Below are 72,089 nucleotides of genomic sequence, written 5' to 3'. Positions count from 1 at the left end.
ATCCCATCCATCTCCCCCTCATCCATCTCCCCCTCATCCTCACCATCTCCATCCATCTCCCCCTCATCCTCACCATCTCAACCATCTCCATCCATCTCCCCCTCATCCTCTCAATCTCATCCATCTCCCCCTCATCCTCACCATCTCATCCATCTCCCCCTCATCCTCACCATCTCAACCATCTCCATCCATCTCCCCCTCATCCTCTCAATCTCATCCATCTCCCCCTCATCCTCACCATCTCATCCACCTCCCCCTCATCCTCACCATCCCATCCATCTCCCCCTCATCCATCTCCCCTCATCCTCACCATCCCATCCATCTCCCCCTCATCCACCTCCCCCTCATCCTCACCATCACCATCCCATCCATCTCCCCCTCATCCATCTCCCCCTCATCCCATATCCATCCTCATCCTCACCACCATCTCCCTCGCCATCTCCCCCTCATCCTCACATCCTCACCATCTCATCCACCTCCCCTCATCACCATCCCATCCATCTCCCCCTCATCCATCTCCCCCTCATCCTCACCATCTCCATCCATCTCCCCCTCATCCTCACCAACTCAACCATCTCCATCCATCTCATCCTCTCCTCTCATCCATCTCATCCTCACCATCTCATCCACCTCCCCCTCATCCTCACCATCCCATCCCATCTCCCCCTCATCCCATCTCCCCTCATCCTCACCCATCTCCATCCATTCTCCCCATCATCCACCTCCCTCTCATCCTCACCATCCCATCCATCTCCCCCTCATCCATCTCCCCTCATCCTCACCATCCCATCCATCTCCCCCTCATCCATCTCCCCCTCATCCTCACCATCCCATCCATCTCCCCCTCATCCATCTCCCCTCATCCTCACCATCCCATCCATCTCCCCCTCATCCATCTCCCCTCATCCTCACCATCTCATCCACCTCTCCCTCATCCTCACCATCCCATCCATCTCCCCCTCATCCATCTCCCCCTCATCCTCGCCATCTAAACCATCTCCATTCATCTCCCCCTCATCCTCACCATCTCCATCCATCTCCCCCGCATCCTCACCATCTCAACCATCTCCCCCTCATCCTCTCAATCTCATCCATCTCCCCCTCATCCTCACCATCTCATCTATCTCCCCCTCATCCTCACCATCTCATCCATCTCCCCCTCATCCTCACCATCTCATCTATCTCCCCCTCATCGTCACCATCTCATTTATCTCCCCCTCATCCTCACCACCTCATCCATCTCCCCCTCATCCTCACCATCTCATGCATCTCCCCCTCATCCTCACCATCTCATGCATCTCCCCCTCATCCTCATCAACCCATCCATCTCCCCCTCATCCTCACCATCTCATCCATCTCCCCCTCATTCTCACTATCCCATCCATCTCCCCCTCATCCTCACCATCTCATCCATCTCATCCTCACCATCCCATCCATCTCCCCCTCATCCTCACCATCTCATCCATCTCCATTCTCATCCTCAACATCTCATCTATCTCCCCCTCATCCTCACCATCCCATCCATCTCCCCCTCATCCTCACCATCCCATACATCTCCCCCTCATCCATCTCCCCCTCATCCATCTCCACCTCATCCATCTCCCCCTCATCCTCACCATTCCATCCTTCTCCTCCTCATCCTCACCATCCCATCCATCTCCCCCTCATCCTCACCATGCCATCCCTCTCCCCCTCATCCCATCCATCTCCCCCTCATCCTCACCATCCCATACATCTCCCCCTCATCCATCTCCCCCTCATCCTCACCATTCCATCCATCTACTCCTCATCCTCACCATCCCATCCACCTCCCCCTCATCCTCACCATCTCATCCATCTCCCCCCCATACTCACCATCTCATCCATCTCCCCCTCATCCTCGCCATCTCATCCATCTCCCCCTCATCCTCACCATCCCATTCATCTCCCCCTCATCCTTACGATGTCATCCATCTCCCCCTCATCCTCACCATCCCATCCATCTCCCCTTATCCTCACCATCTCATCCATCTCCCCCTCATCCTCACCATCCCATCCATCGCCCCCTCATACTCACCATCTCATCCATCTCCCCTTCATCCTCACCATCTCATCCATCTCAATCCATCTCCCCCTCATCCTCACCATCCCATCCATCACCCCCTCATCCAAACCATCTCATCCATCTCCCCCTCATCCTCACCATCTCAGCTATCTCCATCCATCTCCCCCTCATCCAAACCATCTCATCCATCTCCCCCTCATCCTCACCATCCCATCCATCTCCCCCTCATCCTCACCATCTCCATCCATCTCCATCCATCTCCCCCTCATCCTCACCATCTCATCCATCTCCCCCTCATCCTCACCATCTCATCCATCTCCCCCTCATCCTCACCATTTCATGCATCTACCCGTCATCCTCACCATCTCATCCATCTCCCCCTCATCCTCACCATCTCATCCATATCCATCCATCTCCCCCTCATCCTCACCATCTCATCTATCTTCCCCTCATCCTTACCATCCCATCCATCTCCCCCTCATCCTCATCAACCCATCCATCTCCCCCTCATCCTCACCATCCCATCCATCTCCCCCTCATCCTCACCATCTCATCCATGTCCCCCTCATTCTCACCATCTCATCCATCTCCCCCTCATCCTCAACATCCCATCCATCTCCTCCCCCTCATCCTCACCATCCCATCCATCTCCCCCTCATCCTCACCATCCCATCCATCTCCCCCTCATCCTCAGCATCTCATCCATCTCCCCCTCATCCTCACAATCTCATCCATATCCATCCTCATCCTCACCATCCCATCCATCTCCTCCTCATCCTCACCATTCCATCCATCTCCTCCTCATCCTCACCATCCCATCCATCTCCCCCTCATCCTTCCATCTCATCCATCTACCCCTCATCCTCACCATCTCATCCATCTCCCCCTCATCCTCACCATCCCATCCATCTCCCTCTTATCCTCGCCATCCAATCCATCTCCCCCTTATCCTAACCATCTCATCCATCTCCACTTCATCCTCACCATCCCATCCATCTCCCCCTCATCCTTACCATCTCATCCATCCTCATGTTTCACCTTCATCCTCACCATCCCATCCATCTCCCCCTCATCCTCACCATTCCATCCATCTCCTCCTCATCCTCACCATCCCATCCATCTCCCCTTAATCCATCTCCCCCTCATTCTCACCATCTCATCCATCTCCCCCTCATCCTCAACATCCCATCCATCTCCTCCCCCTCATCCTCACCATCCCATCCATCTCCCCCTCATCCTCACCATCCCATCCATCTACCCCTCATCCTCACCATCTCATCCATCTACCCCCTCATCCTCACCATCTCATCCATCTCCCCCTCATCCTCACCATCCCATCCATCTCCCCCTTATCCTCGCCATCCAATCCATCTCCCCCTTATCCTCACCATCTCATCCATCTCCACTTCATCATCACCATCCCATCCATCTCCCCCTCATCCTCACCATTCCATCCATCTCCTCTTCATCCTCACCATCCCATCCATCTACCCCTCATCCTCACCATCTCATCCATATACCCCCTCATCCTCACCATCTCCCCCTCATCCTCACCATCCCATCCATCTACCCCTCATCCTCACCATCTCATCCATCTACCCCCTCATCCTCACCATCTCATCCATCTCCCCCTCATCCTCACCATCCCATCCATCTCCCCCTTATCCTCGCCATCCAATCCATCTCCCCCTTATCCTCACAATCTCATCCATCTCCACTTCATCCTCACCATCCCATCCATCTCCTCCTCATCCTCACTATTCCATCCATCTCCTCCTCATCCTCACCATCCCATCCATCTCCCCCTCATCTTCACCATCTCATCCATCTCCCCTCATCCTCACCATCCCATCCATCTCCCCCTTATCCTCACCATCCAATCCATCTCCCCCTTATCCTCACCATCTCATCCATCTCCACTTCATCCTCACCATTCCATCCATCTCCTCCTCATCCTCACCATCTCATCCATCTCCCCCTCATCCTCACCATCCCATCCATCTCCCCCTCATCCTCACCATCTCAACCATCTCCATCCATCTCCCCCGCATCCTCACCATCTCATACACATCCCCCTTATCCTCTCCATCTCATCCATCTCCCCCTCATCCTCACCATCCCATCCATCTCCCCCTCATCCTCGCCATCCAATCCATCTCCCCCTCATCCTCATCAACCCATACATCTCCCCCTCATTCTCACCATCCCATCCATCTCCTCCTCATCCTCACCATCTCATCCATCTCATCCTCACCATCCCATCCATCTCCCCCTCATCCTCACCATCTCATCCATCTCCATTCTCATCCTCACCTTCTCATCTATCTCCCCCTCATCCTCACCATCCCATCCATCTCCCCCTCATCCTCACCATCCCATCAATCTTTCCCTCATCCTCACCATCCCATACATCTCCCCTTCATCCATCTCCCCCTCATCCATCTCCCCCCCATCCTCACCATTCCATCCATTTCCTCCTCATCCTCACCATCCCATCCATCTCCCCCTCATCCTCACCATGCCATCCCTCTCCCCTCATCCTCACCATCCCATCCATCTCCCCCTCATCCTCACCATCCCATACATCTCCCCCTCGTCCTCACCATCCCATACATCTCCCCCTCGTCCATCTCCCCCTCATCTTCACCATTCCATCCATCTACTCCTCATCCTCACCATCCCATCCATCTCCCCCTCATCCTCACCATCTCATCCATCTCCCCCTCATACTCACCATCTCATCCATCTCCCCCTCATCCTCACCATCTCATCCATCTCCCCCTCATCCTCACCCTCCCATTTATCTCCCCCTCATCCTCACGATGTCATCCATCTCCCCCTCATCCTCACCATCCCATCCATCTCCCCTTATCCTCACCATCTCATCCATCTCCCCCTCATCCTCACCATCCCATCCATCGCCCCTTCTTACTCACCATCTCATCCATCTCCCCTTCATCCTCACCATCTCATCCATCTCAATCCATCTCCCCCTCATCCTCACCATCCCATCCATCACCCCCTCATCCAAACCATCTCATCCATCTCCCCCTCATCCTCACCATCTCATCCATCTCCATCCAACTCTCCCTCATCTAAACCATTTCATCCATCTCCCCCTCATCCTCACCATCCCATCCAGCTCCCCCTCATCCTCACCATCTCAACCATCTCCATCCATCTCCCCCTCATCCTCACCATCTCATCCATCTCCCCCTCATCCTCACCATCTCATCCATCTCCCCCTCATCCTCACCATCTCATGCATCTACCCGTCATCCTCACCATCTCATCCATCTCCCCCTTATCCTCACCATCTCATCCATCTCCACTTCATCCTCACCATCCCATCCATCTCCCCCTCATCCTCACCATTCCATCCATCTCCTCCTCATCCTCACCATCCCATCCATCTCCCCCTCATCCTCATCAACCCATCCATCTCCCCCTCATCCTCACCATCCCATCCATCTCCCCCTCATCCTCACCATCTCATCCATGTCCCCCTCATTCTCACCATCTCATCCATCTCCCCCCCATCCTCAACATCCCATCCATCTCCTCCCCCTCATCCTCACCATCCCATCCATCTCCCCCTCATCCTCACCATCCCATCCATCTCCCCCTCATCCTCACCATCTCATCCATCTCCGCCTCATCCTCACAATCTCATCCATATCCATCCTCATCCTCACCATCCCATCCATCTCCTCCTCATCCTCACCATTCCATCCATCTCCTCCTCAACCTCACCATCCCATCCATCTCCCCCTCATCCTCACCATCTCATCCATCTACCCCTCATCCTCACCATCTCATCCATCTCCCCCTCATCCTCACCATCCCATCCATCTCCATCTTATCCTCGCCATCCAATCCATCTCCCCCTTATCCTAACCATCTCATCCATCTCCACTTCATCCTCACCATCCCATCCATCTCCCCCTCATCCTCACCATCTCATCCATCCTCATGTTTCACCTTCATCCTCACCATCCCATCCATCTCCCCCTCATCCTCACCATTCCATCCATCTCCCCCTCATCCTCACCATCCCATCCATCTCCCCTTAATCCATCTCCCCCTCATTCTCACCATCTCATCCATCTCCCCCTCATCCTCAACATCCCATCCATCTCCTCCCCCTCATCCTCACCATCCTATCCATCTCCCCCTCATCCTCACCATCCCATCCATCTACCCCTCATCCTCACCATTCCATCCATCTACTCCTAATCCTCACCATCCAATCCATCTCCCCCTCATCCTCTCCATCTCATCCATCTCCCCCTCATACTCACCATCTCATCCATCTCCCCCTCATCCTCACCATCTCATCCATCTCTCCCTCATCCTCACTATCCCATTCATCTCCCCCTCATCCTCACGATGTCATCCATCTCCCCCTCATCCTCACCATCCCATCCATCTCCCTTTATCCTCACCATCTCATCCATCTCCCCCTCATCCTCACCATCCCATCCATCACCCCCTCATCCTCACCATCTCATCCATCTCCATCCAACTCTCCCTTATCCAAACCATCTCATCCATCTCTCCCTCATCCTCACCATCCCATCCATCTCCCCCTCATCCTCACCATCTCAACCATCTCCATCCATCTCCCCCTCATCCTCACCATCTCATCCATCTCCCCCTCATCCTCACCATCTCATCCATCTCCCCCTCATCCTCACCATCTCATGCATCTACCCGTCATCCTCACCATCTCATCCATCTCCCCCTCATCCTCACCATCTCATCCATATCCATCCATCTCCCCCTCATCCTCACCATCTCATCCATCTACCCCTCATCCTCACCATCCCATCCATCTCCCCTCATCCTCATCAACCCATCCATCTCCCCCTCATCCTCACCATCCCATCCATCTCCCCCTCATCCTCACCATCTCATCCATGTCCCCCTCATTCTCACCATCTCATCCATCTCCCCCTCATCCTCAACATCCCATCCATCTCCTCCCCCTCATCCTCACCATCCCATCCATCTCCCCCTCATCCTCACCATCCCATCCATCTCCCCCTCATCCTCACCATCTCATCCATTTTCCCCTCATCCTCACAATCTCATCCATATCCATCCTCATCCTCACCATCCCATCCATCTCCTCCTCATCCTCACCATTCCATCCATCTCCTCCTCATCCTCACCATCCCATCCATCTCCCCCTCATCCTCACCATCTCATCCATCTACCCCTCATCCTCACCATCTCATCCATCTCCCCCTCATCCTCACCATCCCATCCATCTCCCTCTTATCCTCGCCATCCAATCCATCTCCCCTTATCCTAACCATCTCATCCATCTCCACTTCATCCTCACCATCCCATCCATCTCCCCCTCATCCTCACCATCTCATCCATCCTCATGTTTCACCTTCATCCTCACCATCCCATCCATCTCCCCCTCATCCTCACCATTCCATCCATCTCCTCCTCATCCTCACCATCCCATCCATCTCCCCTTAATCCATCTCCCCCTCATTCTCACCATCTCATCCATCTCCCCCTCATCCTCAACATCCCATCCATCTCCTCCCCCTCATCCTCACCATCCCATCCATCTCCCCATCATCCTCACCATCCCATCCATCTACCCCTCATCCTCACCATCTCATCCATCTACCCCCTCATCCTCACCATCTCATCCATCTCCCCCTCATCCTCACCATCCCATCCATCTCCCCCTTATCCTCGCCATCCAATCCATCTCCCCCTTATCCTCACCATCTCATCCATCTCCACTTCATCCTCACTATCCCATCCATCTCCCCCTCATCCTCACCATTCCATCCATCTCCTCCTCATCCTCAACATCCCATCCATCTACCCCTCATCCTCACCATCTCATCCATCTACCCCCTCATCCTCACCATCTCATCCATCTCCCCCTCATCCTCACCATCCCATCCATCTCCCCCTTATTCTCACCATCCAATCCATCTCCCCCTTATCCTCACCATCCCATCCATCTCCTCCTCATCCTCACTATTCCATCCATCTCCTCCTCATCCTCACCATCCCATCCATCTCCCACTCATCTTCACCATCTCATCCATCTCCCCCTCATCCTCACCATCCCATCCATCTCCCCCTTATCCTCACCATCCAAACCATCTCCCCCTTATCCTCACCATCTCATCCATCTCCACTTCATCCTCACCATTCCATCCATCTCCTCCTCATCCTCACCATCTCATCCATCTCCCCCTCATCCTCACCATCCCATCCATCTCCCCCTCATCCTCACCATCCCATCCATCTCCCCCTCATCCTCGCCATCTCAACCATCTCCATCCATCTCCCCCTCATCCTCACCATCTCATCCATCTCCCCCTCATCCTCACCATCTCATCCATCTCCCCCTCATCCTCACCATCTCATGCATCTACCCCTCACCCTTACCAACTCATCCATCTCCCCCTCATCCTCCCATCTCATCCATCTCCCCCTCATCCTCACCATCCCATCCATCTCCCCCTCATCCTCACCATCCAATCCATCTCCCCCTCATCCTCATCAACCCATCCATCTCCCCCTCATCCTCACCATCCCATCCATCTCCCCCTCATCCTCACCATCTCATCCATGTCCCCCTCATTCTCACCATCTCATCCATCTCCCCCTCATCCTCAACTTTCCATTCATCTCCTCCCCCTCATCCTCACCATCCCATCCATCTCCCCCTCATCCTCACCATCCAATCTATCTCCCCCTCATCCTCACCATCTCATCCATCTCCCCCTCATCCTCACAATCTCATCCATATCCATCCTCATCCTCACCATCTCATCCATCTCCCCCTCATCCTCACCATCCCATCCATCCCCCCCTTATCCTCACCATCCCATCCTTCTCCCCCTCATCCTCACCATCCCATCCATCTCCCCCTCATTCTCACCATCCCATCCATCTCCCCCTCATCCTCACCATCTCATCCATCTACCCCTCATCCTCACCATCTCATCCATCTCATCCTCACCATCCCATTCATCTCCCCCTTATCCTCACCATCCAATCCATCTCCCCCTTATCCTCACCATCTCATCCATCTCCCCTTCATCCTCACCATCCCATCCATCTCCCCCTCATCCTCACCATCTCATCCATCCTCATGTTTCACCTTCATCCTCACCATCCCTTCCATCTTTATGTCTCCCCTCAATCCTCTACGCCATTTATCTTCAGACATCTCCACTCGCTCCTGTCTCCTTGATCCTCACCAACGCATCCATCTGATCAATTTTCAGACATCTTCACTTAATCTTTTCCATCCATCTCCAGCTATCTCTTCCCAATCCCCACCATCCTGTTCATCGTTAGCCATTTTCAATCGATCCTCAACATCCCACCCATCTTCAGACATCTACCCTCAGTCCTCACCATCCTGTTGTCTTCAGATGTCTCCTTTTGATCCTCTCCATCTTCAAATGTCTCCATTGATCCTGACCTCTCCATCCATCTTCAGACATCTCCCCTTGCTCTTTACCATCCCACTTATCTTTAGGGTCTGCCCTTGATCTTTACCATCACAGCCATCTTTAGACATTTCCTCTTCATCCTCACATCTGTCTTCAGCCATACCTACTTGATCCTCAGGACCTGATCCATCTTCTGACTATTACTCTTGATCCTCACCATTCATCTGTCTTTGGCCATGTGCCCTCGAACTTCACCCTCCATCTTCAGACATAATTTCCTGATCCCCACCATCCATCTACAGACATCACCTCCTGATCCTCACCATCCACCTTCAGACATCACCTCCTGATCCTCACCATCCACCTCCAGACATCACATCCTGATCCTCACCATCCACCTTCAGACATCACCTCCTGATCCTCACCACCCACCTTCAGACATCACCTCCTGATCCTCACCATCCATCTTCAGCCATCACCTCCTGATCCTCACCATCCATCTTCAGCCATCACCTCCTGATCCTCACCATCCACCTTCAGACATCACCTCCTGATCCTCACGATCCATCTTCAGCCTTCACCTCCTGATCCTCACCATCCATCTTCAGCCATCACCTCCTGATCCTCACCATCCACCTTCAGACATCACATCCTGATCCTCACCAACCACCTTCAGACATCACCTCCTGATCCTCACCATCCACCTTCAGACATCACCTCCTGATCCTCACCATCCATCTTCAGCCATCACCTCCTGATCCTCACCACCCACCTTCAGACATCACCTCCTGATCCTCACCATCCATCTTCAGCCTTCACCTCCTGATCCTCACCATCCACCTTCAGACATCACATCCTGATCCTCACCATCCACCTTCAGACATCACATCCTGATCCTCACCATCCACCTTCAGACATCACCTCCTGATCCTCACCATTCATCTGTCTTTGGCCATGTGCCCTCAACTTCACCATCCACCTTCAGACATCCCCTCCTGATCCTCACCATCCATCTTCAGACATCACCTCCTGATCCCCACCATCCAACTACAGACATCACCTCCTGATCCTCACCATCCACCTTCAGACATCACCTCCTGATCCTCACCATCCACCTTCAGACATCACCTCCTGATCCTCACCATCCATCTTCAGCCTTCACCTCCTGATCCTCACCACCCACCTTCAGACATCACCTCCTGATCCTCACCACCCATCTTCAGCCATCACCTCCTGATCCTCACCATCCACCTTCAGACATCACCTCCTGATCCTCACCACCCATCTTCAGCCATCACCTCCTGATCCTCACCATCCACCTTCAGCCATTGCCTCCTGATCCTCACCACCCATCTTCAGCCATCACCTCCTGATCCTCACCATCCTATTTGTCTCAAGCCATTTCCCTTTATTTCCTCTTAATCCTCACCATCCCATTTTCTTTTAGGCACCTTCCCCTCGATCCTCATGTCCCTTTCATCTTCAGATATCTCCTTCTAAGCCTCACCATCCCATCCATCTTAAAATGGCTTCCCTTGATCCTTACTATCCCATTCATCTTCAACCATGTCTCCTTAACATCACATCTGTCCTTAGTCATCTTCCCGAGATCCCCACAATTTGTCCATCTGCAGATGAAGCCCCTTGATCCTCACTATCCTGTCCATCATAAGCCAAATCTCCTTGATCCTCACCATCATCAGCCATATCTCATTGATCCTCACCATCATCAGCCAAATCTCCTTGATCCTCACCATTTGTCCATCATCAGCCACATCTCCTTGATCCTCATCATCATTAGCCATATCTCCTTGACCCTCACCATCCTGTCCATCATCAGCCATATCTCCTTGACCTTCACCCTCCTGTCCATCATCAGCCATATCTCCTTGATCCTCACCATGCCATCCATTAGCTGTCATCTCCCCTGGATCCTTATCAGCCCATCCGGCTTCAGCCTATAAGAAGAACTCAGCCGTCAACAAAGAGAGGAAGAAGAACTCAGCAGTCACCAAAGAGCGGAAGAACTCAGCCGTCACTAAAAAGAGGAAGAAGAACTTAGCCGTCACTAAAGAGAGGAAGAAGAACTCAGCCGTCACTAAAGAGAGGAAGAAGAACTCAGCTGTCAACAAAGAGAGGAAGAAGAACTTAGCCGTCACTAAAGAGAGGAAGAAGAACTCAGCCGTCACTAAAGAGAGGAAGAAGAACTCAGCTGTCAACAAAGAGAGGAAGAAGAACTTAGCCGTCACTAAAGAGAGGAAGAAGAACTTAGCCGTCACTAAAGAGAGGAAGAAGAACTCAGCCGTCACCAAAAAGAGGAAGAAGGACTCAGCTTTCACCAAAAAGAGGAAGAAGGACCCAGCCATATCTCCTTGACCTTCACCATCCTGTCCATCATCAGCCATATCTCCTTGACCTTCACCCTCCTGTCCATCATCAGCCATATCTCCTTGATCCTCACCATGCCATCCATTAGCTGTCATCTCCCCTGGATCCTTATTAGCCCATCCGGCTTCAGCCTATAAGAAGAACTCAGCCGTCAACAAAGAGAGGAAGAAGAACTCAGCCGTCATCAAAGATAGGAAGAAGAACTCAGCCGTCACCAAAAGAAAGGAAGAAGAACTCAGCCATCACTAAAGAGATGAAGAAGAACTCAGCCGTCACCAAAGAGAGGAAGAAGAACTCAGCCGTCACCAAAAGAAAGGAAGAAGAACTCAGCCATCACTAAAGAGATGAAGAAGAACTCAGCTGTCACCAAAGAGAGGAAGAAGAACTCAGCTGTCACCAAAGAGATGAAGAAGAACTCAGCCATCACCAAAGAGAGGAAGAAGAACTTAGCCGTCACTAAAGAGAGGAAGAAGAACTCAGCCGTCACTAAAGAGAGGAAGAAGAACTCAGCTGTCAACAAAGAGAGGAAGAAGAACTCAGCCGTCACTAAAGAGAGGAAGAAGAACTCAGCTGTCAACAAAGAGAGGAAGAAGAACTTAGCCGTCACTAAAGAGAGGAAGAAGAACTCAGCCGTCACTAAAGAGAGGAAGAAGAACTCGGCTGTCACTAAAGAGAGGAAGAAGAACTCAGCCATCACCAAAAAGAGGAAGAAGGACTCAGCTTTCACCAAAAAGAGGAAGAAGGACCCAGTCGTCACCAAAGAGGATTTACAGGACTTTTGGCTTGATGGCCAATTCAAAGGATAAAGCTCCAGTCCAGAGTGAGTGATGGGCCAGATAGAGCTCCTGTCCGGAGTGAGTGATGGGGCAGATAGAGCTCCTGTACAGAGTCATTGATGGGGCAGATAGAGCTCCTGTCCAGAGTAACTGATGGGACAGATAGAGCTCCTGTTCATAGTCAGTGCAGGGGCAGATAGAGCTCCTATCCAGAGTCATTGATGGTGCAGATAGAGCTCCTGTACAGAGTCATTGATGGTGCAGCTAGAGCTCCTGTCCAGAGTCATTGATGGTGCAGATAGAGCTCCTGTTCATAGTCAGTGCTGGGACAGATAGAGCTCCTGTCCAGAGTGAGTGATGGGGCAGATAGAGCTCCTGTACAGAGTCATTGATGGTGCAGATAGAGCTCCTGTACAGAGTCATTGATGGTGCAGATAGAGCTCCTGTTCATAGTCAGTGCAGGGGCAGATAGAGCTCCTATCCAGAGTCATTGATGGTGCAGATAGAGCTCCTGTACAGAGTCATTGATGGTGCAGATAGACCTCCTGTTCATAGTCAGTGCTGGGACAGATAGAGCTCCTGTCCAGAGTCATTGATGGGGCAGATAGAGCTCCTGTCCAGAGTAACTGATGGGACAGATAGAGCTCCTGTTCATAGTCAGTGCAGGGGCAGATAGAGCTCCTATCCAGAGTCATTGATGGTGCAGATAGAGCTCCTGTACAGAGTCATTGATGGTGCAGATAGAGCTCCTGTACAGAGTCATTGATGGTGCAGATAGAGCTCCTGTTCATAGTCAGTGCTGGGACAGATAGAGCTCCTGTCCAGAGTGAGTGATGTGGCAGATAGAGCTCCTGTACAGAGTAATTGATGGTGCAGATAGAGCTCCTGTACAGAGTCATTGATGGTGCAGATAGAGCTCCTGTTCATAGTCAGTGCAGGGGCAGATAGAGCTCCTATCCAGAGTCATTGATGGTGCAGATAGAGCTCCTGTACAGAGTCATTGATGGTGCAGATAGACCTCCTGTTCATAGTCAGTGCAGGGGCAGATAGAGCTCCTATCCAGAGTCATTGATGGTGCAGATAGAGCTCCTGTACAGAGTCATTGATGGTGCAGATAGACCTCCTGTTCATAGTCAGTGCTGGGACAGATAGAGCTCCTGTCCAGAGTCATTGATGGTGCAGATAGAGCTCCTATCCAGAGTCATTGATGGTGCAGATAGAGCTCCTGTACAGAGTCATTGATGGTGCAGATAGACCTCCTGTTCATAGTCAGTGCTGGGACAGATAGAGCTCCTGTCCAGAGTCATTGATGGGGCAGATAGAGCTCCTATACAGTCATTGATGGTGCAGGTTTAAAGCCTAATTGGCTGCATTTGTGGGAGCGGCGTGGGGTATAAAACCACCCCTCTCCCACAGCTAGGGGCGTATGATTCGTGGGCGGTATCTCTCTAGTAGAATACCATGTTAGGACATAAGTTCCCGGAGGAGTCAGTCGTGGTAGTCGGTTATTCCAATTGGGTTCTGCAGCCCAGGGTGGTAAGACTTAGCCGTCACTAAAGAGAGGAAGAAGAACTCAGCCGTCACTAAATAGAGGAAGAAGAACTTAGCCGTCACTAAAGAGAGGAAGAAGAACTCAGCCGTCACTAAAGAGAGGAAGAAGAGAGGAAGAAGAACTCAGCCGTCACCTACCCGGAGGAGTCAGTTGTGGTAGTCGGTTATTCCAATTGGGTTCTGCAGCCCAGGGTGGTAAGTACACTCCTGTGGCAGCCCCAGCCCCCAGGCCTCCCTGTCCCTGTTGCCCACCTTTGCCTGCTCGGTGCCCGGGTGGGGGGACGCCGCTCCTGCGGGTCGCGTGGCTCCGTCCTCTCCTGCCGACCGCTGACGATGCTTCGGCCGGAAGGGGGGGGACCGGGTTACCGGGTCCCTGCACTGCGGCGTCTCTCCCGGTCTGGCGCCCCGCCTTCTTCCGCCGGCTTCTGCCTCGTGCACTGGCTGGACGGGGGAAGGGCTTCTGGGCTGGGAGGGAGCGACGTCATCTTCCAGTGCCGCCGCTGGTGACACGGCCTTCGGCCGGTTGGCAGGGCCACAGCCCTGCCTCTTTCCGACTGCCCCTGCACGGGGGGGATTGGCGCATGGGACCCGCCCCTCTGACACCGCTCCCCTTCGCCTCACGGCCGGGGGAGGGAGCAACACAGGGCCGCACGTACGGCGGCCGCGGCGACTCACGGACCAGGGCCCGGATCACGCCGGTATCTCCCAGGTAACACTAGCTCCATCACAAATTGGTCTCTCCCTGTTCATTGTTTCTATGTTGTACTAATCCGAGGGGCTCTCAGGGCGGGGGACGCTGGGGCCAGCCCGGTCCTGGTCAACAAAAGGGAGGGGGTTAAGGGGGGGGGGGAATGTGAGCAGGCTGTCACCGTTCCACTGTTGTCATAATACCTCACTGCATACTGTCAATGCCGGTACTGTGTTCTGATCAAGGCCGTTCAGCGTCCGGTCGCTCATCAGTGAGGGCAGATACAGCAGTCTGATTGCTCCCTGCCGCCATCTTATTTGCTTATGCTTGTTCTACAGGTTGTCTAGTTGGTTGTCGGGTTGTGTTCGTGTCCCCTTAAGCGGTCCCTTACAGCTTTCAGCTTGAGGTACTTATGAAAAAAAAAAGGGGGGGGTCTAGAATTTTCTCCCTCTATCATTTCCACTTTCATGCACATGCACACGTTCACTCATCCACAGGCACTCCCGCCACCACTCACGACGCTACTACTGACACGCCTTCAGAGCCACGTGTGTCGCCACACACGTCAATCGGCCCCTGGCCTGACTCACCTTCAGCCGGGGCTTGACGCACTTGTTGTTTCTGACTCCTCTTCAGAGCAATATAACACCACTCATAGGCAGAGGATCACCTATATCTGACACGTCTTCAGTGGGGTCACCTGCGTATGCTGCTCTGACTCATCTTCAGCGCAACAGCATACTCATAGCCTCAGTTACTGTCGCACACCATTCTCCATATCACACCCTTCGTTTATTTACATTCTTAGAGCATGCTAATCGTTCCATATAATATCCACAGCTTGAAGCCGTGCCGTGTTGTCGGGGCTCCCGGTGGTAGAATCAGTTCAGGACTTTCAGCAGGTCAGTTTCCATCCAGTAGTCAGGACTACTTAAAAAAAAAAAAAGGGGAAGGGAAATTCTCATTAGTCATTTTTGTTTTTACCGGCACCCTTCCATGGCCCGGACAGGTCGCCAGCAGCATGTCTCAGCCTGCAGATATCGAGGAAGCTCTCTCCTTTCCAGAGACCCCAGCCAGGGCCTCTGACCGAGGCAGCATGCCCTCGTACAGGTCTTGGACCATCCCCAGGCTAATGGAAGAACTGAGAAGGAGGGGCATCCCCTTTCCGGCCTCAGCAAGGAAGGGCAAGTTATTCAACTTGCTGAATGCTGACCAAGCCCCCCGGGGCAGTCAGGTAGCCGCGCAGGATCAAGTCTCGAGCGCCTCCCTTTCTCAGCTTCACACGATGATGACAGAGGTACTCACTTCTGTGTCAGGCTTCCAGGCTAGGCTAGACCTAATGGAACTCTCCAGGAGCGGCGAAGCAGTCTCGGCCACAGCGCCACCCACGGTTTCTACCTCTTAGGCCACACCTTCAGGTATGCCACAACCTCCACCGAACATCACGCCCGCGCATTTTATCACAGCAGCCATTAAAAAGGACATTCTCAAGGGCAAGGAGGTCAACCTCGCCTCTTTGCTAATCGCCACCACGGACTTACGTGATACCAAGACTATTGCCTGCGTAGAACTAGTGGTCACATTCAAAAGCAAGGACGCTAGGCTCAGCAGAAAATTGAGTGTCACTGAATTTGTGCTTGCTTTTGGTCTTTTTAGGGACGTAATCTGTTCAGCCAGCCCTGGCCGCAGGGAGGAGTTAGACTTGTACTTGCATAGAGTGGTACAGATGGCGCACAAATACGGGGGTACCACGTTTTACGAGTATCATAAGTCGTTTGCAGCCAAGGCAGCAGCCTCCTACGCGCAGTTCGGCTATGTCACCAACTGGGGGGCGATAGACACAGAATTGTACTGTGAACATTTCGCTGGTCTGAATGCCCCCTCCTGCTCCACGTGCGGGGTGACCACACATTCTTCCAGCTGGTGACCTCAGGTCAGCAACCTAGGGGAACCCAGCTCCAGTAGGAGCCCGCACACCTTCACCCCTCCGGCTCCAAGGAACATGGCTGCATTAGACAGGCTCGGTAGACCCAGATCTGTAATAATCTGGGCAAGACCCAGATCTGTAATAATTTTAATCTTTCCTCCTGCGTGTACAGCAATTGTAGACTACTTCATGTATGTTTCAACTGTTTTAGGGCTCACCCCAGCTCTATCTGCTCCCAGAAGGGTCCTCGGGCGTGACTAGGCGTGGTACAGGCCCAGGTCCTCGCCCGGGTCCTAGCTAGTCACCCTGAACCCGACTGGGTCAGTTGGTTGGTGGCGGGTTTTTGCGACGGATTCCATACAGGTTTGGTCGCTTTGCCTCAATGTACGTACGAATGTTGCAATCTGTCATCAGCCCTTTCTGAGCCAGAGATTGTAACCAGGTTAATCCAATCCGAACTGGACAAAGGATTCATGATAGGGCCCTTCGAGGGGCCCCCCTTTTCATGTTGGAGAGTCAGCCCACTAGGGCTTGCCAAAGGCAAATTTTCTAATAAAAGGAGATTAATATACAATCTCTCAGCTCCTTATTCCTCCGTCATCCCTAGCATTAATGCGCTAATCCCGTCCGACGAGTTTTCCATGAAATATGCTACAATTGATCGAGCCATACAGATCATCTTACAGTTAGGGAGAAACACCTGGTTGTCTAAGGCAGACATAACCGACGCCTTTAAACTACTCCCCATCAGACAAGACCTCTGGCAATGGCACGGAGTCAAATGGCTGAACAAGTACTATTTTGCAGTTAAACTCACATTCAGGGCCAAGAGCAGCCCCTGGCTTTTTGACCAGCTAGCCTCTGCACTGCATTGGGCGCTTCAGAACGTCGCCAACTGTCAACATACCATTCACTATCTGGATGACTTCTTACTGCTCGAACGTCCCGATCTCTCTCCCTTCAATCTCACTTCTCTACTGTCTTTGTTCAAGGAAATCGGGGTCCCAGTTGCACCCCACAAGACTGAGGGCCCCGTCAGACAGCTGGTGTTTTTAGGCATCATCCTAGATACGGTGAGCATGCAGGCTAGACTTCCCCAGGAGAAACTAGCCAGAACCTGAGAGATGATACACAAACTATCCAGAAGTTGCACGGTGATCAGGGTAGAACTACAGAGCCTCCTGGGCATGATGGCTTTCGCCATGAGGATCATCCCTCAGAGGAGAGCCTTCATATCCAGACTCCTGGACCTTCTCCCCTCAGTCTCGGGTCAAAGGCACATCATACATGTCAACTACGAGGCGATGGCGGACTTACTAATGTGGGATTACTTCTTGGAGAGCTGGAATGGTGTCTCCTTTTTCGTCTCTTCTTTATCGGAAATGTCCCCAACAATAGAGTCTGATGCCTCAGCGGCTGGCTTCGCGGCCATTCACGGGAACAAATGGTTGGCCGGCCCCTGACCAACAGAGATCCTTCACATTCCTGACTTTAGAGAAACTTCAGCCCTGTTCAAAACATACCCCATTGTAGCCACCGCTGCTGTCTGGGGGCGTTCCTGGGCCAACTCCACAGTTCGGTTTTTGTGCGACAATGCCGCCACAGTCGAAATTCTCAACAAAGGACACTCCAGATCTCCCCACATAATGCGCTTTGTTAGGAGGTTCATTTTACTATCTCTCCAGCACAATTTTCATTTTTTTGTGGAACATATAGAAGGTAAGAAGAATTTGGCGGCCGATGCACTCTCTCGGGCTAAATTCAGTGTATTTTTTCAGGTGCAGCCAGACGCAGACAGGGTCGGAGTCCCGGTGCCTCCGTTTCAACAACTGCTGACGGACTAGCCAGATACATCACCATAGCCAATACCCTAATTAGGAAGTCCCTAGCTCCCAGCACGATCCGGGCCTATGACGCCACCTTGGCGGTCTTCACCTCTTTCATGCATGACCTAGGACTTTCCCCCACAATCACCATACACTCTGCCCTAGCTTTTGTTGGCTTTTCCATTCTTCTTTACACCTGTCTCAGAACACCATCAAACTCCACTTAATGGGTCTTCAACACCACAGGTCTCTTTTGCACCCACACGCCTCTTCACTACTCTCCGCTCATCCGATCAAAACAGCACTCAAAGGTATTTTAGTCCTGTCTCACCCCAAATACCCTTCTCGTGCACCGGTCACGGGGGATATTTTTCGGGCCATGTCTTCCTTACTGGACACACACCCTTTTGGGTTTCACCTCAGCACGGTCATCAAAGCTGCAATACACCTTGCTTTCTACGGGTTCCTTAGACCAGGGGAATTCACGCGCCTTGGCCTCAGAGCACCCGGGCTGACCCTGAGCCAACTATCGGCCAACGGGCATGGTCTCACCCTCACTTTACTAGCCACCAAAACCTGCAGATGGGGAGTGTCCATTAGGTACTTCCCTGCTTCACATCAGTGGTGCCCGGTTTCATCTCTCACTGATCTCCTCTCCATGCTGTCCGGGCAAGCAGCGGACAGTCCTCTCCTCCCGGTGGGTGGGCGTGCCCTGTCCTCCTCCCACTCATTCAGGATCAGGGCAGCCTCTGTGGCCTCCAAACACGATGTCCCGGCTCACATCATTACGAAATTAGGCCGCTGGAACTCCAGCTGTTTTGACCGGTACATACCTGATCCCTCAACTGAAATGGCAAATGTATTTAAGATTTTGGCGTTATGGTACCAATAAAATAGAGTTGCACCCTACTTTTGACTCTTTGCCGTCTATAGGTGTGCCCACGGTCGCGGTAATTGGGCACACCTCATCCGCTGTTTATATTCCATGGTTATGTACTAGGTCTCCCGATGCTGCAAGTCTCAGGACGGTAAGTACACTTGTTCTCCTTTCTTGCATAAATTGCTTCCATGGCCCTTCGAGCCATGACCACAAATAGAGCTCCTGTCCAAAGTCAGTGATGGGGCAGATAGAGCTCCTGTACAAAGTCATTGATGGGGCAGATAGAGCTCCTGTTCATAGTCATTGATGGGGCAGATAGAGCTCCTGTCCATAGTCATTGATGGGGCAGATAGAGCTCCTGTCCAGAGTCATTGATGGGGCAGATAGAGCTCCTGTCCAGAGTCAGTGCTGTGGCAGATAGAGCTCCTGTACAGAGTCATTGATGGGGCACATAGAGCTCCTGTTCATAGTCATTGATGGGGCAGATAGAGCTCCTGTCCATAGTCATTGATGGGGCAGATAGAGCTCCTGTCCAGAGTCATTGATGGGGCAGATAGAGCTCCTGTCCAGAGTCAGTGCTGTGGCAGATAGAGCTCCTGTACAGAGTCATTGATGGGGCACATAGAGCTCCAGCCCAGAGTCATTGATGGGACAGACAGAGCTCCTGTTCATAGTCAGTGCCGGGACAGATAGAGCTCCTGTTTATAGTCATTGATGGTGCAGATAGATCTCCTGTCCAAAGTGAGTGCTGGGGCCGATAGACCTCCTGTTCATAGAGCTGGGACAGATAGAGCTCCTGTCCAGAGTCACTGATGGGGCAGACAGAGCTCCTGTACAGAGTCATTGATGGTGCAGATAGAGCTCCTGTTCATAGTCATTGATGGGGCAGATAGAGCTCCTGTCCAAAGTCATTGATGGGGCAGATAGGGCTCCTGTTCATAGTCAGTGCTGGGGCAGATAGATCTCCTGTCCAGAGTCATTGATGGTGCAGATAGACCTCCTGTCCAAAGTCATTGATGGTGCAGATAGTTACCCTGTCCAGAGTCATTGATGGGGCAGATAGAGCTCCTGTCCAGAGTCAGTGCTGGGGCAGATAGATCTCCTGTTCATAGTAACTGCTGGGGCAGATAGTTCTCCTGTTCAGAGACCTTGATGGGGCAGATAGTTCTCCTGTACAGAGTGAGTGATGGGGCAGATAGAGCTCCTGTACAGAGTCATTGATGGGGCAGATAGAGCTCCTGTCCAGAGTCAGTGCTGGGGCAGATAGAGGTCCTGTTCATAGTAACTGCTGGGGCAGATAGTTCTCCTGTCCAAACACATTGATGGGGCAGAGTTATCCTGTCCAGAGACATTGATGGGGCAGAGTTATCCTGTCTAGAGACATTGATGGGGCAGATTGTTCTCCTGTCCAGAGTCATTGATGGGGCAGATAGAGCTCCTGTACAGAGTCATTGATGGGGCAGATAGAGCTCCTGTCCAGAGTGAGTGATGGGGCAGATGGAGCTCCTGTCCAGTCATTGATGGGGCAGATAGGGCTCCGGTTCATAGTCAGTGCTGGGGCAGATAGAGCTCCTGTCCAGAGTCATTGATGGTGCATATAGTTCTCCTGTCCAGAGTCATTGATGGGGCAAATAGTTCTCCTGTCCAGAGTCATTACTGGGGCAGATAGTTCTCCTGTCCAGAGTCATTGATGGGGCAGATAGTTCTCCTGTCCAGAGTCATTGATGGGGCAGATAGAGCTCCTGTCCAGAGTCAGTGCTGGGGCAGATAGATCTCCTGTTCATAGTAACTGCTGGGGCAGATAGTTCTCCTGTTCAGAGACCTTGATGGGGCAGATAGTTCTCCTGTACAGAGTGAGTGATGGGGCAGATAGAGCTCCTGTACAGAGTCATTGATGGGGCAGATAGAGCTCCTGTCCAGAGTCAGTGCTGGGGCAGATAGAGGTCCTGTTCATAGTAACTGCTGGGGCAGATAGTTCTCCTGTCCAGGCACATTGATGGGGCAGAGTTATCCTGTCCAGAGACATTGATGGGGCAGAGTTATCCTGTCTAGAGACATTGATGGGGCAGATTGTTCTCCTGTCCAGAGTCATTGATGGGGCAGATAGAGCTCCTGTACAGAGTCATTGATGGGGCAGATAGAGCTCCTGTCCAGAGTGAGTGATGGGGCAGATGGAGCTCCTGTCCAGTCATTGATGGGGCAGATAGGGCTCCGGTTCATAGTCAGTGCTGGGGCAGATAGAGCTCCTGTCCAGAGTCATTGATGGTGCAGATAGACCTCCTGTCCAGAGACATTGATGGGGCAGATAGTTCTCCTCTCCAGAGTCATTGATAGGGCAGATAGTTTTCCTGTCCAGAGTAACTGATGGGACAGATAGAGCTCCTGTTCATAGTCAGTGCAGGGGCAGATAGTTCTCCTGTACAGAGTCATTGATGGTGCAGATAGAGCTCCTGTACAGTCATTGATGGGACAGATAGAGCTCCTGTCCAGAGTCATTGATGGGGCAGATAGAGCTCCTGTCCAGAGTCATTGATGGGGCAGATAGAGCTCCTGTCCAGCCATTGATGGGGCAGATAGAGCTCCTGTCCAGTCATTGATGGGACAGATGGTTCTCCTGTACAGAGTTGTTAAAATTCTTCCAAGGAGAACAGAACAGGACGCACATTACTCATCGGAGCATGGCACAGGTTTAAGCTGCCACCTGGTGGTGAGTAATGGTAATGAAGATCCCTGAGAAACAGATAAAGTCGTAGTCAAAAGTTTTGAGTCGGACACAAATGTTTGATTTCAGTTTGCGGTTTCTGTGTTTTTTAAGATCTATTAGTCAGATGAAGGACAATTATACCATTCCATACGTTTACTAATTCCGTCTTATTAGTATTTGATGTGGGCGGTTCAAGGAGGAGTGGGCGGTCCTAGGATTCAGAGTTACAGTTTTACTCTTCTGTGCTACCCGAGGACTCGTGGAATTATGGCAAGAACAATTTATCCTATAATACTGCCCCCGTGTACAAGAATACAACTAAAGAGAGTGACTCGTGCCCATCGCTTGATGAGGGTTTTGTTTTAGACCTTTTTTTAGTTACCTTTAATTCTGAAGGTCAGTAGGATTACACCAATACCATAATTACAGTTTTTGTAATTTTACTATTTTTAAATAGAACCAATTTTAAAAATAAGAAAAAAAATTCTGATTCCTCTACTTTTTTTTTATTTTTATTTTTTAACGTGCAGTAAACTATTTTTCATTACCCCTTTAAGGAGATAGGGTTTTTGATAATTTTTTATTCAGTCTTTCTGGCACTGGGTTATTCCCCCTCCCCCCCCCCCCTTTAGACGCCAATAACCATGTTTTAGCACTTTTAGTAGAAATCCGCACTCTTGGTGGGGTGAAGAAAAGTTGACACTTATTTGGCGCTCGCTGGGTGGAGTGAAGAATGCTAATACACTCCAGGTAGTATAGAACAGCGTTCTTTTATTTGATAGAGTAGTAGACAACGCGTTTCGAGGGGGTCTGCACCCCTCTTCCTCAGGTCAGGGAAGAGGGGTGCAGACCACCTCGAAACGCGGATTTCTACATTGCAACACCACCCCAGGATGCTGGGCACGGACAGACACAGGCTGCTGCTGTTTTCTCCTATTCAAGGCTGACTGCGGTGTTGCGCCCGGAGCGCAACACAACAAGGTGAGCAGTACTATCTACACACCTTTTTTTACAACTACCTATGTGAAGTAAAGGCACAGGGTGCGCCGGTGTTTTGTCCCCTTTCTTTTTCATACAAAGTTGTTAGTACTTTTAGTACCATTTTAGAACTTTTATTTTTTTTTTTTTTTTTTTTACTATTTATTAATTGACTGAGCATATACTGAGAGTCTAGCAGTGTTTCACAACCAGGGTGCCACCAGCTGTTGCAAAACTACAGCTCCCAGCATACCCAGACCTTTGGCCGTCCGGGCATGCTGGGAGTTGTAGTTTTGCAACAGCTGCTGACAGCCCGGATTATAGGGAGGGTCTATGAGTTTTCACCAGGCCCCCGACTGCCATCATAACAGCTCGGCATTCTGGGATCATATTGTATTCGCTATTATTTCTGGTGGATACGAAGCTGGCGCCCGGCCATGTGCAGATGCAGGGTGGCCTGTGTATCTTCGCTCATTTGCTCAATAATGATGAGTATCCAGAAGGGGTCATTATAATTTTCATTTATTAAAAGAAGATCTGTCACATGACTCAGACAAGATAAAATCTATAAAATGTATCAAAAATAAATTAATCTGTGAAATAATAATCCTCCTCTGTGATTGTCAGTTACTATATATATATATATATATATATATATATATATATATATATATATATATATATATATATATATATATGCAAATATGATGCAGCACTCCACAAGTTGCAAAAAAGGTGGTTTTATTCCATCATGTGCATAGACCATCTGTGTCTATGCACATGATGGAATAAAACCACCTTTTTTGCAACTTGTGGAGTGCTGCATCATATTTGCTATTGTCTGGATTGAGGAACCAACGGACCCAGGTTCCAGCTATGCGGGCACCCCTTATTTCACTTCTCTTCTGGACATTGGTTGTGCCGTTTTTATTTGCAATATATTATATATATATATATATATATATATATATATATATATATATATATATATATATATATATATATATATATATATATACATACACACATACACACACCTTATACAGTCATGGTCGTAAGTGTTTGCTATACACATGTTTATTCCCTTTGTGTGTATTGGAACTAAACCAAAAAAGGAGGAAAAAAAGCAAATTGGACATAATGTCACCAAACTCCAAAAATGGTCTGGACAAAATTATTGGCCCCTTAACTTAATATTTGGTTGCACCCTTTGGAAAAAAAAAAAAAAGTGAAATCAGTGTCTTCCTATAACCATCAATAATCTACTTACACCTCTCAGCCGGAATGTTGGACCACTCTTCCTATAACCATCAATAATCTTCTTACACCTCTCAGCCGGAATGTTGGACAACTCTTCCTATAACCATCAATAAGCTTCTTACACCTCTCAGCCGGAATGTTGGACCACTCTTCCTTTACAAATTGCTCCAGGTCTGTTATTGGAAGGCGCCTTTTCCCAACAGTAATTATAAGATCTCTCCACAGGTGATCAATGGGATTTAGATCTGGACTCATTGCTGACACTTCAGAACTCTCCAGCGCTTTGTTTCCATCCATTTCTTGGGCTTTTTGACGTATGTTTGGGGTCATTGTCTTGCTGGAAGACCCAAGATCTCGGACACAAACCCAGCTTTCTGACACTGGGCTGTACAGTGCGACCCAAAATCCATTGGTAATCCTCAGATTTCATGATGTCTTGTACACATTCAAGGCCCCCAGTGCCAGAGGCAGCAAAACAACCCAAAACATCACTGACCTCCCCCATATGTCACTGTAGGTACTGTGCTCTTTTCTTTGTAGGCCTCATTCCGTTTTCGGTAAACAGTAGAATGATGAGCTTTACCAAAAAGATCTATCTTGTCTCATCTGTCCAGAAGACGTTTTCCCAGAAGGATTTTGGTTACTCAAGTTCATTTAGGCAAAATGTAGTCTTTCTTTTTTATGTCTCTGTGTCAGCAGTGGGGTCCTCCTGGTCTCCTCCATAGTGGGGTCCTCCTGGGTCTCCTGCCATAGTGGGGTCCTCCTGGGTCTCCTGCCATAGTGGGATCCTCCTGGGTCTCCTGCCATAGTGGGGTCCTCCTGGGTCTCCTGCCATAGTGGGGTCCTCCTGGGTCTCCTGCCATAGTGGGGTCCTCCTGGGTCTCCTGCCATAACGTTTCATTTCATTTAAATGTCAACGGATAGTTCGCACTGACACTGATGCTCCCTGAGTCTGCAGGACAGCTTGAATATCTTTGGAACTTGTTTGGGGCTGCTTATCCACCATCCGGACTATCCTGTATTGACACCTTTCATCAATTTTTCTCTTCCGTCCACACCCAGGGAGATTATCTACAGTGCCATGGGTTGCAAACTTGCCCACAGCTGTTACTTTCCCCAGGTTTAGTTCCAATACACACAAAGGGAATAAACATGTGTATAGCAAAACATGTGTTACTGCAATCCTTTCCTGTGAGAAATACTTGATTTTCTGGAAAAAATTCAGGGGGGACAACATTTATCGCCATGAATATATATATAGGTGTGTGTGTGTGTAATATATATTATATTATTATATATATATATATATATATATATATATATATATATATATATATATATATTTTTTTTTTTTTTTTCATACACATATTTTTTATTATTATGTGTATATAGATATATTATATATAATCTGTACATGTGTGTGAGTTGGGGGGGGGGGGGGGGGGGGGGGGGGAGTCCACAGATCCGACATCACACTGCCCACAAGCGCTAACGTCTATGGTGGTAATACCGCTGCAGGTAAACAGCGCCCCCTGGAGACCACGGAAAGCATTACAGTCATCCAGAACGCGCTCTCATGATCAGATCCACTACACACCGCATCAGTACTGATAATAATCATGATATAGCAGCACAGCCTGCAGGTATATACCTATATGGCGGTATAATCACATCTTCACAACATCCAACGCCACCAACATCTTCACCGCAAATCCTCTAGAAACCACCGCACAACAGCCGACGCCACTACTGATCCAATCCCAGGAGAGGGACCTGTGTCTTCTGGGGTGGGAAGGACAATAGCTCCGGGTGTTATAGTGACCGCGCGGTGACCACTGACCGCCAGAACGTGTTCGGTTCCTCCTCAGATGCGTTTATCCAGAGAGGAGACCAGAAGCTCCTTACTGCCGAAATCCAACCAGGCCGTCATGTGGAAACCCATGTTAGAAAAGACCACCAGGTACTCGAAGAATGCGAAGAAGGTGTAAACTATAGAGGAGAGAATAAGAAACCATTACATGTAGGAGCAGTATTATAGTAGTTATATTGTTGTATATAGGAGCAGTATTATAGTAGTTATATTCTTGTATATAGGAGCAGTATTATAGTAGTTATATTGTTGTATATAGGAGCAGTATTATAGTAGTTATATTCTTGTATATAGGAGCAGTATTATAGTAGATATATTCTTGTATATAGGGAGCAGTATTATAGTAGTTATATTCTTGTATATAGGGGGCAGTATTATAGTAGTTATATTCTTGTATATAGGGGGCAGTATTATAGTAGTTATATTCTTGTATATAGGAGGCAGTATTATAGTAGTTATATTCTTATATATAGGAGCAGTATTATAGTAGTTATATTCTGGTATATAGGAGCAGTATTATAGTAGTTATATTCTTGTATATAGGGCAGTATTATAGTAGTTATATTGTTGTATATAGGAGGCAGTATTATAGTAGTTATATTCTTGTATACATAGGGGGCAGTATTATAGTAGTTATATTCTTGTATATAGGAGGCAGTATTATAGTAGTTATATTCTTGTATATAGGGAGCAGTATTATAGTAGTTATATTCTTGTATATAGGGCAGTATTATAGTAGTTATATTGTTGTATATAGGAGGCAGTATTATAGTAGTTATATTCTTGTATATAGGAGCAGTATTATAGTAGATATATTCTTGTATATAGGAGGCAGTATTATAGTAGTTATATTCTTGTATACATAGGGGGCAGTATTATAGTAGTTATATTCTTGTATATAGGAGCAGTATTATAGTAGTTATATTCTTGTATATAGAGGCAGTATTATAGTAGTTATATACTTGTATATAGGAGCAGTATTATAGTAGTTATATTCTTCTATATAGGAGGAGTATTATAGTAGTTATATTCTTGTATATAGGAGGAGTATTATAGTAGTTATATACTTGTATATAGGAGCAGTATTATAGTAGTTATATTCTTGTATATAGGAGCAGTATTATAGTAGTTATATTCTTGTATATAGGGGCAGTATTATAGTAGTTATATTCTTGTGTATAGGAGCAGCATTATAGTAGTTATATTCTTGTGTATAGGAGCAGCATTATAGTAGTTATATTCTTGTATATAGGAGCAGTATTATAGTAGTTATATTCTTGTATATAGGAGCAGTATTATAGTAGTTATATTCTTGTATATAGGAGCAGTATTATAGTAGTTATAGTCTTGTATATAGAGGCAGTATTATAGTAGTTATATACTTGTATATAGGAGCAGTATTATAGTAGTTATATTCTCGTATATAGGAGCAGTATTATAGTAGATATATTCTTGTATATAGGAGGCCGTATTATAGTAGTTATATTCTTGTATATAGGAGCAGTATTATAGTAGTTATATTCTTGTATATAGGGGGCAGTATTATAGTAGTTATATTCTAGTATATAGGAGCAGTATTATAGTAGATATATTCTTGTATATAGGAGGCAGTATTATAGAAGTTATATTCTTGTATATAGGAGCAGTATTATAGTAGATATATTCTTGTATATAGGAGCAGTATTATAGTAGATATATTCTTGTATATAGGAGGCCGTATTATAGTAGTTATATTCTTGTATATAGGAGCAGTATTATAGTAGATATATTCTTGTATATAGGAGGCAGTATTATAGTAGATATATTCTTGTATATAGGAGGCAGTATTATAGAAGTTATATTCTTGTATATAGGAGGAGTATTATAGTAGTTATATTCTTGTATATAGGAGCAGTATTATAGTAGATATATTCTTGTATATAGGAGGCAGTATTATAGTAGATATATTCTTGTATATAGGAGGCAGTATTATAGAAGTTATATTCTTGTATATAGGAGGAGTATTATAGTAGTTATATTCTTGTATATAAAGCAGTATTATAGTAGTTATATTCTTGTATATAGGAGCAGTATTATAGTAGTTATATTCTTGTATATAGGGGCAGTATTATAGTAGTTATATTCTTGTATATAGGAGCAGCATTATAGTAGTTATATTCTTGTGTATAGGAGCAGTATTATAGTAGTTATATTCTTGTATATAGGAGCAGCATTATAGTAGTTATATTCTTGTATATAGGAGCAGTATTATAGTAGTTATATTCTTGTATATAGGAGCAGTATTATAGTAGTTATATTCTTGTATATAGGGGTAGTATTATAGTAGATATATTCTTGTATATAGGAGGCCGTATTATAGTAGTTATATTCTTGTATATAGGAGCAGTATTATAGTAGTTATATTCTTGTATATAGGGGGCAGTATTATAGTAGTTATATTCTAGTATATAGGAGCAGTATTATAGTAGATATATTCTTGTATATAGGAGGCAGTATTATAGAAGTTATATTCTTGTATATAGGAGCAGTATTATAGTAGATATATTCTTGTATATAGGAGCAGTATTATAGTAGATATATTCTTGTATATAGGAGGCCGTATTATAGTAGTTATATTCTTGTATATAGGAGGAGTATTATAGTAGTTATATTCTTGTATATAGGAGGAGTATTATAGTAGTTATATTCTTGTATATAGGAGGCAGTATTATAGTAGTTATATTCTTGTATATAAAGCAGTATTATAGTAGTTATATTCTTGTATATAGGAGCAGTATTATAGTAGTTATATTCTTGTATATAGGGGCAGTATTATAGTAGTTATATTCTTGTATATAGGAGCAGTATTATAGTAGTTATATTCTTGTATATAGGAGCAGTATTATAGTAGTTATATTCTTGTATATAGGGGCAGTATTATAGTAGTTATATTCTTGTATACAGGAGCAGTATTATAGTAGTTATATTCTTGTATATAGGGGCAGTATTATAGTAGTTATATTCTTGTATATAGGGGGCAGTATTATAGTAGTTATATTCTTGTATATAGGGAGCAGTATTATAGTAGTTATATTCTTGTATACAGGAGCAGTATTATAGTAGTTATATTCTTGTATATAGGGGGCAGTATTATAGTAGTTATATACTTATGAAAAATGAAGAGATGTCCAGCGCAGGTTCCAAGCAATACGAAATAATTTATTCAGCAGTAACACGACATGATGACAGGTAGGTGACGCGTTTCAGCCACAATCTGCGGCCTTAGTCATACAACAATACATTACAAATGAATCTCTTTTATAAGGGAGAGAGGCAGGGTTCTATCCAGCAGGAAGGGTGTGCCCGGTGAGTAAAATCATCCTCAGGGTTAACCCGTTGCTGGAAGTTAACTCGCTCATTCCCCGTACAATTGTGATATAAAAACGCATGGTTTGTGTGAACACATGCTAAAAATTACAAATAGTACAAACAAACCCATATTAAATGGGATTCACAATTATAAAAGGTTCTTATGTACGGATTGGATAATGGTGTCTGTAAATTAGTCATAAACCAATATTTGATGGTCACTATATAACTTATAAAAATAGCAATTTCATATGAAAATATTTATCAAATGTATATAATGTAATAATTTGCTAAATTTTATACGGCAAACACCATGTCTTAGAGAAATGGGAAGATCAATGTGAAAATACGAAATATTGAAACGGACTCATATGTGTTAGTATTGCGAATTTATCTGGATTTTCTTCATATGAGCAAAGTCACATGTTGATGACGATAATTTGATCCTAAATAATTAGATAATATTCATTATATTGCACAGAGGGCATAAAGCGATATAAATTCAATTTGATTATCTGTGTATTTTAAACATTAAATATTTTAACTACTAAATTCGTAATATATATAAAGAGTCATAATTTCAATAATGCAATATCACATCTTGTCTTTGATTCAGGCCTTGGGGGTACCTAGTTTGTAATTTTATAATCCAATAAACTTCCCTATCCAGTAGTTTTTGTTTAATATTTCCACCCCTAATTGTGTGGGCAACTTTTTCTATTCCCTGAAGGCTAAGACCGGAGAAATCCCCCTCATGGTTTTCTGCACAATGTCTACTGACCATGGATAAATGTCTAGTTTGGAAATGAGGAATATCAGACAGGTGTTTTCTGATCCTCGCCTTCAGGGGGTTCGTGGTGCACCCAACATATTGGACTTGGCATAGTTCACATGTCATTAGATACACCACATTATTAGTGTTACAATTTATGTAGCCAGACATGTTAAATGTTTCTTTTGTTGTGGTGGAGAAAAAAGTTTTACTGTTTTTCATAATTGTACAACAAATACATTTCAGGTGTCCACATTTATAATTTCCTTTCACTTTTAACCAGGTAGAATTTTTCTTTTCTGTTGAACTATAAAGACTGGGAGAAATATATTGCCCAATGGTTTTTGCTTTTTTTCGAAATATATTTATATCCATTTTCAAATATTTTTGTATAATGACTGTCATTCGCTACCATTGGCAGATATTTTTCCACTATATGACAGATTTGTCTAAATTTTGGCTGTAATTAGTAGAAAAAATAAGTGGTTTTTTATGATTCTGTGATGTATGTCGCTTAAATTTTTTGTTATCTCCATATATTAGCTCGCTTCTATTTCTTTTACTGGCAATATTTTTGGCTCTTTCTAATGACCATTTTTGATATCCTCTCTGGCTTAATCTTTGCGATATATCATCCACTTCACGATCAAAGATCTCTGGAGTGGAATAATTTCGTCTGGCCCTTATCTCCCCACTGGAAGATTTTTAATTACGTGGGGGGGATGACAAGACCCTGCCTGTAATATAGAGTTTGCTGAAAGTTCCTTACGGTATGTGGAGGTCTCAATTTTGGCATTTATTACATCACCTCTTAATGTTAAATCCAAAAAATGTATTTCATTTTCGTGACTATGTAATGTAAATTTGAGATTGCAAGGATTATGATTCAGATATTCACCAAAGTGCTGTGTAGTCGGCATAGACGACCTCGCCGATAAATAGGAGGTCGTCTATATACCGACCATACCACAAAATATGTTGACTACAACTATTGTTGTGGGAAAACAAAAACTCCTTTTCCCCACCAACTCATAAAGAGATTTGCTAATGAGGGCGAGAATTTTGCTCCCATGCTCGCTCCGGTGATCTGCAGAAAAAATATTCCATCAAACATAAAGAAGTTGTGTTTTAGTAAATAATCAACCACCAAAATGATAAAATCCTGCAGATCCTCGGAGTATGGAGCATATGTGGACAAGAACCATTCTAAGGCAATACATGCCTCCTTGTGTGGAATGACCGAATATAGGGCCGAGACATCAGCTGTTATCCATCTCATCCCGGGTTCCCACTTGATGTTGTCCATAGCAACCAGAACATCTCTGGTATCTTGGAGGAAACCCGGGATGAGAGGGACCAACGGCTGAAGTCTAGAATCTACCCATTCACACAATCTCTCATTGAGTGAACCAATTCCGGCAACTATAGGTCGCATTTGTGGAGGAAATGTATTCTTGTGTATTTTCGGCAATGAATGGAAAATTGACATAATAGGGTTAGACACCTTAATATAGTCACCTTCTTTTGTAGTTAGATGACCCTCACTAATGCCTCGATCCACTATATTAAAGAGGAGGTTTTTGAACTGTGGTGTTGGATTGGTCCTCAATATTCGATATGTATTGGTATCGGATAGCATCTCCATATTTAATTGCATATACAGCTTACTATCCAACACCACAATTCCACCTCCCTTATCCGCTTTGCGAATAACAATTTCCTTTGCTGACATGAGTTCTTTGAGTGCTTTTCTCTCATGTGTATTGAGATTGTGTTTAATTGGACTTTCAAACTTTCAAAGAGCTCACCACCCCTCTCCGAATTACAACAATTATCATCGCATAGGAAAGATATTACACCTGTATTTTGTACCCCTAACCCCAGCTTCTACCCCATTATGTCCCGCACCCCGATTCTTGACCAATTTCAAGCCTTGGTGGAAAAAGACCTACAAATTGTCCCAAAATATCCCCCCAATTAAACACAATCTCAATACACATGAGAGAAAAGCACTCAAAGAACTCATGTCAGCAAAGGAAATTGTTATTCGCGAAGAGGATAAGGGAGGTGGAATTGTGGTGTTGGATAGTAAAACTGTATATGCAATTAAATATGGAGATGCTATCCGATACCAATACATATCGAATATTGAGGACCAATCCAACACCACAGTTCAAAAACCTCCTCTTTAATATAGTGGATCGAGGCATTAGTGAGGGTCATCTAACTACAAAAGAAGGTGACTATATTAAGGTGTCTAACCCTATTATGTCAATTTTCCATTCATTGCCGAAAATACACAAGAATACATTTCCTCCACAAATGCGACCTATAGTTGCCGGAATTGGTTCACTCAATGAGAGATTGTGTGAATGGGTAGATTCTAGACTTCAGCCGTTGGTCCCTCTCATCCCGGGTTTCCTCCAAGATACCAGAGATGTTCTGGTTGCTATGGACAACATCAAGTGGGAACCCGGGATGAGATGGATAACAGCTGATGTCTCGGCCCTATATTCGGTCATTCCACACAAGGAGGCATGTATTGCCTTAGAATGGTTCTTGTCCACATATGCTCCATACTCCGAGGATCTGCAGGATTTTATCATTTTGGTGGTTGATTATTTACTAAAACACAACTTCTTTATGTTTGATGGAATATTTTTTCTGCAGATCACCGGAGCGAGCATGGGAGCAAAATTCTCGCCCTCATTAGCAAATCTCTTTATGAGTTGGTGGGAAAAGGAGTTTTTGTTTTCCCACAACAATAGTTGTAGTCAACATATTTTGTGGTATGGTCGGTATATAGACGACCTCCTATTTATCGGGAGGTCGTCTATGCCGACTACACAGCACTTTGGTGAATATCTGAATCATAATCCTTGCAATCTCAAATTTACATTACATAGTCACGAAAATGAAATACATTTTTTGGATTTAACATTAAGAGGTGATGTAATAAATGCCAAAATTGAGACCTCCACATACCGTAAGGAACTTTCAGCAAACTCTATATTACAGGCAGGGTCTTGTCATCCCCCCCACGTAATTAAAAATCTTCCAGTGGGGGAGATGATAAGGGCCAGACGTAATTATTCCACTCCAGAGATCTTTGATCGTGAAGTGGATGATATATCGCAAAGATTAAGCCAGAGAGGATATCAAAAATGGTCATTAGAAAGAGCAAAAAATATTGCCAGTAAAAGAAATAGAAGCGAGCTAATATATGGAGATAACAAAAAATTTAAGCGACATACATCACAGAATCATAAAAAACCACTTATTTTTTCTACTAATTACAGCCAAAATTTTAGACAAATCTGTCATATAGTGGAAAAATATCTGCCAATGGTAGCGAATGACAGTCATTATACAAAAATATTTGAAAATGGATATAAATATATTTCGAAAAAAGCAAAAACCATTGGGCAATATATTTCTCCCAGTCTTTATAGTTCAACAGAAAAGAAAAATTCTACCTGGTTAAAAGTGAAAGGAAATTATAAATGTGGACACCTGAAATGTATTTGTTGTACAATTATGAAAAACAGTAAAACTTTTTTCTCCACCACAACAAAAGAAACATTTAACATGTCTGGATACATAAATTGTAACACTAATAATGTGGTGTATCTAATGACATGTGAACTATGCCAAGTCCAATATGTTGGGTGCACCACGAACCCCCTGAAGGCGAGGATCAGAAAACACCTGTCTGATATTCCCCATTTCCAAACTAGACATTTATCCATGGTCAGTAGACATTGTGCAGAAAACCATGAGGGGGATTTCTCTGGTCTTAGCCTTCAGGGAATAGAAAAAGTTGCCCACACAATTAGGGGTGGAAATATTAAACAAAAACTACTGGATAGGGAAGTTTATTGGATTATAAAATTACAAACTAGGTACCCCCAAGGCCTGAATCAAAGACAAGATGTGATATTGCATTATTGAAATTATGACTCTTTATACATATTACGAATTTAGTAGTTAAAATATTTAATGTTTAAAATACACAGATAATCAAATTGAATTTATATCGCTTTATGCCCTCTGTGCAATATAATGAATATTATCTAATTATTTAGGATTAAATTATCGTCATCAACATGTGACTTTGTTCATATGAAGAAAATCCAGATAAATTCACAATACTAACACATATGAGTCTATTTCAATATTTCGTATTTTCACATTGATCTTCCCATTTCTCTAAGACATGGTGTTTGCCGTATAAAATTTAGCAAATTATTACATTATATACATTTGATAAATATTTTCATATGAAATTGCTATTTTTATAAGTTATATAAGTGACCATCAAATATTGGTTTATGACTAATTTACAGACACCATTATCCAATCCGTACATAAGAACCTTTTATAATTGTGAATCCCATTTAATATGGGTTTGTTTGTACTATTTGTAATTTTTAGCATGTGTTCACACAAACCATGCGTTTTTATATCACAATTGTACGGGGATGAGCGAGTTAACTTCCAGCAACGGGTTAACCCTGAGGATGATTTTACTCACCGGGCACACCCTTCCTGCTGGATAGAACCCTGCCTCTCTCCCTTATAAAAGAGATTCATTTGTAATGTATTGTTGTATGACTAAGGCCGCAGATTGTGGCTGAAACGCGTCACCTACCTGTCATCATGTCGTGTTACTGCTGAATAAATTATTTCGTATTGCTTGGAACCTGCGCTGGACATCTCTTCATTTTTCATAATCATACGAGTTGTGGTTCAGTCTCGTCCGAGACGCAGAAAGGGCGTACGAGTGAGCTGTGCCTAACACTTTGGACTTAGTTATATACTTGTATATAGGAACAGTATTATATTAGTTATATTCTTGTATATAAGAGCAGTATTATAGTAGTTATATTCTTGTATATAGGAGCAGTATTATAGTAGTTATATACTTGTATATAGGAACAGTATTATATTAGTTATATTCTTGTATATAAGAGCAGTATTATAGTAGTTATATTCTTGTATATAGGAGCAGTATTATAGTAGTTATATTCTTGTATATAGGAGCAGTATTATAGTAGATATATTCTTGTATATAGGAGCAGTATTATAGTAGTTATATTCTTGTATATAGGAGCAGTATTATAGCAGTTATATTCTTGTATATAGGAGGCAGTATTATAGTAGTTATATTCTTGTATATAGGAGCAGTATTATAGTAGATATATTCTATATAGGAGCAGTATTATAGTAGTTATATTCTTGTATATAGGAAGCAGTATTATAGTAGTTATATTCTTGTATATAGGAGCAGTATTATAGTAGTTATATTCTTGTATATAGGAGCAGTATTATAGTAGATATATTCTTGTATATAGGAGGCAGTATTATAGAAGTTATATTCTTGTATATAGGAGCAGTATTATAGTAGTTATATTCTTGTATATAGGAGCAGTATTATAGTAGTTATATTCTTGTATATAGGAGCAGTATTATAGCAGTTATATTCTTGTATATAGGAGGCAGTATTATAGTAGTTATATTCTTGTATATAGGAGCAGTATTATAGTAGTTATATTCTTGTATATAGGAGCAGTATTATAGTAGTTATATTCTTGTATATAGGAACAGTATTATATTAGTTATATTCTTGTATATAAGAGCAGTATTATAGTAGTTATATACTTGTATATAGGAGGCAGTATTATGGTAGTTATATTCTTGTATATAGGAGCAGTATTATAGTAGTTATATTCTTGTATATAGGAGCAGTATTATAGTAGTTATATTCTTGTATATAGGAGGCAGAATTATAGTAGTTATATTCTTGTATATAGGAGCAGTATTATAGTAGTTATATTCTTGTATATAGGAGCAGTATTATAGCAGTTATATTCTTGTATATAGGAGGCAGTATTATAGCAGTTATATTCTTGTATATAGGAGCAGTATTATAGTAGTTATATTCTTGTATATAGGAAGCAGTATTATAGTAGTTATATTCTTGTATATAGGAGCAGTATTATAGTAGTTATATTCTTGTATATAGGAGGCAGTATTATAGAAGTTATATTCTTGTATATAGGAGCAGTATTATAGTAGTTATATTCTTGTATATAGGAGTAGTATTATAGTAGTTATATTCTTGTATATAGGAGCAGTATTATAGTAGTTATATTCTTGTATATAGGAGCAGTATTATAGTAGTTATATTCTTGTATATAGGAGCAGTATTATAGTAGTTATATTCTTGTATATAGGAGACAGTATTATAGTAGTTATATTCTTGTATATAGGAGCAGTATTATAGTAGTTATATTCTTGTATATAGGAGGCAGTATTATAGTAGTTATATTCTTGTATAGAGGAGCAGTATTATAGTAGTTATATTCTTGTATATAGGAGCAGTATTATAGCAGTTATATTCTTGTATATAGGAGCAGTATTATAGTAGTTACATTCTTGTATATAGGAGCAGTATTATAGTAGTTATATTCTTGTATATAAGAGCAGTATTATAGTAGTTACATTCTTGTATATAGGGTGCAGTATTATAGTAGTTATATTCTTGTATATAGGAGCAGTATTATAGTCGTTATATTCTATATTTTTGGGCTAGGTCCCCTTCCTTAATGCAAAAAAAAAGGACCTATGAGTGGAGGGTAAATCCAATATTATTTACATTTGACCACTAAGCGATCACTAAGACCCTATATTTCCCACCCAATATAAAACTTAACGTTTATTGAGCCAAGATTAAAATAACCTCACACATATTGATCCATAATCCATTGATTGGCATGACACTGCATGCTATCTGATTGAATTGAAAAGATAGATTGTGGCTGCAGTCCACAATCTACAAGTGTGAGACAATTAAAATTCTAACACATTGCCCGCCCGCCAAACGTTTCGCCAGAGGCTGTGGCTTTATCAAGGGCTAAGAGGCAAATTCCTTACCTCCAGGTTCGCAGTACACATTATGACGATAATAAAACACGAAGGCTATCAGGATGGCTGCCAGGTTGAAGATGAACAGCCACTTCTTCCAGACATATGAGCGCTGTTCCTGGTACAGATAGATATTAGATGAGTGGTTACAGGTTATTTCAGAATATTTTCTGTCATTGATTCTGTAACACGTCACTATGGGGCCACAAAGAAGAACCCACACTAGGGATCCTCTCCACCTTTCTTTAAAAAAGGGTTATCCAGCATTATAGAAACAGAGCCAATTTCTTTAAAATAACAGCACCACAATTGACCTCAGGTTGTGTGTGGTATTGCAGCTCAGTCCCATTAAAGTGAATGGAGCAAAGTTGTAATACCACACACAACCTGAGGACAAGTGTGGTGCTGTTTTGGAATAAATTATCTCTGTTATTCTATTGCTGGACCGCCCCTTACTCATGGAGTTCATTACACAGTTCTTAAAGTATCCCTGACATTTAAAAATGTAACAAGACGCAGGAACATATAAAACATTTTGTTCGGTCAGGGTCTCCGTACTGAACCCCCACTGATCGGGAGAACGAGCCGGGAGGAGCCCACAGCAATTACCCCATCTTGTCCTTCTGATTAGTTGATTCCCCGACCAATCAAAACTCCTGACATTGGTCTGTGACAGGTCAAAAGCACTTTACTCCTCCTGTTCTTGTTGAGCTCAATGCGGGTCTGATCTGTTCTCTCCCGTATTCCTGACGTCTGCGGCTAGAGAATGTTCACCCCGGGAAATGATCACACTCACTATTCTGCTGTTACATCATGTCTTATCCTCCAAAGCTGCACTCACTATTCTGCTGTTACATTATGTCTTATCCTCCAGAGCTGCACTCACTATTCTGCTGTAACTTCATGTCTTATCCTCCAGAGCTGCACTCACTATTCTGCCGTTACATCATGTCTTATCCTCCAGAGCTGCACTCACTATTCTGCTGTAACTTCATGTCTTATCCTCCAGACTTGCACTCACTATTCTGCTGGTGTCCAGGTGACTGGAGGGTAAGACCTGATGTAACAGCAGAATAGTGAGTGCAGCTCTGGAGGTGACTGGAGGATTAGACATGATGAAACAGCAGAATAGTGAGTGCAGCTCTGGAGGAGAAGACATGATTTAACAGCAGAATAGTGAGTGCAGCTCTGGAGGAGAAGACATGATGTAACAGCAGAATAGTGAGTGCAGCTCTGGAGGAGAAGACATGATGTAACAGCAGAATAGTGAGTGCAGCTCTGGAGGATAAGACATGATGTAACAGCAGAATAGTGAGTGCAGCTCTGGAGGAGAAGACATGATGTAACAGCAGAACAGTGAGTGCAGCTCTGGAATATGCCGGGTAACAGGCGCGATCCACTGGAAGGCATTTGCTTCAAACGGGTTGAAGATAAAACTTGATTTAATAACCAAAAATACACAAACGCACTTGGACGTATAGCAACCTCTTTGCCAATGTGAGTATGACGCCATTGGAGAATCCGCAGGACCGATACCCGGGAGGCAGCACCACCACGGATTATCCGTTATACTATTCTAAGTTTCTTTAGAGATTGTGACTTTATCTCTCGCTCCGCGCTCTCACTTCCTTACCTCGGCACTTACAGAGTATTTCCTGGATAGTCCCCATATCCTTATAGTTGTCATCATATACATGAGGGAGAAGAATATGAAGAAGACAAAAGACAACTGATGGATCCCTGCGGAGAAGACGAGGAAACAATCACCAGGGAAGCAGCAATGGGGGTGTCGGGGGCAGGCCACCAGTTGTGGGGGGTGTCAGGGTAGGCGGGCAGGTGTTGGGGGGTAGGCGTGCGCTCAGTGCCGGGGGGGGGGGGGGGGGGGGGGGGGGGGGTGGCTAGGTGTGCGCTCAGTGCCGGGGGGGGGGGGGTTTAGGCGTGCGCTCAGTGCCGGGGGGGGTTTAGGCGTGCGCTCAGTGCCGGGGTGGGGTGGGGGGTAGGCGTGCGCTCAGTGCCGGGGTGGGGGGGGGGGGTTTAGGCGTGCGCTCAGTGCCGGGGGGGGGGTGGTTTGGGTGTAGGCGTACGCTCAGTGCCGGCGGGGGGGGGGATGGGTAGGCGTGCGCTCAGTGCCGGGGGGGGGTATGGGGGGGGTAGGCGTGCGCTCAGTGCCGGGGGGGGGGGGGGGGATTGGGGGTTTGGGTGTAGGCGTACGCTCAGTGCCGGGGGGGTAGGCGTGCGCTCAGTGCCGGGGGGGGGGGGGGTAGATGTGCGCTCAGTGCCGGGGGGGGGGGCCGTGTTTGGCGTGCGGCCGTACGCTCAGTGCCGGGGGGGGTAGGCGTGCGCTCAGTGCCGGGGGGGTAGGCGTGCGCTCAGTGCCGGGGGGGGGGGGTAGGTGTGCGCTCAGTGCCGGGGGGGGGGGGGGGGGGGGTCTGGGGGTGTTTGGCGTGCGCTCAGTGCCGGGGGGGGGGGGGGGCAAGGGGTAGGCGTGCGCTCAGTGCCGGGGGGGGGTAGGCGTGCGCTCAGTGCCGGGGGGGGGGGTGTTAGGCGTGCGCTCAGTGCCGGGGGGGGGGTAGGCGTGCGCTCAGTGCCGGGGGGGGGGGGGGTAGGCGTGCGCTCAGTGCCGGGGGGGGGGGGGTAGGCGTGCGCTCAGTGCCGGGGGGGGGTTGGGGGTAGGCGTGCGCTCAGTGCCGGGGGGGGGTAGGCGTGCGCTCAGTGCCGGGGGGGGGGGGGGGGTAGGTCGGAGGTCTCACCGTGGTTCTCGTTGGAGGAGATGAAGGTCAGCAGGAGGAGGCTCAGGATCTCGAAGCCATTGAGCAGGAAGTTGATATAACATCTCCAGTAGGAGGCGCCCCAGGTCAGGTACAAGTTGAGGTAAACCACTGCTCCCAGCAGACGGGGGGCAGAGTGGAGGCCGATGCAGAGGCGCCAGATATACCTCTGTGGGGTGACTCCGCCGATGGCCGCGCTGATGGACGGCAGGTAGTTAGGAACCTGGAAAAAGGAGAGAGACGTCAGCGCTGTACGATCACATGACCCTCCGCAGGGACACTGTATAACACCGGACACATGGTGGCGCTCACCCCGCAGTGCGTCGCCGTGGTCTCCTCAAAGTTAAAAATCAGCGACCAAAGCACGCAGAAGACGAAACCGCAGAGCGGCAGACAGACCGTTCCCACTGCCAGGGTGGTGATCCGCACCGCGAAGAGTGCCCCGCCCCCGCGGTCAGGCGGCATCGTCAGGGGGAGGTGAGGCATCATGGACCTGAGGGGGGGAAATATAAGGAGGTTAGTGAAGCAGACAGTGACTCCGCCCATCACCCCTGACCCCGCCCACTGCGCTGTGCACAAATGATGTTAGCGGAGGAATCCAAGGTGTGTTATAGAGGACGCCGCGCCCGGATAGTTCCGCCTGTCACTCTGAGTCTGAAAGGGAGAAGGTCCAGTCTGGCGACATTCCAGAGAACACAGCTATAGAAGAACTACAACTCCCAGCATCCTGCATGGCTTATTCATATCAATGTACTACTTTCTGCCCCCCCGGATGGTTTTGTCCATTAACCCCCTCACCCCTGGCCGGCGCCCCTGCTCAGGTTCCTATTCTGGAGACCCATGGTGATGGGTGCAGGAGGATTGTGTCACCGTATACAAAGTCCAGGAGTAACCGGGTAACAACAAACACGCGGTCACATGACCGGACTATAACACTGTGTGTAGGGGGAGGGAACCTGTTAAACACCATATACTAAGTTCTGTCACCAGTGTAAGACGACGTTTCCCAACTAGGGCGTAACCAGCTGTTGCAAAACTACAACTCCCAGCATGCTGGGAGTTGTAGTTTTGCAACAGCTGGCGGCACCTGGTCAGGAAACACTGGTGTAGGACAAGTGATCGGAACAAGCTAAGTACCTCATGGATAGCGGCGTCCTCAAGGGGGTTAACGGGGCGCGTCCTGGGGGGGGGGGGGGTTAACGGGCCGCGTCCTAGAGGGGGGGATTAACGGGCCGCGTCCTAGAGGGGGGGGGTTAACGGGCCGCGTCCTAGAGGGGGGGGGGTTAACGGGCCGCGTCCTAGAGGGGGGGGGGGGTTAACGGGCCGCGTCCTAGAGGGGGGGGGGTTAACGGGCCGCGTCCTAGAGGGGGGGGGGTTAACGGGCCGCGTCCTCGAGATGGGGGTTAACGGCCCACGACCTAGAGGGGGGTAAATGGGCCGCGCCCTGGGGGGGGTTAACGGGCCGCGTCCTCGAGATGGGGGTTAACGGCCCACGACCTAGAGGGGGGTAAATGGGCCGCGCCCTGGGGGGGGGGTTAACGGGCCGCGTCCTCGAGATGGGGGTTAACGGGCCGCGTCCTAGAGGGGGGGGGGTAACGGGCCGCGTCCTAGAGGGGGGGGGTAACGGGCCGCGTCCTAGAGGGGGGGGTAACGGGCCGCGTCCTAGAGGGGGGGGTAACGGGCCGCGTCCTAGAGGGGGGGGTAACGGGCCGCGTCCTAGAGGGGGGGGTAACGGGCCGCGTCCTAGAGGGGGGGGGTAACGGGCCGCGTCCTAGAGGGGGGGGTAACGGGCCGCGTCCTAGAGGGGGGGGTAACGGGCCGCGTCCTAGAGGGGGGGGTAACGGGCCGCGTCCTAGAGGGGGGGGGGTAACGGGCCGCGTCCTAGAGGGGGGGGGGGGTAACGGGCCGCGTCCTAGAGGGGGGGGTAACGGGCCGCGTCCTAGAGGGGGGGGGGGTAACGGGCCGCGTCCTAGAGGGGGGGGGGTAACGGGCCGCGTCCTAGAGGGGGGGGGGTAACGGGCCGCGTCCTAGAGGGGGGGGGGTAACGGGCCGCGTCCTAGAGGGGGGGGGGGTAACGGGCTGTGTGCTAGGGGGGGGGGTTAACGGGCCGTGTTCTAGAGGGGGGGTAACGGGCCGTGTCCTAGAGGGGGGGGTTAACGGGCCGCGTCCTCGAGATGGGGGTTAACAGACCACGTCCTCGAGGGGGGGGGGGTTAACGGGCCCCGTCCTCAAAGAGGTGGGGGGGGGGGTCAACCAGCCGCGTCCTTGAGGGGGTTTAACGAGCAGCGTCCTCAAAAGGGGTTCATGGGCCACATTCTCAAGAGGGGGGGGGGGGTCAACGGACGCCTTCTGAAGGGGTTCAGCGGCTGCTTCTTCGGGGGGGGGGGGGGTAACAGGCCTCGTCCTGGAGGGGTTCATGGGCTGTCTGAGCATGATAGGAGTTGTAGTTTTGCAGGCAATCGGGTTAGGAAACACTAATGTAGTGTAGTATATCCCAGCAGACAGCAGGGGGCGGTATATTAGGGAGATGTGTGGGTTGTACACAGCGGTATACCGGGGAGGGAGGACATGTTCGCCGTTACCTGGGAGCAGCAGAAGACGCCTGTAGAATGACACACTGGGTAGATGCTATCTCCTCGCCAGCTAAAGGACCTCTGATGATGTCATGACCACGTGACCGGCCATGTGACTAGACTCGAGTAGGCGGAGCCAGTCTGGAGTCTGAAGGAAATACAAGTGATTTGGCGGTTATGAGTGATTTGCTGGTGAGGAGAAGACAGAAAAGCTTCAGTATCGGGTGAGGTTTTCTCTTGGTGGTGTATATGGCCGAGTAATACTCTGCAGGGGCCAAGTAATACTCTGCAGGGGCCAAGTAATACTCTGCAGGGGCCTGCAGCAGCACTTCCGGGTGGAGCAATATGGCCGTCGTTTTACGTCTTATAGCGGGCGTAGCGTCATGACGTCACGTGTACGCATTAAGCATTTCCGCTGCAGACCGGAAGTAGGCTGTAAAGTGAGAAGAAGAGGAGGAAGAAGATGAGCGGGACGGAGCCGGTGCAGGAGTCTCCTCTGTCCGGACAACTGGCGCCTCTGGGGCCCATCACCGAGAACAAGGCCAGCCCGGCCAATATACCCAAGCCGGGGCCCGCACCGACCGCCACCACCGGAGCCGGACTGCCCGGGAGAGACCCTGGAGAGCGGCGGGCGAGCGGTGAGACTGACGGGGGCTGAGGAAGGAAATGTATTATCTAGTATTTAACCCCTTAAGGTAATGTTTCTCAAATAGGTGCCTCCAGCTGCTGTGAAAGTTCAACTCCCAGCAAGCCCTGACTACCTTTGTCTTTCCGGGCATGCTGGGGATTGTAGTTTTGTAAAATTCCGAGGCTCCCTGTTTGGAAAACACTGCTTTAAGGGGTTAAATAACATTTTTAACAGTGTATATATGTTTGTAGTCAGTAAACAGTGTGTATGTGTGTATATATGTATATATATATATATATGTGTGTGTATATGGCTGTAACCAGTATACAACTTGTATATAACTGTAGTCAGTATATAGGGGAGGGGGGGGGGACTGTGGTCGGGGTGTATAGAGGGGAGGGGGGGACTGTAGTCAGTATTTAAGGGGGGGGGGGACTGTGGTCGGGGTGTATAGAGGGGAGGGGGGTATATTATTTTGCAGTCTCCGCTCATTGTTCCGTCTCTTTCCCCAGTTCCGGTGTTGGCCGCCTCGGCCACCGCTCCCGCTGAGAGTTCCTTGTCCAATGGCGTCTACCTGCCCCCAGGAGTGACCAATGGGGACATAAAGCCGGTGATCTCCAGCACCCCCCTGGTGGATTTCCTGATGCAGCTGGAGGATTATACACCAACGGTAAGTGACTTGCTGGGAGTTGTAGTTAAGGCTGCAGGGGTCTCCATATTGTGTCCAATACACAGCCCCACCAGATTCTGTCTGGTTACATGTCCCATGATGCTTTGCCATCACATGCCGGTGCACTGGAGGATGAAGCACATCAGTGTGCAGCGCCCCCTGGAGGCATCGGCAGAGATAACAGATCAGTAATAACCTGATTTTTCTTCTGTTACAGATTCCAGACGCGGTCACCGGTTATTATCTGAACCGCGCCGGATTCGAGGCCTCTGACCCCAGGATGTGAGTATCTGGAGGAGCGGATGATCAGTCACTAGGTCATTGTTTCCCATCCAGGGCACCTCCAGTTCTTAGAGAACTACAACTCCCAGCAAAAGGCTATCTGGGAATGCTGAGAGTTGGAGACCCCCTGGTTGGGAAACGCTGCACTAGGTTATCTAGGTAGGATGGCTGATGAGGGGGAGGGGTTAACTGGTGAGGACTGATGACAGTGAAGGGGAGGAGTTATATTGGCAGCACTGCTGAGGTCACTGAGGGGGAGGGGTAATCAGAGGACTGCTGAGGTCACTGAGGGGGAGGGGTAATCAGAGGACTGCTGAGGTCACTGAGGAGGAGGGGTTATCCGAGGACTGCTGAGGTCACTGAGGGGGGAGAGGTAATCCGAGGACTGCTGAGGTCACCGAGGGGAGGGGTTATCCGAGGACTGCTGAGGTCACCGAGGGGAGGGGTTATCCGAGGACTGCTGAGGTCACTGAGGGGAGGGGTTATCCGAGCACTGCTGAGGTCACTGAGTGGGAGGGGTTATCCGAGGACTGCTGAGGTCACTGAGGGGAGGGGTTATCCGAGGACTGCTGAGGTCACCGAGGGGGAGGGGTTATCCGAGGACTGCTGAGGTCACTGAGGGGAGGGGTTATCCGAGGACTGCTGAGGTCACTGAGGGGGAGGGGTTATCCGAGGACTGCTGAGGTCACTGAGGGGAGGGGTTATCCGAGGACTGCTGAGGTCACTGAGGGGAGGGGTAATCGGAGGACTCCTGAGGTCACTGAGGGGAGGGGTTATCCGAGACTTCAGGGATGTGGAAATAAAAAAAAAAACTACTTGTCCAAGGGACTAAACCAGAACACAATCTACTTGTTCCTCAGGAAAATCCACTTGTCCTGGTAGATAAAATAATTTCATCCCCAATAATACATAAATAAGGTCTTTATTAGTTTCTGCACTTATGTTTTTTCCTCTTCGCCCTTTAATGGCCATGACACTTATTTTTCCATCTACAGACTCATGAGGCTTGTTTTTTGCGGGGCCAAGTCTACTTTGTAATGACACCTTTCATTTTTCCATAATTTATACTCTGGAACAAAACAAATTATTTGTGAGATGAAATAGAAAAAAATAATACAAATTTTGGGTTTTCTTTTTTCGCCATTCACCTTGTGGTCAAACTTACATATTTGATACTTTAGGTCGCCTGATTACACCAATACCAAACTTGTTTAGTTTCCGTCACGTTTTAATAAATTTATTTATTTTTTTTTTTTTTTAAATCCCTGACCCCTATAATTTAATTTTTCCGTATACTGGGCTTTATGAGGGCTAATTTTTTGGGCCGTAATCTGCTGTTTGTATCTGTATCATTTTGGTATGGACTTTTTGGACACTTCTTTACTTCATTTTTTTTTTTTCTGGGATATGATGCTATAAACATAAAAACGTAATTCTGTGATTTTTTTTCTATGTTAATGCCATTTACCGTACGGGATAGAACATATTATTTAATAGTTCGGTCAATTAAGCATGTGCCAATACCAAATATGTTTATATTTATATGGAAAAGGGGGTGATATGAACTTTTAGTATGGAAACGATTAATGTTTTTTTTTTTTTTTTACTTTTATTAAACTTTCTTTTTTTTAAATACACTTTGTAAGAGGAATCTAAATGATTCCTCCTAATAGATAAATGCAGTTCTATTGAACTCCATTGATCTGTTTTCATTTGGTTGAGCCTGCTCAAGGCAGGCTTAATCAAATGCAGATCTATGGGGGCAGCCATGAATGCAGAGGTAAGCCCTCCGGCTACCTCCACAGGGGATCGCGCGCCCCCCCCCCATTATTTGCGCTGCGGGGGGGGGGCGGGCGATCCACCCCGCTAGACCACCAGGGATGGTTAGAAGATCCCTTTAGACACCGCTGTCAACTTTGACAGTGGCGATCTGATGGGTTAATAGCTGGCCGCACCGATTGCCGGGCTATTAGCGGCGGCACCCGGCTACTAAAATCAGCTTGGAGCCTAATCCATACACCCTGAGCGCCGGTGTGAGGTGCAGACTTTCATCCTATACAAGTCTGCATCCGCTCCTGCATCTCACACCGGCATTAAAAGAAAAAAAAGGGCTAAATCTATGAAAAAATCATGTGCCCGGAACTATATGTCCCGGGCGTTGGCCGATAGGATTTCCACATCCCTGGACTAGGCAGTAGGGGGCAGGATTGTCACAGTGATAGTCATTACATCAGATTCATTCTGTGCTCTGCAGCACCCCCTATGAGTTAGGGGTATATAGCACTGCTTACCCACATTAAACTGATCGGAAGGGAGGGGGTATAAGGTTACATGGTAGGAAACCAACAAATGTTAAGTCATGTGACATTACAGCATCAGATCGGGGGGGGGCACAGTCATGTGACATCACAGCATCAGGTTGGGGGATGTTAGTGAGGAGTTATCTTTGGAGGACTGCTGTTAACACAGTGAAGGGAGGGGTTATCCGAGGACTGCTGAGGGGGAGCAGTTATGAGGACTGACTGTGTCCCTGTGAGGAGGTGTTATTTGGGGAGGACTGATGTCCTGGAGGAGGAGGAGGAGTTATCCGAGGATTGTTGTCGGAGGAGTTATCTGGGGGATGACTGCTGATGTCACTGTCAGAGGGGGAGGAGTTATGACAGCTGATGTCACTGTCAGGGGGGAGGAGTTATGATGACTGCTGATGTCACTGTCAGGGGAAGGAGTTATGACTGCTGATGTCGGGGAGGAGTGATGACTGATGTCACTGTCAGAGGGAGGAGTTAGGACTGCTGATGTCGGGGAGGAGTGATGACTGATGTCACTGTCAGGGGGAAAAGTTATGATGACTGATGTCACTGTCAGGGGGAGGAGTTATGATGACTGATGTCACTGTCAGGGGGAAAAGTTATGATGACTGATGTCACTGTCAGGGGGAGGAGTTATGACTGCTGATGTCGGGGAGGAGTGATGACTGATGTCACTGTCAGAGGGAGGAGTTATGACTGCTGATGTCACTGTCAGGGGGGAGGAGTTATGAGGACTGTCACTGTCAAGGGGGAGGAGTTATTAGAGGTCACTGACCCCTCCCTCTTCTCTCCTCAGCATTCGTCTCATCTCCCTGGCGGCTCAGAAGTTCATCTCGGACATTGCGAATGACGCTCTTCAGCACTGCAAGATGAAGGGCACCGCGTCCGGGAGCTCCCGCAGCAAGAGCAAGGTGAGTGATCTATGGATAGTGATTGTGCATTCCTACATACACCCCGCTCCAGTGTACACAACACTCTCCTGTGCTGATAGTTTGTTACAATGTGTCAGTGCGGGTGAAACATTCTGCTTAACTCGCAGCAGATCGTCTAGACCAGTGCTCTCCAAACTCTGGACCTCCTGCTGTTGCCAAACTTCAACTCCCAGCATGCCCAGACAGCCAACGGCTGTCTGGGCATGCTGGAAGTTGTAGTTTGGCAACAGCTGGAGGTCCACAGTATGTAGACCACTGGTCTAGACTGAATAGAACTTTAAAGGGGTACTCCACTGGAAACCTTTTTATATATTTTTGTTATTTTTTATCTATCAAATGGTACCAGAAAGTCAAGCATATTTGTAAATTACTTCTATTTAAAAAAAAAAAAATCTTAATCCTTCCAGTACTTATCAGCTTCTATTTCCTCCACAGGAAGTTCTTTACTCTTTTTGAATTTCCTTTCTGTCTGACCACAGTGCTCTCTGCTGACACCTCTGACAATCCCCACAGAAATCCTGTCCAGCTCTGGACAGTTCCTGACATGGACAGAAGAGGCAGCAGAGAGCACTGTGGTCAGACAGAAAGGAAATTCAAAAGAGTAAAGAACTTCATCTCTAAATAAGAATCCTATAATTTCTATGATAAAATTGGCTCATAGGATTCCATATACATCCAGGTTTTTATAGAACATAGGAAAAAGATTTCAGTCAAAATGAAGAGGTGGATCTTATACCTATGGCCTGGGGATGTCCTTAGATAGATAATTTTTGGAACGAAGTGTATAAAATAGCTGAGAAGAAATTTGGGGGATAAAATACATTTTGAGGTTAAAACCATGATTCTGGGCATAGGATTAAAGGGGTACTCTGGTGAAAACCTTTTTTTTTTCTTTTAAATCAAATGGTGGCAGAAAGTTAAACATATTTGTAAATTACTTAAATTAAAAAATCTTAATCCTTCCAGTACTTATTAGCTGCTGAATGCTACAGAGGAAATTCCTTTCTTTTTGGAACACTGATGACATCACGAGCACAGTGCTCTCTGCTGACATCTCTGTCCATGCATAGCAGATGTATGCTAAGGGCAGCATGGTGGCTCAGTGGTTAGCACTGCTGCCTTGCAGTGTTGGGGACTTGGGTTCAAATCCTACTAAGGACAACAATAAATAAAGAGTTATTATTATAATAACGTCAGCAGAGAGAACTGTGCTCGTGATGTCATCAGAGAGCATTCCAAAAAGAAAAGAATTTCCTCTGCAGTATTTAGCAGCTAATAAGTACATGAAGGATTAAGATTTTTTTTAATAGAAGTAATTTACAAATATGTTTAACTTTCTGCCACCAGTTGATTTAAAAAAAAAAAAAGGTTTTCACCGGAGTACCCCTTTAAGGGAGATGAGAAATAATGTCATAGGAAAGATCTTCGGGATGTCAAGAATGTTAATACTGAGGAGAATGGTAAAAAGAAATACAACAGATGAGTCTATAGAGGAATTGATGTAATTGATATGCTGAAATAAAGTTATTGAAGAAAAAAAAAAAACTTCCTCTGGAGCATACAGCAGCTTAGTATTGGAAGGATTAATTTTTAATAGAAATAATTTATAAATGTTTAATGTTCTGGCACCGGTTAATTTAAAAAAAACTAAATAAAATTTCCAGCGGAGCACCCCTTTAAAAATGGATGATATATTTTTCTCTCTTACCCTTGTTTCCATTGGGTATTTCCCCTTTTCTCCCTTTTTTTACTGTATTAAAAATGTTCTTCTATTGATAAAACAATAAACAGTTAAATAAAAAAAAATGGATGATATAGAGCGCCCCCTTGTGCTTGGATGCTGGGGGGGGGGGGGTGATGATCTGGACTGTTAGATGCAGTTGGGATCTCCCAGAATTCCTCAGTGCTGTATAATAACTCTGCCGTCCCCTCGCAGGATAAGAAGTACACGCTGACCATGGAGGACCTGTCCCCGGCTCTGGCAGAATACGGCATCAACGTCAAGAAGCCGCATTACTTCACCTAGTGGGGGCGCTGTGGACTTTGGGTGACTCTAAAGCTACCCCTGCCTGGATACGCATGTTAGGGTTCCCACCTATGTGACTGTCCTGGGAGGACCCCTGAGCCTCTCCTCTGGCCGCCATGTTGGAGGGGGGGGGGGCGCTGTGCCGCTGTATATAGAATCTGTGCTGTGTGTCTGTAGTGGATGTGAATGAAGAAATATATTGAGATGTTTTCATAAAATTCTGACCGTCACATTTATTCAGATGGATGAGGCTGCAGGGATGAAATCTCCCAGCATTCCCTGCTCAGCGTGCGCCTCTAACACTCTGTTCACGTTAGGCTCCCTAATTTCTTCCCAAAAAAACAGCGCCACCCTTGTCTTCGGGTTGTGAGCTGCATTGCAAACTGTCTCCATTCGCTTCAATGGAACTGAGCTGTAGTACCACACACAACCTGAGAATAGGGGGTGGTGCTGTTTTTGAAAGAAATTTAGCTCTGGTGTGTCAGTTTTTCAAACAGCAGGTCTCCTGCTGTTTCAAAACTACAACTCCCAGCATGCCCGGACAGCCGAAGGCTGTCCGGGCATGCTGGGAGTTGTAGTTTTGCAAAAGCTGGAGTCACCCTGGATGGGAATTACTGATAAGGCCAGAAATAAGACTGGGCAGCAGGGGGCAGAATTGTCAGTCAGATCAGGGGGGGCAGTCACGTGACATGACAGTATCAGATGGGGGGCAGTCACGTGACAGGACAGCATCAGATGGGGGGGCAGTCGCGTGACAGGACAGCATCAGATGGGGGGGGGCAGGGCAGGGCAGTCGCGTGACATCGCGGCATCTATTCAGGAGTACGGTCATGTAACATCGCAGCATCAGATCGGGGGCGCAGTCACGTGACATCACAGCATCAGATCGGGGGCGCAGTCACGTGACATCACGGCATCTATTCAGGAGTACGGTCATGTAACATCGCAGCATCAGATCGGGGGCGCAGTCACGTGACATCACAGCATCTATTCAGGAGTACGGTCATGTAACATCGCAGCATCAGATCGGGGGCGCAGTCACGTGACATCACAGCATCAGATCGGGGGTGCAGTCACGTGACATCGCAGCATCCATTCAGGAGTACGTTCATGTAACATCGCAGCATCAGATCGGGGGCGCAGTCACGTGACATCCATTCAGGAGTACGGTCATGTAACATCGCAGCATCAGATCGGGGGCGCAGTCACGTGACATCGCGGCATCCATTCAGGAGTACGGTCATGTAACATCGCAGCATCAGATCGGGGGCGCAGTCACGTGACATCGCAGCATCCATTCAGGACTACGGTCATGTAACATCGCAGCATCAGATCGGGGGCGCAGTCACGTGACATCACAGCATCAGATCGGGGGCGCAGTCACGTGACATCGCGGCATCCATTCAGGAGTACGGTCATGTAACATCGCAGCATCAGATCGGGGGCGCAGTCACGTGACATCCATTCAGGAGTACGGTCATGTAACATCGCAGCATCAGATCGGGGGCGCAGTCACGTGACATCGCGGCATCCATTCAGGAGTACGGTCATGTAACATCGCAGCATCAGATCGGGGGCGCAGTCACGTGACATCGCAGCATCCATTCAGGACTACGGTCATGTAACATCGCAGCATCAGATCGGGGGCGCAGTCACGTGACATCGCGGCATCCATTCAGGAGTACGGTCATGTAACATCGCAGCATCAGATCGGGGGCGCAGTCACGTGACATCGCGGCATCCATTCAGGAGTACAGTCATGTAACATCGCAGCATCAGATCGGGGGCGCAGTCACGTGACATCGCGGCATCCATTCAGGAGTACGGTCATGTAACATCGCGGCAGCAGATTGTTGTTTGACATCACAGCGGTCCATGCAGATTCTCCACAAACTTGGTGTAAAATTTTTCTAAGAGAAAGGAGATAATGAACCAATATCTAAGCCCCAGCAGACAGGGGGTTAAAGGGGGTACTCCAGTGGAAAACTTTTTACTAGTGCCAGAATGTTCAACATAATAGTAAATTAATTCGAGTAGAATACAGACACAGCGCACATCTACAATCTTGTATAATGATCTGATTGCTTCTCAGCATAATATCAAAAACTAACAGGTTGTTATTATACATTTTTTATCAAAAAGTACAAGCCCACTCGCCACGTCAAGGCCACCTATCCAGAGTGGGTCCCTAACGTCCCTAGCATAGGGTGCGGCCTATAGACTGGTTTGAGAGGCATTGGGGCCGCTCTGCCAGTGGGTCGCTCCCGCTAGTTTTGCTATGGGGATTTTCTCCTGCTCTGGACAGTTCCTGATATGGGCAGCAGGTGTCTGCAGAGAGCACTGTGGACAAGACAGAAAAAAAAATTTCCTCCATAGCATACAGCTGGTAGAAAGTACTGGAAGGATAAAGATGTAATAAATAAATTACAAATCTGTTCAACTTTCTGGCACCAGTTAATTAAAAAATAAGTTTCCTCCGGAGTACCCCTTTAATACACTAACTCCTGACTGACCTGTGTCTGGCCGGATGTGTCCTCTCCGCATGAGGAAGTCCAGCACCACCAGGGCGCAGTTGGGTTTGAACTCCTGGGTGGCGATGGCATCCGTCACCTGTAGGGCAGGAGAATTACCTGTCACATGGAGGATTGTCCTGACCTCTGACCCTGAGGGGCTCCTGTGTGTTACCCACCTTCTCCAGGGGCCACAGATAAAACTCCTGCACCTCTCCATCCCCTACACGAGGCTGGAAGGACTCCGGGACCTCCAGGTCATAAACAAACTGGCACTCCAGGTACACGGCACCGTCCTGCTGATAGGCATAGCTGTAAGGGCAGAGGGAGCGGGCATCAGACGTAACATGGATATACCGTACACTATAGACACTACAGGGAGCGGCATCAACAACATAGACATAACATGGATATACCGTACACTATAGTCACTACAGGGAGCGGCATCAACACCACGGACATAACATAGATATACCGTACACTATAGACACTACAGGGAGCGGCATCAACACCAAAGACATAACATGGATATACCGTACACTATAGTCACTACAGAGAGCGGCATCAACACCAGACATAACATGGATATACCGTACACTATAGTCACTACAGGGAGCGGCATCAACATAGACATAACATGGATATACCGTACACTATAGTCACTACAGGGAGCGGCATCAACACCACGGACATAACATGGATATACCGTACACTATAGTCACTACAGGGAGCGGCATCAACACCACAGACATAACATGGATATACCGTACACTATAGTCACTACAGGGAGCAGCATCTACACCACAGACATAACATGGATATACCGTACACTATAGTCACTACAGGGAGCGGCATCAACACCACAGACATAACATGGATATACCGTACACTATAGTCACTACAGGGAGCGGCATCAACACCACAGACATAACATGGATATACCGTACACTATAGACACTACAGGGAGCGGCATCAACACCACAGACATAACATGGATATACCGTACACTATGGACACTACAGGGAGCGGCATCAACACCACGGACATAACATGGATATACCGTACACTATAGTCACTACAGGGAGCGGCATCAACACCACGTACATAACATGGATATACCGTACACTATAGTCACTACAGGGAGCGGCATCAACACCACGGACATAACATGGATATACCGTACACTATAGTCACTACAGGGAGCGGCATCAACACCACGGACATAACATGGATATACCGTACACTATAGTCACTACAGGGAGCGGCATCTACACCACAGACATAACATGGATATACCGTACACTATAGTCACTACAGGGAGCGGCATCAACACCACGGACATAACATGGATATACCGTACACTATAGTCACTACAGGGAGCGGCATCAACACCACGGACATAACATGATATACCGTACACTATAGTCACTACAGGGAGCGGCATCAACACAGACATAACATGGATATACCGTACACTATAGTCACTACAGGGAGCGGCATCAACACCACGGACATAACATGATATACCGTACACTATAGTCACTACAGGGAGCGGCATCAACACCACAGACATAACATGGATATACCGTACACTATAGTCACTACAGGGAGCGGCATAAACATAGACATAACATGGATATACCGTACACTATAGACACTACAGGGAGCGGCATCAACACAGACATAACATGGATATACCGTACACTATAGTCACTACAGGGAGCGGCATCAACAACATAGACATAACATGGATATACCGTACACTATAGACACTACAGGGAGCGGCATCAACACCACAGACATAACATGATATACCGTACACTATAGTCACTACAGGGAGCGGCATCAACACCACAGACATAACATGGATATACCGTACACTATAGTCACTACAGGGAGCGGCATCAACACCACAGACATAACATGGATATACCGTACACTATAGTCACTACAGGGAGCGGCATCAACACCACAGACATAACATGGATATACCGTACACTATAGTCACTACAGGGAGCGGCATCAACACCACAGACATAACATGGATATACCGTACACTATAGTCACTACAGGGAACGGCATCTACACCACGGACATAACATGGATATACCGTACACTATAGTCACTACAGGGAGCGGCATCTACACCACAGACATAACATAGATATACCGTACACTATAGACACTACAGGGAGCGGCAACAACAACATAGACATAACATGGATATACCGTACACTATAGTCACTACAGGGAGCGGCATCAACACCACAGACATAACATGGATATACCGTACACTATAGTCACTACAGGGAGCGGAATAAACACCACAGGCATAACATGGATATACCGTACACTATAGTCACTACAGGGAGCGGCATCAACACCACGGACATAACATGGATATACCGTACACTATAGTCACTACAGGGAGCGGCATCTACACCACAGACATAACATGGATATACCGTACACTATAGTCACTACAGGGAGCGGCATCAACACCACAGACATAACATAGATATACCGTACACTATAGACACTACAGGGAGCGGCAACAACAACATAGACATAACATGGATATACCGTACACTATAGTCACTACAGGGAGCGGCATGAACACCACAGACATAACATGGATATACCGTACACTATGGACACTACAGGGAGCGGCATCAACACCACAGACATAACATGGATATACCGTACACTATAGACACTACAGGGAGCGGCATCAACACCACAGACATAACATGGATATACCGTACACTATAGTCACTACAGGGAGCGGCATCAACAGACATAACATGGATATACCGTACACTATAGTCACTACAGGGAGCGGCATCAACAACATAGACATAACATGGATATACCGTACACTATAGTCACTACAGGGAGCGGAATAAACACCAGACATAACATGGATATACCGTACACTATAGTCACTACAGGGAGCGGCATCAACACCACAGACATAACATGATATACCGTACACTATAGACACTACAGGGAGCGGCATCAACACCACAGACATAACATGGATATACCGTACACTATAGTCACTACAGGGAGCGGCATCAACATAGACATAACATGGATATACCGTACACTATAGTCACTACAGAGAGCGGCATCAACACCACAGACATAACATGGATATACCGTACACTATAGTCACTACAGGGAGCGGCATCTACACCACAGACATAACATGGATATACCGTACACTATAGTCACTACAGGGAGCGGCATCAACACCACAGACATAACATGGATATACCGTACACTATAGTCACTACAGGGAGCGGCATCAACATAGACATAACATGGATATACCGTACACTATAGTCACTACAGGGAGCGGAATAAACACCACAGACATAACATGGATATACCGTACACTATAGTCAACACAGGGAGCGGCCGTGCCCCCCACGCCAATAAATGATGCCGCCGCCGTGCCCCCCCCCGATAAATAATGCTGCCATGCCCTCCCACCGATAAATGATGCCGCCGTGCCCCCCCCCCCGATAAATGATGCTGCCGTGCCCCCCCCCCCCCGATAAATGATGCCGCCGTGCCCCCCCCCGATAAATGATGCCGCCGTGCCCCCCACCGATAAATGATATCGATGAGCCCCTTCTCTCCCCCCCCCTTCTGACAGGAGATCAGCACCTTCAGTGGCAGGGTATGTAGCGCGGGTCGACTATGGCAGGACACCGATGTACCCGGCTGGCATTCACTCACTCCCCCCCCCCCTCATTCAGCGCATGATGGAAGATGTAGGCGGGGCTAAGAACAGACATGCGTGCCACGTTACACTGCGCCGCACCACCCTACTTCCCAAAAGCCACCGCTGTATAAAGCACCAGTGGCAATACCGGTGGCGTGGCCAGAGCAGATGATGTCGGCAGCGCTAATCACACAGACTGATCACAAAAGAAGTGCCAGGCGGGTGACACAGAGACACCGATACAAAGGAATGAGGGGAGATCTGGGGGGCGGGCCGGATGATTGGCGGCCACGGTACGGATCTGAACCGCTGTCCGCCAGTTGAGTCTTCCTGCCGTACACTATAGTCACTACCAGGGAGCGGGCATGGACAAGATATAGACTGAACATGAAGATACCGTATGTTATAGTCACACCCACCGGTAAGTGCTGGCACAGCGAGAGATGCCAAGGTTAGTACGGAGCAGATTGGGAGGGGAAAAAGCTGCCATCATGTAGCCCAGGCCTTAAAGGGGTACTCCGGTGAAAACCTTTTTTCTTTTAAATCAACTGGTAGCAGAAAGTTAAACATATTTGTAAATTTTTTCTATTAACAAATCTTAATCCTTCCAGTACTTATTAGCTGCTGAATGCTACAGAGGAAATTCCTTTCTTTTTGGAACTCTGATGACATATGCTATGCATGGACAAAGGGCAGCATGGTGGCTCAGTGGTTAGCACTGCTGCCTTGCAGTGCTGGGGCCTTGGGTTCAAATCCCACTAAGGACAACAATAAATAAAGCGTAATTATTATTATAATAACGTCAGCAGAGAGGACTGTGGTCATGATGTCATCAGAGAGTATTCCAAAAAGAAAAGAATTTCCACTGTAGTATACAGCAGCTAATAAGTACTGGAAGGATTAAGATTTTTTAGCAGAAGTAATTTACAAATATGTTTAACTTTCTGCCACCAGTTGATTTAAAAGAAAAAAGGTTTTCACTGGAGTACCCCTTTAAGTGTAATCTGGAAAAGTGGTGAAAATGAGCTGTGGGCACTGCCAAGGGATTATAGAGCAGCAGAGTACGAGCACTCATGGGAGTCAGAAATGGCAGGGTATGGGCACAGTCATGGGAGTCTGTAGCTATAGAGCATGGGCAGCGCCATGGGAGTCGAGCAGCACTGCAGTGGGCACCACCATGGGAGTCTGGAGCAGCACCATGGGAGTCGAGCAGCACTGCAGTGGGCACCACCATGGGAGTCGAGCAGCACTGCAGTGGGCACCACCATGGGAGTCTGGAGCAGCACTGCAGTGGGCACCACCATGGGAGTCTGGAGCAGCACTGCAGTGGGCACCACCATGGGAGTCTGGAGCAGCACCATGGGAGTCGAGCAGCACTGCAGTGGGCACCACCATGGGAGTCTGGAGCAGCACTGCAGTGGGCACCACCATGGGAGTCTGGAGCAGCACCATGGGAGTCGAGCAGCACTGCAGTGGGCACCACCATGGGAGTCTGGAGCAGCACCATGGGAGTCGAGCAGCACTGCAGTGGGCACCACCATGGGAGTCTGGACACCAACTCTGTCCCCATACAACATAATTTCTACATTTACTAAAATAAATGATAGTGATCTCCATGTCTGCACCCGCTCTGTGACCTCCTCACCGCACACGTGGTGCCCTCTGGTACTATCCTACACGGCCCACTGAACCACAGCTCACCTCACAGTCCCAGCAGGTCTGGCTTTGGAAGCAATGGATTCTGGGATACAGGCCTCCTCTGTGCACTCCTTCAGGAGGGTCTCCCAAACACCATCCCCCGCAGAGATCCCTCCAGCTGCCTGAGAGAGAAGAGAAGCCTGAAATACTACAGACATATTCTGTCCAATCAGCAGCTGTGTTAGTTATCATGTGACATATCCCGCCTGCTCATATATAACCCCGATAACACTACCATCCCGCCTGCTCATATATAACCCCGATAACACTACCATCCCGCCTGCTCATATATAACCCCGATAACACTACCATCCCGCCTGCTCATATATAACCCCGATAACACTACCATCCCGCCTGCTCTCATATATATAACCCCTGATAACACTGCCATCCCGCCCGCTCATATATATAACCCCTGATAACACTACCATCCCGCCTGCTCATATATAACCCCCTGATAACACTACCATCCCGCCTGCTCATATATATATATATATATATATATATATATATATATATATATATATATATATATAACCCCCTGATAACACTGCCATCCCGCCCGCTCATATATATAACCCCTGATAACACTACCATCCCGCCCGCTCATATATATAACCCCGATAACACTACCATCCCGCCTACTCATATATATAACCCCGATAACACTACCATCCCGCCTGCTCATATATAACCCCCTGATAACACTACCATCCCGCCTGCTCATATATAACCCCTGATAACACTATCATCCCGCCTGCTCATATATAACCCCTGATAACACTACCATCCCGCCTGCTCATATATAACCCCTGATAACACTATCATCCCGCCTGCTCATATATAACCCCTGATAACACTACCATCCCGCCTGCTCATATATATATATATATATATATAACCCCCTGATAACACTGCCATCCCGCCCGCTCATATATATAACCCCTGATAACACTACCATCCCGCCTGCTCATATATATATATATATAACCCCTGATAACACTGCCATCCCGCCTGCTCATATATATATATATATAACCCCCTGATAACACTGCCATCCCGCCCGCTCATATATATAACCCCTGATAACACTACCATCCCGCCTGCTCATATATATATATATATATATAACCCCCTGATAACACTGCCATCCCGCCTGCTCATATATATAACCCCTGATAACACTACCATCCCGCCTGCTCTCATATATATATATATTTATTTCCCCTGATAACACTACCATCCCGCCTGCTCATATATATAACCCCTGATAACACTACCATCCCGCCTGCTCATATATATAACCCCTGATAACACTACCATCCCGCCTGCTCATATATATAACCCCTGATAACACTGCCATCCCGCCTGCTCATATATAACCCCCTGATAACACTACCATCCCGCCTGCTCATATATATAACCCCTGATAACACTACCATCCCGCCTACTCATATATATAACCCCTGAGAACACTACCATCCCGCCTGCTCATATATATAACCCCTGATAACACTACCATCCCGCCTGCTCATATATATAACCCCCTGATAACACTACCATCCCGCCTACTCATATATATATATAACCCCCTGATAACACTACCATCCCGCCTGCTCATATATATAACCCCTGATAACACTGCCATCCCGCCTGCTCATATATAACCCCTGATAACACTACCATCCCGCCTGCTCATATATATAACCCCCTGATAACACTACCATCCCGCCTGCTCATATATATAACCCCCTGATAACACTACCATCCCGCCTGCTCATATATAACCCCTGATAACACTACCATCCCGCCTGCTCATATATATATAACCCCCTGATAACACTACCATCCCGCCTGCTCATATATATATATAACCCCTGATAACACTACCATCCCGCCTGCTCATATATAACCCCTGATAACACTACCATCCCACCTGCTCATATATATATATAACCCCTGATAACACTACCATCCCGCCTGCTCATATATATATAACCCCTGATAACACTACCATCCCACCTGCTCATATATATATATAACCCCTGATAACACTACCATCCCGCCTGCTCATATATAACCCCTGATAACACTACCATCCCGCCTGCTCATATATAACCCCTGATAACACTACCATCCCGCCTGCTCATATATATATATAACCCCTGATAACACTACCATCCCGCCTGCTCATATATATAACCCCTGATAACACTGCCATCCCGCCTGCTCATATATAACCCCTGATAACACTACCATCCCGCCTGCTCATATATAACCCCGATAACACTGCCATCCCGCCTGCTCATATATATAACCCCTGATAACACTACCATCCCGCCTGCTCATATATATAACCCCGATAACACTACCATCCCGCCTGCTCATATATATATAACCCCTGATAACACTACCATCCCGCCTGCTCATATATATATATATATATATATATATATATATATATATATATATATATATATATAACCCGATAACACTACCATCCCGCCTGCTCATATATATATATATATATATATATAACCCCTGATAACACTGCCATCCCGCCTGCTCATATATATATATATATATATAACCCCTGATAACACTACCATCCCGCTTGCTCATATACATAAACTCCTCACCAAATGGTCCAGTTTCCCAGGGTAGTTGGGTTTCGTCAGTGACCGTCTGGCAATCCACATAAAGACATCGGTGCCTCTGCGTAGAAAGCCGTTCACATGGACACCATAGCGGGGAACTCCGAGGAGAGCTGTTGGGAGACACCACATGATATGGGATACAGAGACAGTGGGTAGAAATAGAGTGCAAGCTCCTGGGCTCAGGGAACCTGTGAGGACTTACGTGTCGCCGCTCGCTCCATGCTGAGGAGAGGAGGATCTGAGAACAAACCCTTCACCTCGTAGAGCTGTGGGTGAGAGGTCAGGGGTCACAGTGAGGGCAACACAGTCACATGGTCACACACAGTACTCGTGATCTCACACTCGTTATACACAGTACTTGTGACAGCACACTCGTTATACACAGTACTCATGACCGCACACTCGTTATACACAGTACTCATGATCACACACTCGTTATACACAGTACTCATGATCGCACACTCGTTATACACAGTACTCATGATCGCACACTCGTTATACACAGTACTCATGATCGCACACTCGTTATACACAGTACTCATGATCACACACTCGTTATACACAGTACTCATGATCAAACACTCGTTATACACAGTACTCATGATCGCACACTCGTTATACACAGTACTCATGATCGCACACTCGTTATACACAGTACTCATGATCGCACACTCGTTATACACAGTACTCATGATCTCACACTCGTTATACACAGTACTCATGATCTCACACTCGTTATACACAGTACTCATGATCGGACACTCGTTATACTCAATGGCGCGGAGAATCACGGGGCAGTCACATGGCAGGATGTCCTCACCTCGTCCCTCCACTCCCGGAGACAGGGGAAGACGTCCCGACCTCTGAGGGACTCCATCACCTCCTGCACCGCACGTGTCCGCTCCAGGGGGCAGCGCAGACCATCGCTCAGCTCCAGTCGCGACCCCGACTCCTTACACAGCGTGAAGACGGCAGAACTCTGCGCCAGGACCTGCGCCACCGCCGGCGTCACCCATCCCACCCGCTGACCCTGGATGTAAAACGGCAGACACCCTGCGGAAGAAGAAGTCACATGAGGCTCTGTTCACACCACGACTAACACGTCACACCGCGACAATGACCTGCACCTCACACCACGACCAGCACCTCACACCGCGACAATGACCTGCACCTCACACCACGACCAACACCTCCGACAATGACCTGCACCTCACACTACGACCAGCACCTCACACCGCGACAATGACCTGCACCTCACACCACGACCAACACCTCCGACAATGATCTGCACCTCAGACTACGACCAACACCTCCGACAAAGACCTGCACCTCACACTACGACCAACACCTCCGACAATGACCTGCACCTCACACTGAGACCAACACCTCCGACTGCGACATTGACCTGCACCTCACACTGAGACCAACACCTCCGACAATGACCTGCACCTCACACTACGACCAACACCTCCGACAATGACCTGCACCTCACACTGAGACCAACACCTCCGACAATGACCTGCACCTCACACTACGACCAACACCTCCGACAATGATCTGCACCTCACACTGAGACCAGCACCTCACACCGCGACAATGACCTGCACCTCATACTACGACAAACACCTCCGACAATGACCTGCACCTCACACTGAGACCAACAACTCCGACAATGACCTGCACCTCACACTGAGACCAACACCTCACACTACGACCAACACCTCCGACAATGACCTGCACCTCACACTGAGACCAACACCTCCGACAATGACCTGCACCTCACACTACGACCAACACCTCCGACAATGATCTGCACCTCACACTGAGACCAACACCTCCGACAATGACCTGCACCTCACACTACGACCAACACCTCCGACAATGACCTGCACCTCACACTACGACCAACACCTCCGACAATGACCTGCACCTCACACTACGACAAACACCTCCGACAATGACCTGCACCTCACACTGAGACCAACACCTCCGACAATGATCTGCACCTCACACTGAGACCAACACCTCCGACAATGACCTGCACCTCACACTACGACCAACACCTCCGACAATGATCTGCACCTCACACTACGACCAACACCTCCGACAATGACCTGCACCTCACACTACGACCAACACCTCCGACAATGACCTGCACCTCACACTGAGACCAACACCTCCGACAATGACCTGCACCTCACACTACGACCAACACCTCCGACAATGACCTGCACCTCACACTGAGACCAACACCTCACACTGCGACATTGACCTGCACCTCACACTACGACCAACACCTCCGACAATGACCTGCACCTCACACTGCGACCAACACCTCCGACAATGACCTGCACCTCACACTACGACCAACACCTCCGACCAACACCTCCGACAATGACCTGCACCTCACACTGAGACCAACACCTCCGACAATGACCTGCACCTCACACTGCGACCAACACCTCCGACAATGACCTGCACCTCACACTGCGACCAACACCTCCGACAATGACCTGCACCTCACACTACGACCAACACCTCCGACCAACACCTCCGACAATGACCTGCACCTCACACTGAGACCAACACCTCCGACAATGACCTGCACCTCACACTACGACCAACACCTCCGACAATGACCTGCACCTCACACTATGACCAACACCTCCGACAATGACCTGCACCTCACACTACGACCAACACCTTCGACAATGACCTGCACCTCACACTGAGACCAACACCTCCGACAATGACCTGCACCTCACACTACGACCAACACCTCCGACAATGACCTGCACCTCACACTACGACCAACACCTCCGACAATGACCTGCACCTCACACTACGACCAACACCTCCGACAATGACCTGCACCTCACACTACGACCAACACCTCCGACAATGACCTGCACCTCACACTGAGACCAACACCTCCGACAATGACCTGCACCTCACACTACGACCAACACCTCCGACAATGACCTGCACCTCACACTACGACCAACACCTCCGACAATGACCTGCACCTCACACTGAGACCAACACCTCACACTGCGACATTGACCTGCACCTCACACTACGACCAACACCTCCGACAATGACCTGCACCTCACACTACGACCAACACCTCCGACAATGACCTGCACCTCACACTACGACCAACACCTCCGACAATGACCTGCACCTCACACTGAGACCAACACCTCCGACAATGACCTGCACCTCACACTACGACCAACACCTCCGACAATGACCTGCACCTCACACTGAGATCAACACCTCCGACAATGACCTGCACCTCACACTGAGACCAACACCTCCGACAATGACCTGCACCTCACACTACGACCAACACCTCCGACAATGACCTGCACCTCACACTACGACCAACACCTCCGACAATGACCTGCACCTCACACTGAGATCAACACCTCCGACAAAGACCTGCACCTCACACTGAGACCAACACCTCCGACAATGACCTGCACCTCACACTGAGACCAACACCTCCGACAATGACCTGCACCTCACACTGAGACCAACACCTCCGACAATGACCTGCACCTCACACTGAGACCAACACCTCCGACAATGACCTGCACCTCACACTGAGACCAACACCTCCGACAATGACCTGCACCTCACACTGAGACCAACACCTCCGACAATGACCTGCACCTCACACTGAGACCAACACCTCCGACAATGACCTGCACCTCACACTGAGACCAACACCTCCGACAATGACCTGCACCTCACACTGAGACCAACACCTCCGACAATGACCTGCACCTCACACTACGACCAACACCTCCGACAAAGACCTGCACCTCACACTGAGACCAGCACCTCACACCGCGACAATGACCTGCACCTCACACTACGACAAACACCTCCGACAATGACCTGCACCTCACACTACGACCAGCACCTCACACCGCGACAATGACCTGCACCTCACACTACGACAAACACCTCCGACAATGACCTGCACCTCACACTGAGACCAACACCTCACACTACGACCAACACCTCTGACAATGACCTGCACCTCACACTGAGACCAACACCTCCGACAATGATCTGCACCTCACACTGAGACCAACACCTCCGACAATGACCTGCACCTCACACTACGACCAACACCTCCGACAATGACCTGCACCTCACACTACGACCAACACCTCCGACAATGACCTGCACCTCACACTGAGACCAACACCTCCGACAATGATCTGCACCTCACACTGAGACCAACACCTCCGACAATGACCTGCACCTCACACTACGACCAACACCTCCGACAATGACCTGCACCTCACACTACGACCAACACCTCCGACAATGACCTGCACCTCACACTGAGACCAACACCTCCGACAATGACCTGCACCTCACACTACGACCAACACCTCCGACAATGACCTGCACCTCACACTGAGACCAACACCTCACACTGCGACATTGACCTGCACCTCACACTACGACCAACACCTCCGACAATGACCTGCACCTCACACTGCGACCAACACCTCCGACAATGACCTGCACCTCACACTGCGACCAACACCTCCGACAATGACCTGCACCTCACACTGCGACCAACACCTCCGACAATGACCTGCACCTCACACTATGATCAACACCTCCGACAATGACCTGCACCTCACACTGAGACCAACACCTCCGACAATGACCTGCACCTCACACTGAGACCAACACCTCCGACAATGACCTGCACCTCACACTACGACCAACACCTCCGACAATGACCTGCACCTCACACTATGACCAACACCTCCGACAATGACCTGCACCTCACACTACGACCAACACCTCCGACAATGACCTGCACCTCACACTGAGACCAACACCTCCGACAATGACCTGCACCTCACACTACGACCAACACCTCCGACAATGACCTGCACCTCACACTGAGACCAACAGCTCCGACAATGACCTGCACCTCACACTGAGATCAACACCTCCGACAATGACCTGCACCTCACACTGAGATCAACACCTCCGACAATGACCTGCACCTCACACTACGACCAACACCTCCGACAATGACCTGCACCTCACACCGCACCTTATACCGAGACAACAACCTGCACCTCAGACTGTGACCTGCACCTCGCACCACATCCCACCTACCTGCACCTCGCACCACATCCCACCTACCTGCACCTCGCACCACATCCCACCTACCTGCACGCTGCAGATTGTTCAGCCTCAGGACCAGCTCCAGGACCCGATCAGACCACGGGACCGTCGCCATAGTGGGAACACACACTCCGCTCTACCTGCAGAACAAAAGATAATTCAGTCCTCTCCCCCTGTTTATATAATTCAGTCCTCTCCACCCGATGATAATTCAGTCCTCTCCTTCTGTTTATATAATTCAGTCCTCTCCACCCGATGATAATTCAGTCCTCTCCTTCTGTTTATATAATTCAGTCCTCTCCACCCGATGATAATTCAGTCCTCTCCTTCTGTTTATATAATTCAGTCCTCTCCACCCGATGATAACACAGTCCTCTCCACCCGATGATAATTCAGTCCTCTCCACCCGATGATAACACAGTCCTCTCCACCCGATGATAATTCAGTCCTCTCCTCCTGTTTCTATAATTCAGTCCTCTCCTCCTCTTTATATAATTCAGTCCTCTCCTCCTCTTTATATAATTCAGTCCTCTCCACCCGATGATAATTCAGTCCTCTCCTCCTGTTTATATAATTCAGTCCTCTCCACCTCTTTATATAATTCAGTCCTCTCCACCCGATGATAATTCAGTCCTCTCCTCCTGTTTATATAATTCAGTCCTCTCCTCCTGTTTATATAATTCAGTCCTCTCCTCCTCTTTATATAATTCAGTCCTCTCCACCCGATGATAATTCAGTCCTCTCCTCCTGTTTATATAATTCAGTCCTCTCCACCTCTTTATATAATTCAGTCCTCTCCACCCGATGATAATTCAGTCCTCTCCTCCTGTTTATATAATTCAGTCCTCTCCTCCTGTTTATATAATTCAGTCCTCTCCTCCTCTTTATATAATTCAGTCCTCTCCACCCGATGATAATTCAGTCCTCTCCTCCTGTTTATATAATTCAGTCCTCTCCTCCTGTTTATATAATTCAGTCCTCTCCTCCTCTTTATATAATTCAGTCCTCTCCACCCGATGATAATTCAGTCCTCTCCTCCTGTTTATATAATTCAGTCCTCTCCTCCTGTTTATATAATTCAGTCCTCTCCACCCGATGATAATTCAGTCCTCTCCTCCTGTTTATATAATTCAGTCCTCTCCTCCTCTTTATATAATTCAGTCCTCTCCTCCTCTTTATATAATTCAGTCCTCTCCTCCTGTTTATATAATTCAGTCCTCTCCACCCGATGATAATTCAGTCCTCTCCTCCTGTTTATATAATTCAGTCCTCTCCTCCTGTTTATATAATTCAGTCCTCTCCACCCGATGATAATTCAGTCCTCTCCTCCTGTTTATATAATTCAGTCCTCTCCTCCTGTTTATATAATTCAGTCCTCTCCACCCGATGATAATTCAGTCCTCTCCTCCTCTTTATATAATTCAGTCCTCTCCTCCTCTTTATATAATTCAGTCCTCTCCTCCTGTTTATATAATTCAGTCCTCTCCACCCGATGATAATTCAGTCCTCTCCACCCGATGATAATTCAGTCCTCTCCACCCGATGATAATTCAGTCCTCTCCACCTCTTTATATAATTCAGTCCTCTCCACCTCTTTATATAATTCAGTCCTCTCCACCCGATGATAATTCAGTCCTCTCCACCTCTTTATATAATTCAGTCCTCTCCACCCGATGATAATTCAGTCCTCTCCTCCGTCGGCTCCAGGTGACTTGTGACACCGGACACTTCACTCCTCCTGCAGCCGCGTGCGTCTCCCATATCAAGGAAACTGTATTATAATAAGGGGGCGGAGCCAAACCATTATGCGCGCGCTGATTGGTTTAGGGGCGTGGCCACGAAGTGTCTCCAGGACAGGCGGCGGCCATGATAGTGAAGACCAAAAACGGTTATACTGTCTGCTGAACTGTTGTATCTAATCCTATCATGTGTGATACTGTCTGATGAATCATTGTATCTAATTCTATTATGTGTGTAATAGAGGAGACTAGACTGATATATATATATATATATATATATATATATATATATATAGGTGGTGGCACCCCCTTCCTGTTGGATTGATAAGTAGTGCTGCACTTTTTCTGTTTCACGTGGGAATCCTTTAAAGCTGAGTTTGTGTGTAGGGGCGTGAATTCCCCCGCCCCCCGCACCTCTAGGCGGAGCCATAACGGAGGCACGACTATAAAAGGCCCCTCCACCATGCAGGCGCAGCGTACAAGGAGTGTGTGTGCAAGGGGTTCCAGTACGATTAGCCTGGGTTATCCCAGTTTCATAGCAGTCACCCACCTTCTAATGTTCCCCTCACCCGTGCGCCTCCACGCGCCGCGCTCTCTGTGTCCGCTGGGGAACCTCGCCCGGTCAATCACTCCCTCACGCGGCTTCCACTCCCTGGCGGCGGCGTTCAGCCGCCCCGTACACTGCCTCGTGCCTCCCGGTAGGCGTCCGGTGGTGCCGCGGCCTAATCGGCTTTCCACGATTAGGCCGCGGCACCATACCGTGCAGTCATTTACAACATTCATACCGTGCAGTCATTTATAGCATTCATACCGTGCAGTCATTTACAACATTCATACCGTGCAGTCATTTACAACATTCATACCGTGCAGTCATTTATAGCATTCATACCGTGCAGTCATTTACAACATTCATACCGTGCAGTCATTTATAGCATTCATACCGTGCAGTCATTTATAACATTCATACCGTTGCAGTCATTTATAACATTCATACCGTGCAGTCATTTACAACATTCATACCGTGCAGTCATTTATAGCATTCATACCGTGCAGTCATTTACAACATTCATACCGTGCAGTCATTTACAACATTCATACCGTGCAGTCATTTATAGCATTCATACTGTGCAGTCATTTATAACATTCATACTGTGCAGTCATTTATAACATTCATACCGTGCAGTCATTTATAACATTCATACCGTGCAGTCATTTATAACATTCATACCGTGCAGTCATTTGTAGCATTCATACCGTGCAGTCATTTATAGCATTCATACCGTGCAGTCATTTATAGCATTCATACTGTGCAGTCATTTATAACATTCATACCGTGCAGTCATTTATAACATTCATACCGTGCAGTCATTTATAACATTCATACCGTGCAGTCATTTGTAGCATTCATACCGTGCAGTCATTTACAACATTCATACCGTGCAGTCATTTATAGCATTCATACCGTGCAGTCATTTACAACATTCATACCGTGCAGTCATTTATAGCATTCATACCGTGCAGTCATTTATAGCATTCATACCGTGCAGTCATTTATAACATTCATACCGTGCAGTCATTTATAACATTCATACCGTGCAGTCATTTATAGCATTCATACCGTGCAGTCATTTATAGCATTCATACCGTGCAGTCATTTATAACATTCATACCGTGCAGTCATTTATAACATTCATACCATGCAGTCATTTATAACATTCATACCGTGCAGTCATTTATAACATTCATACTGTGCAGTCATTTATAGCATTCATACTGTGCAGTCATTTATAGCATTCATACCATGCAGTCATTTATAACATTCATACCGTGCAGTCATTTATGGCATTCATACCGTGCAGTCATTTATAGCATTCATACCGTGCAGTCATTTATAACATGCATACCGTGCAGTCATTTATGGCATTCATACCGTGCAGTCATTTATAGCATTCATACCGTGCAGTCATTTATAACATTCATACCGTGCAGTCATTTACAGCAGTCATACCGTGCAGTCATTTGTAGCATTCATGCTGTGCAGTCATGTATAGCATTCATGCCGTGCAGTCATTTGTAGCATTCATACCGTGCAGTCATTTGTAGCATTCATACCGTGCAGTCACTCTTAGCATTCATACCGTGCAGTAACTCTTAGCATTTATACCGTGCAGTCACTCATAGCATTTATACCGTGCAGTCACTCATAGCATCCATAACCGTGCAGTTACCCATAGCGTTCATACCGGGCAGTCACTCATAGCGTTCATACTGTGCAGTCACTCTTAGCGTCCATACCGTGCAGTCACTCATAGCGTTCATACTGTGCAGTTACTAATAGCATTCATACCGTGCAGTCATAGCGTCCATACCGTGCAGTTACTAATAGCATTCATACCGTGCAGTCATAGCGTCCATACCGTGCAGTTACTAATAGCGTTCATACTGTGCAGTTACTAATAGCATTCATACTGTGCAGTTACTAATAGCATTCATACCGTGCAGTCACTCATAGCATCCATACCGTGCAGTCATAGCGTCCATAGCATGCAGTAACTCATAGCGTCCATACCGTGCAGTCACTCATAGCGTCCATACCGTGCAGTCACTCATAGCGTCCATACCGTGCAGTCACTCATAGCGTCCATACCGTGCAGTCACTCATAGCGTCCATACCGTGCAGTCACTCATAGCGTTCATACCATGCAGTCACTCATAGCGTTCATACCGTGCAGTCACTCATAGCGTTCATACTGTGCAGTTACTAATAGCATTCATACTGTGCAGTTACTAATAGCATTCATACTGTGCAGTTACTAATAGTATTCATACCGTGCAGTCACTCATAACGTTCATACTGTGCAGTTACTAATAGCATTCATACCATGCAGTCACTCATAGCGTTCATACTGTGCAGTTACTAATAGCATTCATACCGTGCAGTCACTCATAGCGTTCATACTGTGCAGTTACTAATAGTATTCATACCGTGCAGTCACTCATAGCATTCATACCGTGCAGTCACTCATAGCGTTCATACTGTGTAGTTACTAATAGCATTCATACCGTGCAGTCACTCATAGTGTTCATACTGTGCAGTTACTAATAGCGTTCATACTGTGCAGTTACTAATAGTATTCATACCGTGCAGTCACTCGTTGCTTTCATAACGTACAATCACCTATAGCCGTGATTCCGTGCAGTCACCCATAGCTGTCATAGCATCCATACCGTACAGTCACTTAGCATTCATGCTGCATATTGCTTATACGCTTCCTACGCTCATATTGGTAACATGAGTACGGTATTCACACTCATAGCATCACTGCTCTTACGACATAGCAGTTCTACATCGCACGTAGGTTACAACGTATACACGATCACGGCGTCTCATGCTGCGTGGGGACGTTCGCGGCATATGCTCTGCATGCGCGGGCTACATGGGCCCTTAGCGAGACATGCGGATCATGCGGTCAGTGTTGGGCACGGGGTGTGCGCCCATGATGTCATATACTGTGGGTACAGTCAGTGTCGTGTACAGCACATACGCCCGCAGTGTCATGCTTGGGTAACAGTCAAGTGTTGTACACAGTGTATACGTTCTCACTGTCATGCAGTGGGTACCATTTACAGTGTTGTGTAGTTATAGTGCTGTGCACAGTACATACGCTCATAGCGTCACATGCAGTAGGTACAGTCAGTGTCGTATACAATACTTACGCTCGTAATGTTACATACAGTGGGTAAGTTGCAGCGTTGCATACAGTACATACGCTTATAGTGTTCATGTTAGGGGTACAGTTCAGTGCTGTGTACGGCACATGCGCTCATGTTGTTATGTGCAGTGGGTACAGGTAGAGTACAGTACGCAGTACATATGCTCACAGTGGCATATGCAGTAGGTACAGTTACAGTGTAGTATGCAATACATACGCTCATACTTTCATACGCAGGAGATACAGTTACTGTTGTACACAGTACGCACGATCATAGTGTCACATGCAGCAGGTATGGCCAGTGTTGGATACAGTACATGCGCTCTTAGGGTCACATGCAGTAGGTACAGTTACAGCATGGCATGCAGTACACACGCTCACAGTGCTATATGCAGTAGGTACGGTCACATTGTAGTACAACAGTACATACGCTCAGTGTCACATACCAGTAGGCACGGTCAGTGTTGTGTATAGTACACACGCTCATTGCGTCACATACAGCAAGTACCGTCACAGGGTTGAACGCTCATACCACGGGCACCGCTTATGTGCTCGTCGTTGTCGTGTTGCACTCATGTGTGCCTTCCATTTCATACGTGCGGCTATACGGAACGTTCGCTCATAGGTGTTGATGTGTCTAGCTTCATACTGTGTTATCGTACACATGCTCATAGCGCATACAGTTCATGCACACCTAGCTTCACACGGTGTACACTATACATAAACTCATAGTGTCATACTGTTCAGATGTTCATTGCTTATACGGTACAGTCACAAACAGTTACTCCGCACATACGTCTGGCCATTACACTTTCATACGTTGTGTTTTCACGGAACAAACGATTGTAGCATTCTACGGTACATACGCTTGTAGTATTGGTTGTCACGTTGGTGTTCCCGGTACATAGCAATGCTGTATATTGTTTTACACTAACATACCTATAGAATTTAAGCACATGTTACAGCATTCTCCAGTCACTGTGTATAGGCTCGCAGCACGCAGGTTGTATTTTCACTAACTTAGTTGATGTTAGGCATGATCATAGTCATTATAACACTTGTCCTTAGCGTACTGTATAGTAGTAATCAGTGTCATGTTGTTACATTCCATTACTCGCGTACACTGCTACAAGTCATGCATATACGAGATGGCTTATCATATTCATCCACATAGTGTTGTCACAAGCTCACTACCATAAGTAACATACTATACACACATTAGTTTCACTACGCTTATTTTCCTCTGCACGACAGTTGATGTACCGGCTATTGGTTCCCGTAGATGATTCACGTACAATA

General features: G+C 47.3%; 3 protein-coding genes across 9 annotated transcripts; 1 reads left to right on the top strand and 2 right to left on the bottom strand.

The window, feature by feature from the left end:
- Positions 1-25,919: 25,919 nt before the first annotated feature.
- Positions 25,920-42,886, bottom strand: PGAP2 (post-GPI attachment to proteins 2). Its single transcript, XM_056561026.1, has 6 exons — positions 42,735-42,886; positions 40,465-40,645; positions 40,135-40,375; positions 39,018-39,124; positions 37,394-37,502; positions 25,920-26,456 (listed from the first exon to the last, which is right to left on the bottom strand). The coding sequence occupies exons 2-6, from the start codon at positions 40,639-40,641 to the stop codon at positions 26,332-26,334; spliced, it is 759 nt and encodes a 252-aa protein (XP_056417001.1). The 5' UTR covers positions 40,642-40,645; positions 42,735-42,886; the 3' UTR covers positions 25,920-26,331.
- A 150-nt stretch (positions 42,887-43,036) lies between these two features.
- Positions 43,037-49,790, top strand: TAF10 (TATA-box binding protein associated factor 10). The gene is made up of 5 exons (XM_056561027.1): positions 43,037-43,363; positions 43,866-44,023; positions 44,241-44,305; positions 47,411-47,525; positions 49,483-49,790. The coding sequence occupies exons 1-5, from the start codon at positions 43,189-43,191 to the stop codon at positions 49,570-49,572; spliced, it is 603 nt and encodes a 200-aa protein (XP_056417002.1). The 5' UTR covers positions 43,037-43,188; the 3' UTR covers positions 49,573-49,790.
- LOC130358167 (uncharacterized) lies at positions 49,780-67,744 on the bottom strand. Of its 7 annotated transcripts, none has more exons than XM_056561023.1 (9): positions 67,628-67,744; positions 65,384-65,478; positions 60,990-61,222; positions 60,372-60,435; positions 60,152-60,279; positions 57,516-57,634; positions 52,262-52,394; positions 52,086-52,182; positions 49,780-51,482 (listed from the first exon to the last, which is right to left on the bottom strand). In XM_056561023.1, the coding sequence occupies exons 2-9, from the start codon at positions 65,451-65,453 to the stop codon at positions 51,436-51,438; spliced, it is 891 nt and encodes a 296-aa protein (XP_056416998.1). In that variant the 5' UTR covers positions 65,454-65,478; positions 67,628-67,744; the 3' UTR covers positions 49,780-51,435. The 7 variants fall into 7 exon arrangements, with proteins under 7 accessions (XP_056416998.1, XP_056417000.1, XP_056416997.1 ...); XM_056561025.1 differs by lacking the exon at positions 67,628-67,744 and adding an exon at positions 66,982-67,036; XM_056561022.1 differs by lacking the exon at positions 67,628-67,744 and adding an exon at positions 66,804-66,883 and having other exon boundaries at positions 65,384-65,481.
- Between the last annotated feature and the right edge of the window lie 4,345 nt (positions 67,745-72,089).

The sequence above is a fragment of the Hyla sarda genome, chromosome 2 (assembly GCF_029499605.1).
Source record: "Hyla sarda isolate aHylSar1 chromosome 2, aHylSar1.hap1, whole genome shotgun sequence".
Taxonomy (NCBI): Eukaryota; Metazoa; Chordata; class Amphibia; order Anura; family Hylidae; genus Hyla; species Hyla sarda.
The sequence above is the reverse complement of the archived record's forward strand: the minus strand, read 5'-3'. Positions and strand labels throughout refer to the sequence as shown.

Bases quoted from the DNA above. Each gene is read 5' to 3' on its own strand.
- PGAP2 (XM_056561026.1), bottom strand. From the start codon at position 40,641: ATGATGCCTCACCTCCCCCTGACGATGCCGCCTGACCGCGGGGGCGGG. The intron at 37,503-39,017 runs GTAAGGAAGTGA...TATCTGTACCAG, and splicing joins AATACTCTGTAAGTGCCGAG to GAACAGCGCTCATATGTCTG. The intron at 26,457-37,393 runs GTAAGGAATTTG...TCTCCTCTATAG, and splicing joins TGTGTACTGCGAACCTGGAG to TTTACACCTTCTTCGCATTC.
- TAF10 (XM_056561027.1), top strand. From the start codon at position 43,189: ATGAGCGGGACGGAGCCGGTGCAGGAGTCTCCTCTGTCCGGACAACTG. The intron at 44,024-44,240 runs GTAAGTGACTTG...CTTCTGTTACAG, and splicing joins TGGAGGATTATACACCAACG to ATTCCAGACGCGGTCACCGG. The intron at 47,526-49,482 runs GTGAGTGATCTA...GTCCCCTCGCAG, and splicing joins GCTCCCGCAGCAAGAGCAAG to GATAAGAAGTACACGCTGAC.
- LOC130358167 (XM_056561023.1), bottom strand. From the start codon at position 65,453: ATGGCGACGGTCCCGTGGTCTGATCGGGTCCTGGAGCTGGTCCTGAGG. The intron at 60,436-60,989 runs GTGAGGACATCC...TCTCACCCACAG, and splicing joins TCCGGGAGTGGAGGGACGAG to CTCTACGAGGTGAAGGGTTT. The intron at 52,395-57,515 runs GTGAGCTGTGGT...CTGCCCTTACAG, and splicing joins AGACCTGCTGGGACTGTGAG to CTATGCCTATCAGCAGGACG.